At 42.4% G+C, this 56,305-nt stretch overlaps 1 protein-coding gene and 1 pseudogene across 1 annotated transcript; both read right to left on the reverse strand.

Annotated features, from left to right (window-relative positions):
• Positions 1 to 2,001: 2,001 nt before the first annotated feature.
• Positions 2,002 to 11,274, reverse strand: LOC141145797 (patched domain-containing protein 3-like). The gene is made up of 4 exons (XM_073632666.1): positions 10,486 to 11,274; positions 9,054 to 9,175; positions 6,888 to 7,033; positions 2,002 to 3,660 (listed from the first exon to the last, which is right to left on the reverse strand). Exons 1-4 carry the CDS (start codon positions 11,236 to 11,238, stop codon positions 2,012 to 2,014), a joined length of 2,670 nt encoding a protein of 889 aa, XP_073488767.1. The 5' UTR covers positions 11,239 to 11,274; the 3' UTR covers positions 2,002 to 2,011.
• Positions 11,275 to 16,580: 5,306 nt separating this feature from the next.
• LOC141145937 (patched domain-containing protein 3-like) lies at positions 16,581 to 18,193 on the reverse strand (annotated as a pseudogene).
• Positions 18,194 to 56,305: the final 38,112 nt, after the last annotated feature.

The raw sequence follows: 56,305 nt of genomic DNA on the forward strand, positions 1-56,305 counted from the left end.
CACTGGTTTAGGCTCAGTTCACGCTACTGGGATGTGATTTTGATGCGATTTTTAGTGTGATCATGTAGTGAAACTTTGATGTGACTTAAATGTGGTTAGCATACTCTCTGGAGCCAAATCACACTGAAATTGCACCAAAGTAGCGCAGGAACCTTTTCCAAAATCTCACAACACAGAGTTGCATTATTGTGAATGGCACCATTGAAAATAATGCGATTTCCATTGTCATGCGATTCTGTGCAACTCAAGTCACATCAGAAATAAGCAGGGACTGGCTGAGATGCGATACATCTATGGGCAGGCCGATTGTATCCACTGATCGACTTGGGTGCAACCAGCATGCTCGATTTTTAGCATCTGATTATTGCCAGTGGCTACAGCCTTGCAGGGACGGCTTCCTGCACCCCCCAGCTGGGAGAACACAATAGCTCCACAGGAGGGCTTCCCTCATCAACACTGATTATGTTGATAGGGGAATCGAGTGATTTCGAGTGATTTCCTGTGGTTGCAGGAAATAAATTTGCATGATCTATAGTTGTAAACCAATTAAGTGTCCTATTCATGGTGATCACCACACAGCTATTTTAATAATAATATCTAATACAACTGTGGATGACATAAATCTTTTTAACCCCTTCCCAGACCATAAGCAGATGTGCGGCCTCGGCTTTCGGGGGCTATACCGGGATGATGCCCGCAGCTACAGGCATCATCCTGGTACTGTTTTTTAGAGCCGGCGATCGGCTTTCCAGGGATAGCAACTGATGCGGCTAAAAGCCAATCGGCTGTTATACCGGAGGAGCGGGAGGGGACGTCCCCCCTCCTGCTGCCTCCCACCGCTCTCAACGGGCCTCTCGATCCACCGGGAGACCCGATCAACAATCCACAGCCTCCGGCGACTAGCCACAGAAACGGCTTTGTTCCAGTCTCCTGAATGTAAACACGGAAGCGACGTCATGACTTCACTTCCCATTTACTCGGCTGCCAATGGCGCCGGTTTAAAAAAAATATAGAGTATTCAGAATCGAAAAAAATCGAAAAAAGAATCGAAAAAAATGGCGATCTGAATACTTTGAAGTGCAGAGGAGGGATTGGAGGTCTTTTAGACCCCCGATCCCTCCATAAAGAGTACCTGTCAACACCTATTACTGTCACAAGGGATGTTTACATTCCTTGTGACAGCAATAAAAGTGATCAAACATTTTTTTTTTTAAACACAATTTATTAATATAAAAATAAATAAATAAGAAAAAAAAATGTTTTTTAAAATGCCCCCGTCCCCGCGAGCTCGCGCAGCAAAGAAAACGCATACGGAAGTTGAGCCCGCATATGGAAACGGTGTTCAAATCACACATGTGAGTTATTGCCGCGATCGTCAGAGCGAGAGCAATAATTCTAGCACTAGACCTCCTCTGTAACTCTAACCTGGTAACTGTAAAAAAAATTTAAAGCATTGCCTATGGAGATTTTTAGGTACCGTAGTTTGTCGTCATTCCGTTTATTTTTTTTTAAATTAATGAAAAGTGTCCCTTTTCCCAAAAAGTTGCGTTTAAAACACCGCTGCATAAATACCGTGTGACATAAAATATTGCAACAATCGCCATTTTATTCTCTAGATTCTCTGTTAAAAAAATATATATAATGTTTGGGGTTCTAAGTAATTTTCTAGCAAAAAATATGGATTTTAACTTGTAAACACCAAATGTCAAAAATAGGCTTAGTCATGAAAGGGTTAAAACCATCAAAATGTTTTTGAGAATTTTATATTTGGTATGGTATTAAACATCATTAGCCTGGCAATGTGAAGAATTAAATAAAATGTATTTTGCCTGCTGACAAGTAATGTGGAAAGTTTGATATACGATAACATTAATTACTCACTTCCTGAGAATTTGTGTGATCATTTGAATAAAATACTCTAAAAAATACCTACAATATAGACTTTTTTAATTCAAAATACAATAAAATGTAATCTTTTAAATTAACATAAAAACTTTATTATCAAAATAAATTATGGACAGTCAGGGTCAGGAAAGAATGCACCATTCATATAGTTTTGTGTCATAACATGTTTTTTGGTTTCATCAAATGAATTTTGTGGAACATTGTTCATTTGTGACAAATTTATTTTCTTCACACTGTCCTGTTTTTTGCCAAAAGTTCCAAACAATGCTAACAGCACCGGAAGAACAACCAGTCCATGGAGCATTCCAAAGGCGATAACAAGGAATATGATCTTGAAAAATGTTCTGAAAATGTAACTCTCTGAAGTGGAGAGTACTATGACACCCAGGATGGTGGAGAGACCTCCCTGTACTATAGGATAGCCAAGAGAGTGCAATGCTTCAATCATCCTCTCATTTGCGTTGGGTTTCTTGTTTGAAACAAAGGCGTATGAGATATGCGCTGAGAAATCCACTGAGAATCCAATACAAATAACAAGGTTGATCATAGATATGGAATCTAAGTTAACATCCCACAAAGCCATGAATCCAGTTACCCCTACAATAATAGATGCTATTGCAAATGTCACCCAGAGGGAACACAGAGGGTTTGGAATTAGCAGTAATGAAATAACAAGCATAACAATAGCAGCTACAACAACATTTTGAATTGTATTCTGAATGATTACAGCATACTGATCAAAGTATATAAATGCCGGATGGTACACAAGGACAGGGACCTCACAACTCTTTGCTGTGTCCCGAACCTGATTTAGCATGTTTTTCTCATCTACGGCAGAAGTGACATTCATAATCTGGATGAAGAAACGGGAAGCTATTATAGATCCTGACTGAATGTCCACATCTTGTTTCAAATCTGGAAATCTTGATAAATTTCCAATAAAGTTATTTCTATCTTTTATATCCAGTTTAAATAGTTCAGCAAACCCTACGTATGTTTTCAACCAGGACTCAGAGAGGTCTTCACTGACATAGGGGGTTAATTTAAATGACTCTATACACTTGTCAATTTTATTACGGGTGTCTACATCCCAGTAAGAAACTTCCTGTGTTACCACAACCATAACTCTGGGACCATAGTCATCAAAATATAAATCTTCATAGTCATAGAAAGAACGGACATAGGAGCTGTCAGTAGCCAAGTTACGTAAATCAATTCCTTCCTGTACCTGAAAGCACCCGTATATGCTGCCAGCTAAATATCCACCATATAGACCCACCACAATGATCTTAGTCCAAATGTTGGTTATAAATGGACCATAATATTTCTGGAAGAAATTTGTCATGGGATGGTCAGTCTCCGTACCAGTGATTGCACTGAATGTTCCTCCAACACAACAAGCATTATAGAAAGTGGAACGGTGGTCATCTTTTTGCTCTGGCACTTTTTTACAAACCAACCAGTGCCTGTTACTCTCTTCTCTTCTCCCATTGAGGGCTAAAAATGCACCAAAACAAGTGATGTTATATAGGAAGCAGAACAGTATAGCTGTTCCAGTATAAATACAGAAAGATTGCACCGACCCAAAAGAAGTCATAATTCCTATATAGAAAGCTAGGACATCTGTGAGGGTTGTGATTGTTATGGAGACCGCAGCTTCTTCGTATGTCTTGCCCACTCTTTCTTCAACTGAGCTCTTAACTTTAGTTTGCTGCCAACTGGAAACCATAATGAACATGTCATCCACTCCAACACCTATACCAAAAGTATATAATTACATCAATAAACCATAAACAGAAACAACACTTGTTATACATGGTATTCTCTTGTCTATACTTGTGTTATTAAAAATAAATGTGAGGAAATCTAAAAACAATACAGAAAAAAACAAATCTGAGTTTAGTATATACCCACACAGACACATTAGGCACATCATTTTAGCATTAACTTAATTATTAAAATTATTTTTAGTATGATATGTCCTTTAAACATATTCTTTAACTATGCAAATTTGGTGAAACAAATGTCCATGTAAAAAAGAGAGAAAAATAATTCCACAGTAGCACACTAAATTAATCTACAAATCTCCTGAATATTAACATAATGATATGATCAACATAAAACACCCATACATAATGAAAAGTGTCCATATGGCATATCCAAAAAATATATATGCTTCAACATATGCCAGTTAATATGGTAATACAGTCCAACTTAAAGTGATGAAAAGATAGTGATACAAAATCTTGTTGATCCATCAAAATCCTTCACCAAAGTGATATGTGCCAATTCCACTACCTTAAGAATAAAGCTCACCAGATTCCGTTACCATTCAATCTCGTGTCTGACAAATATTGCCTTATTAGATGTTATTGAAGAGCCGCTTTTACACGCCAATCTCCATCCAGATTAATAAAGACACTCTCCACATATGGGAACAGAAATTGAGACAGAGCCTCCAATAATGTAAAAACACCCTAAGGTAATCGGTTTATTAAAAGTAATGCACTTACATCATAAAAGATTCAAAATCGCCTTGTTAAAATTCCAAACATGCCAGGTGATTAGTATTGAGATCTCCTCATAGCTTCCTTCGTACACATGGAGTCTCTGTCTCAGAGTTGCCGTGTAGTCACAACTGACGCATTTCGTCACTTCAAACTTCGTCACAGGGGATCCCCCTGTGAAAAGTCCGAAGCTACGAAACGCATCAGCACATGGCTAGGCGGCAACGCTAAGCCGGTGACTCCATGTGTACAAAGGAAGCTATGAGAATTTTGAATCTTTTATGATATAAGTGCATTACTTTTTAGAAACTGATTACCTTAAGGTGTTTTCACACTAGTGAAGGCTCTGTCTCAATTTCTATCCCCACATATGAAGAGTGTATTTATTAATCTGGATAGAGATTGGCGTGTAAAAATGGCTCTTCAATAACATCTAATAAGGCGATATTTGCCAGACACAAGAGTGAATGGCCACAGCATCTGGTGAGCTTTATTCTTGTGGAAGTGGCATACATCACTTTGGTGAAGGATTTTGGTGGATCAACGAGATTTTGTTTCAGTATCTTTTCATCCTTTTAAATTGGACTGTATTACCATTTTGATTTGCATATGTTGGAGCATATATATTTTTTTGATACGCCATATGGACACTTTTCATTATGTATGGGTGTTTTATGTTGATTATTTTATTATGTTAATATTTAGGAGATTTGTAGATTAATTTAGTGCACTACTGCGGAATTATTTGTCTCTCTCTTTTTTACATTGACATTTGTTTCTCATTTGCATGTTTATTGAATATTAAGTGGCAGCACAAACAGGTGTTTTTCATTAGCTCAGTGTGCACACATATATTCTTTAACTAGACAAGATTTGTATGTGCCATATGCTTTTCTGGAGATGGGTTCTTTATATACATGAGTGTTTAACCACTTCTTTAACTGACAATTGCGCGGTCATGCAGCGCTGTACCCAAACAAAATTTGCGTCCTTTTTTTCCCACAAATAGAGCTTTCTTTTGGTGGTATTTGATCACCTCTGCAGTTTTTATTCTTTTGCGCTATAAACAAAAAAAGAGCGACAATTTTGAAAAAAAACTCATTTTTTTACTTTTTGCTATAATAAATATCCCCCATTTTTTTAAAATAAAAAACACATTTCTTCATCAGTTTAGGTCGATATATATTCTTCTCGATATTTTTGGTAAAAAAATCTCAATAAGCTTATATTGATTGGTTTGCTCAAAAGTTATAGCCTCTACAAACTATGGAAAAGTTTTATGGCATTTTGATAGCATTTTTATTATTTATATATTTTTTACTAGTAATGGCGCTGATCTACGATTTTTTTTTGCGGTATTGCGACGGACAGATCGGACACTTTTGACACATTTTTGAGACCACTGACATTTATACGGCGATCAGTGCTAAAAAAATGCACTGCTTACTGTGTAAATGTCACTGGCAGGGAAGGGGTTTACACTAGGTGGCGATCAAGGGGTTAAATGTTTGTTCTAACTGTATGGGACTGAATAGTAGAGGAGACATATCACTGTTGCTACTTACTAGGAACAAAAAACATGTCTCCTCTCCTCTGACAGCACAGGGATTTGTGTGTTTAAACACACAAATCCCCGTGCTGGCCCTCGTGCACGCAATCGCGCGTAGCCTCTGGTGGCCAAAAAAGGGAAGGATGTACCCATATGGGATTTTGCCCAGGAGGGCCATTCTGCCGCAGTATATCTGCGTGAGCCAGTTGGGAACCGGTTAATCTGGTTGCTATTATAGTATATTTACAATATAATTGGACCCACCTAAAAGTAACAAGTCATGAGAAGAGACAAGAGAAGATATATGCACAATTGTTGGGGGTGGTTAGCAAATCAGACGGTACCTAAAGTGATATTACATGCAAGGTTTAAAAAAAAAAAAAAAAATCAAACATGTTATACTTATCTGCTCTATGATATGATACCCCCCGCTGGCACTCCTGGCCCCTCCCTTCTGGCAAGTGCCCCCAGAGCAAACAGCTTGCTGTGGGGGCACCCAAGCAGGCTTGCTCCCGAGCTGCTGCTCTCTGCGTGTCCATTCACACACAGAGACGTGGCTCTGCCTCATCCCTCTCTCTTCTCATTGGCTCACTGGCTGTGATTATTTGAATGGCTCCCGCTGGTATCTCAACCAATGAGAAGGGAGAGTCTCCGGAGAGCCGAGGCTCTTATACACATCGCTGGATCGCGATGGGGCTCGGGTAAGTATTAGGGGGGCAGCTGCATACAGAAGGTTTTTTCCCCTCATGCATATGCATGAAGGTAAAAAACCTTGAGCCTTTAGAACCACTTTAATCTAAGGGGTAGGCAAGTAATATTTTCATAAGGAGTTTGGCAGTGGCATCCTACATATTCCTTTACATCAGTGTACACATGTCTACTGTCTAATATTGATTTACTTATAAACATATATGTTTGAAACTTACCTAAAATGAGAAATGGGGCATTTGCTGCTGTGACAACAAAAGGCACTCCACAAAGTAGCAAAAGACCAAAACTAGAAAGTACAGCTAACCCAGCGGAAATAACTCCAAAAGAGGCCACCCAAGTTTTATTCCTCACACAGTCACGCCTATAAATAAATAAAGATATATGATTTCAGTAAATACGTGTTTCTAATTGTGCGATTTCTAGTCTGAAATTCTTTTCCAAGTGAAAGTACAGCCAAAAATTTAGTTTTATTTGTCACACAAGTTAAGAGTAATGGATTTATGAGAATCATTTTTTTTTAGCCGCTTCCTCTTTAGCGTAAGTATATATATATATATATATATATATATATATATATATATATATATATATATATCATGAACTGGCAGCAGTTATACCAAGCTGAAGCTTTACTTTAAAAGGGATCACTTTGGAAGGGGGGTACCCTCCAGCTTCTGCACACCGCTGTTCCTGGGCTCTCCCATCTCTTCAGGGAGCCTGGGAACACTGTAAATGGTTGGGTTGGCAGGGCACAGGGGAGAATGAGAAACATTCATTCCTTCCCTTCCCTGTGATGAAGGAAGTTGGAAGCGACAAGGATTGAATCACTTCTGGTTTCACTTTACCTGATTTACACTTACTGGAAACTGATTGATTTGATCGGCTGCCTTGGAGGGCAGAGGGGGGATCAGGGGTCTAGTAGACCTTAAATTTCTCCATAAAGAGAACCTGTCACTGCCCAAGCAGTTGTTTATCACTTGTGATAGCAATAACTCTTAATGAAAAAAAAAAAATTGTAAAATTACATTTAAATAAAATAAATTGTAAAAAAATGTTGTTGTTTTTTTTTTTAAGTGCCCCTGTCCCCTAATGCTCATATGCAAACACACATGTAGGTCTCACATACATATGTAAATGGTGATTACACCACACATGTGAGGTATCACCAAAAACATGAGAGCAATCATTTTAGTGTCAAAATACACATGTAACTCTATACTGGTAACCTGTAAAGGCTTTTAAAGCATTGTATTTACCATAGTTTGTTGCCATTAACAGAAGTAAGCAATCTTAGATCTTTACATGTTTGGTATCTGTTTACTTGATGCAACACAATCGTTTATATTTTACCCAAAAACATTGGTATTTTGTTATGTTTGTTTGCACTAAAATTTATTTATGTATATTTTTTCCTGAAAATTTGGGTTTTAGAAATGAATGCACAAATATCCTGTGACAGAAAAAATTGCATCAAGCACCGTGTTATTCTCCAAGGCCTCTGCTTTCAATATTCAAATTCAATTCAAATTTCGAATATATAATGTTTGGAGGTTTTAAGAAATTTTCTAGCAAAATAATGCTGATTTTTACATGTATGTGAAAAATATCAAAATTGGTCTGGACGGCAAGTGGTTAAAAATGCTGATATAAGTACTGGAAGACTGTCTTTTTTAAGTTTCTCCTGCATACCTGAGCCCAAATGTATGGGTTATTTACTAAAGATAAAGTGTGGGGAGCCTGTTAATCCTTCAAACATTCAGTCATGGCCCGGAATATATTAAAAATATAGCTTTTTATTAGAAATTGTGGGTGTTTAAAATATGTTTTTATTTATGTTTTTCACTTGTTTTGTTGGGAGGATGGAGTTCAGCTTTAAAACCACTTCTAATATTGCGTCTAGTATTATGATTGCTGTCATCATTGGTTTAATATTACAAATTTGTCAAGTATTTTATATGTCTTATTTTCCACATAGTGGAAAAGAATAGTAAAATATAACAGAATTAATATGCAACACTAATCAATAATAATAATATATCAATGCATAAACACTAAATTCCATACATTAAAATACCCTGGAGTATTTCAATGTATGGAATATAGAGTTTATGTTTTTTTTTTTTCGGATTAAGATTGATAAATTATTATTGATTAGCGCTGCATATTAATTCTGTTATGATTTATGGGGGGTACTTTAATGTAGCTGCGTTTAATTTTTGGAGGGTTTTGTAGCACTTTCTTTTTAACATCCAGAAGCGCAGCTTAAGGAAGGTCTTGTTATAGTAAAATATCTCAGTATAGTATACAGTAAACACATATAATATAATTTAAAGAAATCGAAATCAGGTGCAAGTATCAGTTTTGTGCCTACATAATCTTACCTTACACAAGATGTAATGGAAAAGAATATGGTGATAAAATATGTGATTGAATACAGAGGAATCACAGTTTTTGTTGTCCCTTCAAACTCCTGTTGTCGTGATATTGATGAAAAGTAAGATGTCTAGAGTAAGAAAACAAATGCTTTTTACAAAGAACAATTACAATCAAATCATGTGGCAGCAGCTTTGGCATTCACTACAGGACACATTGGTGCAAATTGTTTCCTATATTGTATGTCTTTGCAGCAAACCATACACAAAGAACAGAAATCTTTAGTGATCAGGTTTATATATATCCTAAACTATTTTTTAAACATTTGTTTCACTTTTAGTTTTTATTTAAATCATTTAAACTTATTTTTAGAATATTAGTTAAAAATTTTAACAAAAAAAAACTAGACTAAGCAAATCTCTGAAAAAATGCAAAAACAATCTAAATTTGGCCAAAACTAAGCAAATTTCTAAAAAAATTGCAAAAACAACCTACATTTGGCCAAATTTAAAGTAGAACTCCAATTCTTTTTAACAGCAATTTTTTTTTATTCCTCTTTAACTTAGCACCCCCACCCAAAAGTAATTTTCTTCCCTTCCCTACTAGATTTTTCTAGTTCTTTGGGGTGGACTTGATCAACAGCATCATCACCACTTTCTGTAACCCCAGTCTGTTATGGAAAAACCTTCTGGGGTGCGTCATCTCGCTGGCATGAGTGCAGTGTACTACTGTACTGATCATAGCTCACACTCCACCATGTGATGTCTGTTCTCTGCAAGAGGAAGGATCTCTTATGTCATCAAACTGGCCAGTAGACCCTTGAAAAAGAATTATATATACTGTATATGTATATAGTCGTTGTTAAAAGCTGTAGTTAATGCTTTTAAGCTTTGTCTAACAACTGAGGTAGCCTTGATTTGAAGTATAATATTAAAGAATAGGAGTAACACACATTGAGGTTGATTTACTAAGTGCAAATATCGGCAAGTTGATTTATTAAAACTGGAAAGTGCAAAATCTGATGCAGCTGTGCATGGTAGCCAATTAGTTTCTGACTTCTTGTTCAATTAAGCTTTGGTTAAAAAAAATGGTTTCTATCATTCAATCATGTACAAACAAAAATACTATTTTTTATTTACCTCACATGTGATTGAGTATTCTTTGCAAAGTGAAATTGTATCTCATTTACTAAGCTCTGGAGCAAGTGCACTTGCAGCTCACATTATATTTGCCTTTAGCAAATTAACCCCATTATCTGTTGCATGGAATACCCTTTTTTAGAAAAAAAATCCCCTGAACACAATTAGATATTTGAATTGAACACCAGCTCACTTTGCCGCACTTTCATAAACCATCTATCTAATCTGTGTGTCTGTCCGTCCGTCAGTCTTTTCAAAGTAAGAATAAAGAGAACAAAAATGACAAAACCATTTTCCTTACCTGTACGGTCTTCAGTTGCAGCATTTCTATATTCTGAGACACATGTTTGATAAAGTGTTCAATCCATTGCAGGCTTCTTTCTCTGTCTTGCTGGTTGTCTTCTCTCAGATAATACACTAACCTTACTGCTTTTGCCCTCTGTACAGTGTTGTTGGGGTTCAGTGTCACCCCACCCAAGTATGTTCCCAGGAATGTTGTCCCTTCAAACATTGGGTAACTAATATGTATTGTCTCTATCAGGTCTACATTACTTTGTACTTTGGATAAGAGTGGGTTGATTGTCACACATTCCCCCCCCATATCTTTTGCGCAGAGCTGCTGGAAATTCAAGATCACATTAGCATTCTGTTCCTTTAATGTGACACTAAGATTCTGCACCATCTCATCCAGCTTAACAAGCTCTCTGAATGAATCAACATTGATAATATTATCAGACATGCTGACAGCAATGAGAGAGACAAAAGAGCCTTCTGTATAGAGTCTCTGTGCAGAGAAATGCCCGGAGTCGTTGGTTGGGAAATGTGTCCTCACAAATTCTCTCTCAGATTTAGCTGGACCTCCTATTGGGGTGAACTCTTTTTCTATGTCATTAGCCTGTCTTTGGGGTAAAAAGTAAAAACCGGCACCCAGACCAGCAGATATGACCATGGGAACAAAGAGGAACCACCAGGGGTACCTGCCCACCACTTTCCCCAGTTTGTAGAATACAAGAGAGAGAGGTCTCTGTATGCAGTCTGTCCGACAACCAGCCATTCTTCACCCTGCCGTAAGCTACTGAATGATACAGACTTAGAGGAAAGCAGGCTCTGTTAATAAATAAAAAGGAAAATATAAACTGACAACAGATAAGGCAGTAGCAATGGTATGACTAGCACTGGAATGACTTATGCAGAACAATAAAACAGCTCATTTCGAAGGAAGTTTATTGATTTTCTGTTGGCATAGTTACTAGTATCTTGATTAAATCAACTTACCTTGTCATTTGATTAAATCAACTGACATTGTCATTTACAGTACAACAAATAGCGCAATAATTGATTTTCTAATTTTTAGCTGTTACGGTATAATTTAACCACGTTAGCTCTTGCAGCTGTAACTACTTATAGATCAGAACAATATTTACATGTGCTATGGTGACACTATACGTAAAAAGAGATATCTTTTGTGCGATTAGCCACTTGCCGACCACCTACCACAGATGTACTGCGGCAGGTCGGCTTTATTGCGTGAAACACGCTGGCCACCCGCGATCGTTTCCCAGAGAGGCAGAACGGTGATCTGCCTATGTAAACAAGGCAGATAGCCGCTCTGACAGGGTAGAAGATAGAGATCGGTGTTCCTGCTTAGGAAGATCTCTGTCTTCATCCAGTCAGAGCATCCCCCACACAGTTAGCAAGCACCAGCTAGGCACAGATTTAACCCTTTGATAGCCCCTGATGTTAACCCCCTTCCTTGCCAGTGTCATTAGTACAGTAACAGTGCATATTTTTTAGCACTGATCACTGTAATAATGTAATTGGTTCCCAAAAAAGTGCCAGTTAGGTGTCTGATTTGTCTGCCGCAATGTCGCAGTCCCGGTAAAAATTTGCTGATCGCCGCTATTACTTATAAAAAAAAATTAAAATAAAGAAAAATGCCATAAATATATCCCATTTGTAGACACGATAACTTTTGCGCAAAAACTTGTTTTTTTTTGCGTTTTGCATTGGTGTCAATACCCGTTTAGCCACGCTAGCTTTCAGCCACGTTTCTCTGTACCTATGGGAGCCCATTGATTTGAATAGAAATCACACCAGAATTCGGCGCAAGATGCGACTTGTTTGCTGAGAATCTTGAAGGGGAACCCAGACAAAATTTTGTGTGAGGTTCCCCCCAAGATCCATACCAGACCCTTATCCGAGAACGCAGCCCGGCAGTTCAGGAAAGGGGGGGACGAGTGAGCGACCCCCCCCTCCTGAACCATACCAGGCCATATGCCCTCAACATGGGGGGGGTGGGTGCTTTGGGGCAGAGGGGGCCCCTACGCCCCCCATCCCAAAGCACCTTGTCCCCATGTTGATGAGGACAAGGGCCTCTTCCCGACAACCCTTGCCCGGTGGTTGTCGGGGTCTGCGGGGGGGGACTTATCGTGATCTGGAAGCTCGCTTTAACAAGGGGCCCCCCAGATCACAACCCCTCACCCTAGGTGAATGAGTATGGGGTACCCCTACCCATTCACCTAAATAAAAAAAGTATCAAAAATAAACACACTACACAGGTTTTTCTAGTGTTTTATTAAAGCAGCTCCGGTTCTTCTCCACGCTATCTTCTTCTCTTTTGCTGGGTCTTCTGCTCTTTAGCTGGGTCTTCTGCCTTCTCTGGTTCTTCTCCTCTCTCCCCGCTATCTTCTGCTCTTTTACTGTGTCTTCTTCCCTCTCTGGGTCTTCTCTGGTTCGTCTCCTCTCTCCCCGCTAACTTCTGCTCTTTTGCTGGGTCTTCTGCTCTTTTGCTGGTTCTTCTCCCCTCTCCAGTTCTTCTCCTCTCTCCCCGCTATCTTCTGCTCTTTTGCTGGGTCTTCTCCCTCTGTTCTTCTTCCGATGTTGACTCGATGCGATCTCCTGGTGTAATGCTGGGTCCGCCGTGTGCAATTACTTATATTGGCATGGGGCGGGGCCACCCCATGAAGTAAGTTAGATGCCACGTCCCTTGTGATGATATTACCCGGGGTATTATGGGGCGATGACTTCACAAGGGGCGTGGCATCTAACTTATGTCATTGGGTGGCCCCGCCCCCTGCCAATATGCCATTGCACGCTGTGGCGGTGATCAGATTCGCTGATCGCCGCCATTACATATAAAAAAAAGTTAAAATAAAGAAAAATGCAATAAAAATATCCCATTTGTAGACACGATAACTTTTGGCATAAACTTTTTTTTTTTTTGTGTTTTGCATTGGTGTCAATGCCCGTTTAGCCAAAACCCAAAATTTCAATTTTTTGTTCCAACTTCCCCAAACCACTTAGTTATCACTTTTGCCTTATGGTAAGGAGCTCCATCGTGTTTGAAAAGGCATAGTTGTTCATCACCAAACTGTTCTTGGATAGTTGGGGGAGGTTTTTCTCGGAGCCTGAGGATGTTTTTGTACCAATTATTCATGGCTACGTTCTTAGGCAAAATTGTGAGTGGGCCCACCTCTCCCTTGGCTAAGAAGCAGCCAACGGCACACATGAATGATCTCAGGATGCTTTACTGTTGGCATGACAGTCACGCAAAGAGTTCTTATCTTTTGGGGGTTTTTTTTGGTATTTTTATGTTATCCTTTTGTCAAAACAAAAGCAATATTCTGGAGGAAACGGTTTTACTTTAATAAAGATGTTATATAACGACTAAATCTGTGACTGTAGTGCTCAATGTTCAAACTTAACCATTACTAACAACATATTCGTTTTTTCACTCCACTGGACTCCAGCAGTAGTATGTAATGAGTTTGCAAATTGTAGAGAAATGCTTAAATAATGCATTACAATTTAACTACACCCATTAGATTTTAGACAACTAAAATGAGTTTTAGTCAACTAAAATGTACTGGAGATTTGGTCGACTAAATACAACTAAAACTAAAACACTTGCAGAAGACTAAAATAGGACTAAAACTAAAATGCCATTTTAGTTCTAAGACTAAGACTAAAACTAAATCAAAATTTGCTGCCAAAATTAATACTGGTTTATAGGCTCAGTTCACGCTACTGGGATGTGATTTTGATACGATTTTCAGTGTGATTATGTAGTGAAACTTTGATGTGACTTAAATGTGGTTAGCATACTCTCTGGAGCCAAATCACACCGAAATTGCACCAAAGTAGCGCAGGAACCTTTTCCAAAATCTCACAACACAGAGTTGCATTATTGTGAATGGCACCATTGAAAATAATGCCATTTACTTTGTCGTGTGATTCTGTGCAACTCAAGTCACATCAGAAATAAGCAGGGACTGGCTGAGATGCAAAACATCTATGGGCAGGCTGATTGTACCCACCAATCGACTTGGGTGCAACCAGAATGACGGATTTTTAGCATATGATTATTGCCAGTGGCTACAGCCCTGCAGGGACGGCTCCCTGCACCCCCCAGCTGGGAGAACGCAATAGCTCCGCAGGAGGGCTTCCCCCATCAACACTGATTATGTTGATAGGGGAATCGAGCGATTTTGAGTGATTTCCTGTGGTTGCAGGAAATAAATTTGCATGATCTATGGCCGGCTTTAAGGGATTCTTTTGCTTTTTCCTGCTTTAGCCAAGCACAGGTTTCATGTTAAGGACTGATGGCCAATATTCCTAAGCCTGATAAGAGGGTTGTAGCCTCCCTGGCGGTTTTCCCGAGTGTGGCTTGGGGTTAAATTTCAGCACCATTAGTGGTAACCCCGAGAAACACTCGGGATTACATCTCAGGATCCTGGTGCAGTGTACTTACCTTGTCCCCAGGATCCTGCAATATCCCCTTGCGGTGTCTGCGGGCTCTGTCCTCCGCCCTGGTGTCCTGTGTTCTGGGCTCCGTTCCCTGCGAGCGTTTCGACGCACGGGGTTGGAGCCTGGCGGCAAATCCAAAAAAGTGAAAATTCATAACACATACAGTACACTGTAATCTTACAGATTACATTACTGTATGAAATCATTTCACATCCATTTTGTCCCCAGTGCTTTGTCCTATGCCCTGCATGCAGTTTTATATGATATATACTGTTCTTTCTGAATGGAAACTGGAGATTGTCCATAGCAACCAAAAAGTGTCCCTTTACGTCAAAAGTGATTTTAGACCGGCTAGAAAACAGCGATATTAAATTAGAACACTTGCAGAATTGAACGATAGTGAATCGTGGGAAAATTTATTTTATTATTATTATATTATTTTTTATAATTAGTTATATTTATTTATTATGTTATAATTTATGATTTTGTATTTCAAACTTCATCATACCCAGGATATCTACTAGGCTCTTGGTGGACAGATTTAAGTGTGTTATTACTAAGAATTACAGGCCTACAATATAAAACGCCAAATTTCTATGCAAAATAATTGTACCGCTTTGAGACGTAAAAATCTGAAATAATCATACCGCCAGGGAGGTTAACCTACTGTATAGCTAGAATAGATAGATAAGCTGTGACAAACAGATAAGCGATACTGATTATGGTTCAAATACCTTAATTAGGCTCTTGTTTGTGTGCTGGTCTGTTTGTGTGCTGGCCTGGTTGACTAAAGTAAACCAATTAAGTATCCTATTCATGGTGATCACCACACAGCTATTTTAAAGCGGGGTTCCACTCAAATTTTTAACTTAATCTTACCCCCTTTAGTTAATTGCATAGATGTTCAAATGCCGCACAAAAATTTTTTTATCGCTGTAATTACCTTTATATTGTACTTTATTGTGGCACTTCCTGTCTCTCCTCCCATGGGAGTAGGCGTGTTTATTGCTTTCCCCGGCGCCGCACTGTCTCCTGGGAGCTTAGTGTCAGGCTTCCCAAGTTTCACTGCAGAAACAATGATCATGCGTGTGAACAAGCTGTGAATGAACAGCATTCACAGCATCCAGGAAATCAATGCTTGTGGGCTTCACATGCCCACAAGCAAGATGGAAACAGCCAGCATCACATTTTTTAAGTAATTCTTCAGTACGAAAACAGACAGAGGCGGAAATATTACACCCAAACTGTGAGTATTATTTTGGGATTAGCAAAATGTCTCAATGACCTAAAAAAAAAAAAAATTAAAAGATTGGTCGCCGGACTCCCGCTTTAATAATAATATCTAATACAACTGTGGATGACATACATCTTTTTAAAACCATCAAAATGTTTTTAAGAATTTGATATTTGGTACAGCATTAAACATCATTAGTCTGGCAATGTGAAGAATTAAATAAAATGTATTTTGCCTGCTGACAAGTAATGTGGAAAGTTTGATATACGATAACATTCATACACACTTCCTGAGAATTTGTGTGATCATTTGAATACAATACTCTAAAAATTACCTGCAATATAGATTCTTTTAATTCAAAATAAAATAAAATGTAATCTTTTAAATTACCATAAAAACTTTATTATCAAAATAAATTATGGACAGTCAGGGTCAGGAAGGCATGCACCATTCATATAGTTTTGTGTCATAACATGTTTTTTTGGTTCATCAAATGAATTTTGTGGAACATTGTTCATTTGTGACAAATTTATTTTCTTCACATTGTCCTGTTTGTTGCCAAAAGTTCCAAACAATGCTAACAGCACCGGAAGAACAACCAGTCCATGGGGCATTCCAAAGGCGATAACAAGGAATATGATCTAGAAAAATGTTCTGAAAATGTAACTCTCTGAAGTGGAGAGTACTATGACACCCAGGATGGTGGAGAGACCTCCCTGTACTATAGGATAGCCAAGGGAATGCAATGATTCAATCATCCTCTCATTTGCCGTGGGTTTCTTGTTTGAAACAACGGCGTATGAAATATGCACTGAGAAATCCAATGAGAACCCAATACAAATAACAAGGTTGATCATGGATATGGAATCTAAGTTAACATCCCACAAAGCCATGAATCCAGTGACCCCTACAATAATAGATGCTATTGCAAATGTCACCCAGAGGAAACACAGAGGGTTTGGAATTAGCAGTAATGAAACAACAAGCATAACAATAGCAGCTACAGCAACATTTTGAATTGTATTCTGGATAATTACAGCATACTGATCAAAGTATATAAATGCCAGATGGTACACAAGGACAGGGACCTCACAACTCTTTGCTGTGTCCCGAACCTGATTTAGCATGTTTTTCTCATCTACGGCAGAAGTGACATTCATAGTCTGGATGAAGAAACGGGAAGCTTTTATAGTTCCTGACTAAATATCCACATCTTGTTTCAAATCTGAAAATCTTGATAAATTTCCAATAAAGTTATTTCTATCTTTTATATCCAGTTTAAGCAGTTCAGCAAACCCCACGTATGCTTTCAACCAGGACTCAGAGAGGTATTCACTGACATAGGGGGTTAATTTAAATGACTCTATACACTTGTCAATTTTATTACGGGTGTCTACATCCCAGTAAGGTACTTCCTGTGTTACCACAACCATAACTCTGGGACCATAGTCATCAAAATATAAATCTTCATAGAAAGAACGGACATAGGAGCTGTCAGTAGCCAAGTTACGTAAATCAATTCCTTCCTGTACCTGAAAGCACCCGTATATGCTGTCAGCTAAATATCCACAATGATCTTAGTCCAAATGTTGGTTATAAATGGACCATAATATTTCTGGAAGAAATTTGTCATAGGATGGTCAGTCTCCGTATCAGTGATTGCACTGAATGTTCCTCCAGCACAACAAGCATTATAGAAAGTGGAACAGTGGTCATCTTTTTGCTCTGGCACTTTTTTACAAACCAACCAGTGCCTGTTACTCTCTTCTCTTCTCCCATTGAGGGCTAAAAATGCACCAAAACAAGTGATGTTATATAGGAAGCAGAACAGTATAGCTGTTCCAGTATAAATACAGAAAGATTGCACCGACCCAAAAGAAGTCATAATTTCTATATAGAAAGCTAGGACATCTGTGAGGGTTGTGATTGTTACGGAGACCGCAGCTTCTTCATGTCTTGCCCACTGTTTCTTCAACTGGACTCTTAACTTTAGTTTGCTGCCAACTGGAAACCATAATGAACATGTCATCCACTCCAACACCTATACCGAAAGTATATAATTACATCAATAAACCATAAACAGAAACAACACTTGTTATACATGGCATTCTCTTGTCTATTCCTTGTGTACCTAATCTAGGTGTACTTTATATTATATTAATGATTAAAAATAAATGTGAGGAAATCTAAAAACAATACAGAAAAAAACAAATCTGGATTTAGTATCTACCCACACAGACACATTAGGCACATCGTTTTAGCATTAACTTGATTATTAAAATTATTTTTAGTATGATATTTTCTTAAACATATTCTTTAACTATGCAAATGAGGTGAAACAAATGTCAATGTAAAAAAGAGAGAGAGACAAATAATTCCACACAGGCGCACTAAATTAATCTACAAATCTCCTAAATATTAACATAATGAAATGATCAACATAAAACACCCATACATAATGAAAAGTGTCCATATGGCATATCCAAAAAATATATATGCTTCAACATATGCCAATTAATATGGTAATACAGTTCAACTTAAAGTGATGAAAAGATAGTGAAACAAAATCTCGTTGATCCACCAAAATCCTTCACCAAAGTGATGTGTGCCAATTCCACTCCCTTAAGAATAAAACTCACCAGATGCTGTTGCCATTCACTCTCATGTCTGACAAATATCGCCTTATTAGATGTTATTGAAGAGCCGCTTTTACACGCCAATCTCTATCCAGATTAATAAAGACACTCTCCACGTGTGAGAACAGAAATTGAGACAGAGCCTCCAATAGTGTAAAAACACCTTAAGGTAATTGGTTTATTAAAAGTAATGCACTTACATCATGAAAGATTAAAAAATCGCCTTGTTAAAATTCCAGACATGCCAGGTGACTCAGTGTTGCAATCTGACGCATTTCGTCACTTCAAACTTCATCACTGGATCCCCCTGTGAAAGAGTCCGAAGTGACGAAACACATCAGAACGTGGCTAGGCGTTCTATCCCCACATGTGAAGAGTGTCTTTATTAATCTGGATAGAGATTGGCGTGTAAAAGCGGCTCTTCAATAACATCTAATAAGGTGATATTTGCCAGACACGAGAGTGAATGGCAACAGCATCTGGTGAGCTTTATTCTTATGGGAGTGGTACACATCACTTTGGTGAAGGATTTTGGTGGATCAACGAGATTTTGTTTCAGTATCTTTTCATCCTTTTAAGTTGGACTGTATTACCATATTGATTTGCATATGTTGGAGCATATATATTTTTTTGATATGCCATATAGACACTTTTCATTATGTATGGGTGTTTCATGTTGATCATTTTGTTATGTTAATATTTAGGAGACTTTTAGATTAATTTAGTGCGCTGCTGTGGATTTATTTGTCTCTCTTTTTTACATTGACATTTGTTTCACCTCATTTGCATGTTTATTGAATATTAAGTGGCAGCACAAACAGATGTTTTTCATTAACGCAATGTGCACACATATATTCTTTAACTAGACAAGATCTGTATGTGCCATATGCTTTCTGGAGGTGGGTTCTTTATATACATGAGTGTTTAACAACTTCAGCCCCGGAAGATTTTACCCCCTTCCTGATTTTACAATTTGGCACTGCGTCACTTTAACTGACAATTGCGCGGTCATGCAATGCTGTACCCAAACAAAATTTGCGTCCATTTTTTTCCCACAAATAGAGCTTTCTTTTGGTGGTATTTGATCACCTCTGCAGTTTTTATTTTTTGCACTATAAACAAAAAAAGAGCGACAATTTTGAAAAAAAACAACATATTTTTTACTTTTTGCTTTAATAAATATCCCCCAATTTTTAAAAAAAAAATAATTTCTTCATCGGTTTAGGCCGATATATATTCTTCTACATATTTTTGGTATAAAAATCACAATAAGCGTATGTTGATTGGTTTGCGCAAAAGTTATAGCGTCTACAAACTATGGGAAAGATTTATGGCATTTTTATGGCATTTTTATTTTTTATTTATTTTTTACTAGTAATGGCGGTGATCTGCATTTTTTAGCGGTATTGCGATGGACAGATCGGACACTTTTGACACATTTTTGGGACCATTGACATTTATACAGCGATCAGTGCTATAAAAATGCACTGCTTACTGTGTAAATGTCACTGGCAGGGAAGGGGTTAACACTAGGGGGCGATCAAGGGATTAAATGTGTGTTCCCTCAGTGTGTTCTAACTGTGTGGGGATAGGACTGAGTAGGAGAGGAGACATATCGCTGTTCCTACTTACTAAGAACACACAACATGTCTCCACTCCTCTGACAGCACAGGGATTTGTGTGCTTTCACACACAAATTCACCGTGCTGGTGCTTGTGCACCCGATCGCATGTAGCCTCTGGTGGCCGAAAAGGGGAAGGACATACCCATATGGGATTTCGTCCAGGAGAGCCATTCTGCTGCAGTATATCTGCGTGAGCCGGTCGGGAACCGGTTAATCTGGTTGCTATTATAGTACATTTACAATATAAAGTCCAAATTAATAATATATAGTATTCCAGATGCTTGTCTAACTGGAGATATGTTCAATGTTCACCCGGTGACTAAATCACAAAAAGTGTACCATCACCTTGTGGAAAACATGCTTACCAGATTGTAAGCCAAATAAGCAGATGGCTATAACCCCAGCCCGGGCTAGTGGTTTTGCAAGATGGAATGTATGAGTTTCGAACCTCTCAGCATAGGTTAGTGTTGATTCCACAATTCCTTTTTTTTGGGTTGACCAAAAAAACAGAAAAATGACATAGCGTAATATTGTCAAAAAAATTAAACTGCATGCACAATAGATGCAATTGCACTCACACTGTGAACAACCATCGATTGCACAAACAGAGAACCACCCAGTGGATAAAGCAGGATTATGTGTACCGTCACCACATAGAGGGCCTCCTTACCAGATGCCAAACCAAACAAGGCAGATGTCTCTTTATGAAAAAAACTCGGCTGGACCCAGACAAACAACTTGATTGATGGGCGGAATAGCAACGCTCACCGGAGAACCAAGTGATCCGTAGAGCCGTGGGTGTCACTGGTCCTGAGGATCCGTTACAAAGATGATTTGTCTCTTCAGTCCTTTATGGCTTTTCTCAAGGATAATGAAAGAGGTATAGAGTTGAAATATGAGACGAGCCAAACCGAGATTAATTTTTTGGACTTGAAAATTAGAGTTGAGGCTGATAGACTTACCACCTCAACCTACTTTAAGTCCACGGACAGGAACTCATTTATCCCTACGAATAGTTGCCATCATAGGCCTTGGCTTGGATCAGTTCCGAAGAGCCAATATATGAGGCTCAAGAGGAACTGTTCCAGGGAGGATGTCTTCTTAGAACAAGCTGAGATCCTTATCCAGAGATTTTTAGAGAAAGGCTACAGAAAGGATAATCTGAAGATTATAGTAACAAGAAAATCCCGGACTGCTGTACTCTGGAAACGGACATCTTTATTTCATGAGTAAAAATCCAACAGAAGTCATCAGACATGATCAGAAGATAGCATTAGCTAACATGTTTCACATACAAAGATGCTTACTCATAGCTAAAGTGTGAGTGAGTGCAGACACAAATAAATAGAACAAGAAGATAAAAAAAAAACAATAAGAGACTGGTGGTGAAACAATTAATTAATTAAATCAATACATAGTTAACAATTAAAAGGACACTCTTGTGGGACATCACAAATGTGTGATGTCCCACAAGTGTGTCCTTTTAATTGTTAACCATGTATTGATTTAATTAATTGATTGTTTTACCACCAGGCTCTTATTGGTGTAAATACGTGTTTCTAATTGTGCGATTTCTAGTCTGAGATTCTTTCCTAAGTGAAAGTGCAGCCAAAGATTTAGTTTTATTTGTCACACAAGCTGTATTTGTCATATAAGTCATAAGTAATAGATTTATGAAAATCAAGTTTTTTTAGCCGCTTCCTCTTAAGCGTAAGTATACAGTATACCACAAAAGTGAGTACACCCCTAACATTTTTGTATTATATCATTTCATGTGACAACACTGAAGAAATGACACTTTGCTACAATGTAAAGTAGTGAGTGTACAGCTTGTATAGCAGTATAAATGTACTGTCCCCTCAAAATAACTCAACACACAGCCATTAATGTCTAAACCACTGGCAACAAAAGTGAGTACACCCCTAAGTGAAAATGTCCAAATTAGGCCCAAAGTGTCAATATTTTGTGTGGCCACCATTATTTTCCAGCACTGGCTTAACCCTCTTGGGCATGGAGTTCACCAGAGCTTCACAGGTTGCCACTGGAGTCCTCTTCCACTCCTTGATGACGACATCACAGTTGGTGGATGTTAGAGACCTTGCGCTCCTCAACCTTACGTTTGAGGATGCCCCATAGATGCTCAATACGGTTTAGGTCTGGAGAAAATGCTTGACCAGTCCATCACCTTTACCCTTAGCTTCTTTAGCAAGGCAGTGGTCGTCTTGGAAGTGTGTTTGGAGTCATTATCATGTTGGAATGCGGCCCAGTCTCCAAAGGGAGGGGATCATGCTCTGCTTCAGTATGTCACAGTACTTGTTGGGATTCATGGTTCCCTCAATGAACTGTAGCTCCCCAGTGCACTCATGCAGCCCCAGACCATGACACTCCCACCACCATGCTTGACTGTAGGCAAGACACACTTGTCTTTGTACTCCTCACCTGATTGCTGCCACACACGCTTGACACCATCTGAACCAAATAAGTTTATCTTGGTCTCATCAGACCACAGGACATGGTTCCAGTAATCATGTCCTTAGTCTGCTTGTCTTCAGCAAACTGTTTGCGTGTTTTCTTGTGTATCATCTTTAGAAGAGGCTTCCTTCTGGGATGACAGCCATGCAGACCAGTTTGATGCAGTGTGTGGCGTATGGTCTGAGCACTGACAGACTGACCCCACACCCCTTCAACCTCTGCAGCAATGCTGGCAGAACTCATATGTCTATTTCCCCAAAGACAACCTCTGGATATGACGCTGAGCACGTACACTCAACTTCTTTGGTCGACCATGGCAAGAACTGTTCTGAGTGTAACCTGTCCTGTTAAACCGCTGTATGGTCTTTGACACCTTGCTGCAGCTCAGGTTCAGGGTCTTGGCAATCGTCTTATAGCCTAGGCCATCTTTATGTAAAGCAACAATTCAATTTTTCAGTTCCTCAGAGAGTTCTTTGGCATGAGGTGCCATGTTGAACTTCCAGTGACCAGTATGAGAGAGTGAGAGCGATAACACCAAATTTAACACACCTGCTCCCCATTCACACCTGAGACCTTGTAACACTAATAAGTCACAAAACACCGGGGATGGAAAATGGCTAATTGGGCCCAATTTGGACATTTTCACTTAGGGGTGTACTCACTTTTGTTGCCAGCGGTTTACACATTAATGGCTGTGTGTTGAGTTAATTTGAGGGGACAGCAAATTTACACTGTTATACAATCTGTACACTCACTTTTTTACTTTGTAGCAAAGTGTCATTTCTTCAGTGTTGTCACATGAAAAAATATAATAAAATATTTACAAAAATGTGAGGGGTGTACTCACTTTTGCGAGATACTGTATATACATCATGGACTGGCAGCAGTTATACCAGTATCAAGGCTGCAGCTTTACTTCAAAAGTGATCACTTTGGAAGGGGGTACCCTCAAGCTTCTGCCCACTGCCGTTCTTGGGCTTTCCCATCTCTTCAAGGAGCCTGGGAACACTGTAAATGGTTGGGTTGGCAGCGACAAGGATTTAATTTAATCGCTTATGGTTTCACTTTACCTGATTTACACTTATCGAAAACTAATAGATTTGATCGGCTGCCTTGGAGGGCAGAGGGAGGATCACGGGTCTAGTAAACCTTAAATTTCTCCATAAAGAGAACTTGTCACTGCCCAAGCAGTTGTTTATCACTTGTGCTAGCAATAACGTTTAATGAAAAAAAAATGTTAAAAGTGTAAAATTACATTTAAATAAATTAAATTGTAAAAAAATGTTTTTTTTTTTTTTTTTTTTTAAGTTCCCCTGTCCCCTAATGCTCATATGCAAACACATATGTAGGTCTCACATACATATGTAAATGGTGATTACACCACACATGTGAGGTATCACCAAAAACATCAGAGTGAGAGCAATCATTTTAGTGCCAGAATGCACATGTAACTCTATAATGGTAACCTGTAAAGGCTTTGCTTAAGGAAACATGTATTTACCGTAGTTTGTTGCCATTAACAGAGGTACGCAATCTTAGATCTTGACATGTTTGGTATCTGTTTACTTGATGCAACATAATTGTTTATATTTTACCCCAAAAAATTGGTATTTTGTTGTGTTTGTTTGCACTAAAATGTAATTAAATGTATTTTTCCCTGAAAATTTGGGTTTTAGAAATGGATGTGCAAATATCCTGTGACAGAAAAAATTGCATCAACCACCATGTTATTCTCCAAGGCCTCTGCTTTCAATATTAAAATTCAATTTAAATTTTTGAATATATAATGTTTGATGGTTTTAAGAAATTTTCTAGCAAAAAAAATGCTGATTTTTACATGTATGTGAAAAATGTCAAAATTTGCCTCGACGGCAAGTGGTTAAAAATGTTGATATAAGTACTGGAAGATTGTCTTTTTTGAGTTTCTTCTGCATACCTGAGCCCAAATGTATGGGTTATTTACTAAAGATAAAGTGTGGGGATCCTGTTAATGTTTCAAATATTCAGTCATGGCCCGGAATATATTAAAAATATAGCTTTTTATAAGAAATTGTGGGTTTTTAAAATATATGTTTTTATTTATGTTTTTCACTTGTTTTGTTGGGAGGATGGAGTTCAGCTTTAAAACCACTTCTAATATTGCGTCTAGTATTATGATTGCTGTCATCATTGGTTTAATTTTACAAATGTGTCAAGTATTTTATATGTCTTATTTTCCACATAGTGGAAAAGAATAGTAAAATATAACAGAATTAATATGCAACGCTAATCAATAATAATAATAATATATCAATACATAAACACTAAATTCCATACATTAAAATACCCTGGAGTATTTCAATGTATGGAATATAGAATTTATGTATTTTTTTTCAGATTAAGATTGACAAATTATTATTGATTAGCGCTGCATATTAATTCTGTTATGATTTATGGGGGGTACTTTAATGTAGCTGCATTTAATTTTTAGAGGGTTTTGTAGCACTTTCTTTTTAACATCCAGAAGTGCAGCTTAAGGAAGGTCTTGTTATAGTAAAATATCTCAGTATAGTTTATAGTAAACACATATAATATAATTTAAAAGAATCTAAATCAGGTGCAAGTATCAGTTTTGTGCCTACATAATCTTACCTTACACATGATGTAATGGAAAAGAATATGGTGATAAAATATGTGATCGAATACAGAGGAATCACAGTTTTTGTTGTCCCTTCAAACTCCTGTTGTCGTGATATTGATGAAAAGTAAGATGTCTAGAGTAAGAAAACAAATGATATTACTAAGAACAGTTACAATCAAATCATGCGGCAGCAGCTTTGTCATTAACTACAGGACACATTGGTGCAAATTGTTTCCTATATTGTATGTCTTTACAGCAAACCATACACAAAGAACAGAAATCTTTAGTGATCAGGTTTATATATCCTAAACTATTTTTTAAACATTTGTTTCACTTTTAGTTTTTATTTAAATCATTTAAACATATTAGAATACTAGTTAAAAACTTTAACAAAAAAAACTAGACTAAGCAAATTTCTGAAAAAAATGCAAAAACAATCTACATTTGGCCAAAACTAAACAAATCTCTAAAAAAATTGCAAAAACAACCTACATTTGGCCAAATTTAAAGTAGAACTCCAATTTTTTTTAACAGCAATTTTTGTATTCCTCTTTAACTTAGCACCCCCACCCCAAAGTAATTTTCTTCCCTTCCCTACTAGATTTTTCTAGTTCTTCGGGGTTGATTCGATCAGCAGCATCATTTAAACCACTTTCTGTAACCCCAGTCTGTTGTGGAAAAACCTTCTGGGGTGCGTCATCTCTCTGGCCTGAGCGCAGTGTACTACTGTACTGAACATAGCTCACACTCCACCATGTGATGTCTGTTCTCTGCAAGAGGAAGGACCTCTTATGTCATCAAACTGGCCAGTAGACCCTTGAAAAAGAATTATATATACTGTATATGTATATAGTCGTTGTTAAAAGCTGTAGTTAATGCTTTTAAGCTTTGTCTAACAACTGAGGTAGCCTTGATTTGAAGTATAATATTAAATAATAGGAGTAACACAAATTGAGGTTGATTTACTAGGGGCAAATATCAGCAAGTTGATTTGCTAAAACTGGATAGTGCAAAATCTGGTGCAGCTGTGCATGTGCAATTAGTTTATTACTTCTTGTTCAATTAAGCTTTGGTTAAAAAAAAAAAAAAAAACCTGGAAGCTGATTGGTTTCATTGCACAGCTGCACCAGATTTTGCACTCTCCAGTTTTAGTAAATCAACCCCACAGTGCACTGCAAGCTCTGTTGGTTTCTATCATTCAATCATGTACAAACAAAAATACTATTTTTTATTTACCTCGCATGTAAATGAGTATTCTTTGCAAAATGAAGTTGTACCTCATTTACTAAGCCCTGGAGCAAGTGCAATTCCAGTGCACAGTATGTTTGCTTTTAGCAAATTAACCCCATTATCTTTTGCATGGAATACCCTTTTTTAGAAAAAAAATCCAATGGACACAATTAGATATTTCAACTGAACCCCAGTTCACTTCACTTCACTTTCGTAAACCTTCTATCTAATCTGTCTGTCTGTCCATCTGTCCGTCTTTTCAAAGTAAAAATAAAGAGAACAAAGATGACAAAACCATTTTCCTTACCTGTACAGCAGGCATGTCCAAAGTCCGGCCCGCGGGCCAATCGCAGCCCGCGTTCCGGCTTCGGACGGCCCGCCTGGTAATTTTGACATATATATATCTTTTGTGGCCCCCAACGAATCCTCGAGCGCCAGGGGCCACAAAAGATATATATGCTGGCTGCCTTGGAGGGGGCGGGACGAGTGCCATGCATACAGGAGAGGAGTATATCCTGTTTACACGGCATCCTGTGTAAAAGGAAGTCCCTTCTCCTGCGCTGCCATTAGACTACTGTTTTTTCCATCATAGGAGGTGGGACTTTCAATTAAAGAGGCCGCCGATAAAAGCAGGAGTTTCTCCTGTATGTCTGTTGGCGCTCGTCCTGCCCCCTCCCTGTCTCCTCCAAGCCTGCAGATGGACATGAATCAGGCTGCACTGACGGCAATGGTGAGTCTGCATTCATGTCAATGTGGGTGCTGCATTAATGGCAATGGAAAGGGTGCTGCATTCATGGCAATGGAGTGGGTGCTGCATTCATGGCAATGGAGTGGGTGCTGCATTCATGGCAATGGAGTGGGTGCTGCATTCATGGCAATGGAGTGGGTGCTGCATTCATGACAATACGGTGGGTGCTGCATTCATGGCAATACGGTGGGTGCTGCATTTATGGCAATGGAGTGGGAGCAGCATTCGTGGCAATGGAGTGGGTGCGGCATTCATGGCAATGGAGTGGGTGCGGCATTCATGGCAATGGAGTGGGTGCTGCATTTATGGCAATAGATCAGTGCTGCATTTATGGCAATACGGTGGGTGCTGCATTCATGGCAATACAGTGGGTGCTGCATTCATGGCAATACGGTGGGGGCTGCATTCATGGCAATATGGTGGGGGCTGCATTCATGGCAATTCGGTGGGTGCTGCATTTATGGCAATGAAGTGGGTGCGGCATTCATGGCAATGGAGTGGGTGCGGCATTCATGGCAATGGAGTGGGTGTTGCATTCATGGCAATACAGTGGGTGCTGCATTCATGGCAATACGGTGGGTGCTGCATTCATGGGAATACCATGGGTGCTGTAGTCATGGCACTTGTGAGGCTGCAGATGGGCACTGATTAGGCTGCATTGATGGGCACTGACCCTTATTTTGCTTCACAGTTCTTTATTTAAAATTTAAATTTTTGTTCCCTGAAACTTCCTTTTTAAAGTTAAGGTGCGTGTTATAAGCCGATAAATACGGTATATCCAAATAACACGCCCAAGCTCATTTATTCACCACACACAGCACAAAGGCAAGATAATTCTTGTTGGGCAGTGTATTAGTGCTCAGACGAACACACTTAGACCGAATTTTAATGGTTTAAAGAATGTCAGGCAAAATGGTCGGCCCTCACGCATGTTCACTTCATCAAATCTGGCCCTCTTTGAAAAAAGTTTGGACACCCCTGCTGTACAGTCTTCAGTTGCAGCATTTCTATATTCTGAGACACATGTTTGATAAAGTGTTCAATCCATTGCAGGCTTCTTTCTCTGTCTTGCTGATTGTCTTCTCTCAGATAATACACTAGCCTTACTGCTTTTGCCCTCTGTACAGCGTTGTTGGGGTTCAGTGTCACCCCACCCAAGTATGTTCCTAGGAATGTTGTCCCTTCAAACATGGGGTAACTAATATGTATTGTCTCTATCAGGTCTACATTACTTTGTACTTTGGATAAGAGTGAGTTGATTGCCACACATTTCCCCCCTATATCCAGTTGGGAAATGTGTCACCCTGCCGTAAACTACTGAATGATACAGATTTAGAGGAAAGCAGGCTCTGTCAATAAATAAAAAAGGAAAACATAAATTGACAACAGATAAGACAGTAGCAATGGTATGACTAGCTCTGCAATGCCTTATGCAGAACAATAAAACAGTTCATTTCGAAGGAAGTTCATTCACTTTCCGATGACATAGTAGCTTGATTATATCAACTGACCTTTGTACCTCTATTCCAAAGAATTTACTGTAATTTACAGTACAACAAATAGCACAATAATTGATTGTCTAATTTTTAGCTGTTACTGTATAATTTAACCAAGTTAGCTCTTGCAGCTGTATACTACTTATAGATCAGAACAATATTTACATGTGCTATGGTGACACTATACATAAAAAGAGATATCTTTTGTGCGATTAGCCACTTGCCGACCACCTACCGCAGATGTACCGCGGCAGGTGGGCTTTATTGCGCGAAACAACGTACCTGTACGTCATTTCTTGCAATAGACAGGGGGGGCTCGCTTGTGCTGCCAAAGGCACGATCGTGTGCTGATTGGACACAGGGGATGCCAATCAGTGGGTCCGGTGGACCCCTTGTATGCTGGCCACCCACGATCGTTTCCCAGAGAGGCAGAACTATGTAAACAAGGCAGATAGAGACTCTGCTCCTGTAGGAAGACTGCGCTATACATCCTTTGTTGTTTGCCTGCATGGTGGGATTGCTTTTCTTGCACAGTTGGAGCCGGGTAAGCATGACTGTCCCCTGCTTTAGGTCCTGCTATTCTACCAGGTCCTCGAGCATAATTGTTATAGCCGCAGATGGTGCAGACTGTGCTAGAATAAGGATTTGCATTCTTCTCTCGGCTATTGCCCGGTTCTCCGGGATGCCCTAAACATTGTGTCCAGCCGTGCAGCTTACAGTTATACAACCTACCTACAGACCCTCTTTTATTTTTACATCCAGGATTACCTTTGGATCTGTTTAATTTGTTTTTTCCTTTTATTTTGTGCTATTTCTTGAAACAGACCCTGAAGATTGTGCCCCTGCTCAGACAGGTGTAAGATAGAACTCTTTTCCCCTTTTTATTTTTATGTTTCTTATCACTCCACTAGCTCCAGGATGGGACTAGTCACATTCACGCCTAAAGCCCCAGATTAACTGGGGATGTTGTGATGCTTCTGTCTGGGTACACTACCTCTCAGGTTACTGGTTTTTGAACTATGGGTTTTTTGGGACTCAAGTGCTCCTCACAGTTCCGGGGTGTACGGGGTGGGGGGAGGGAAGGTGTTTGGATGCCCACGTTATTTTTTTTTGTTGCTTTTGTTTCTGTTTTGTTGTGTTTTATTTTTTCAAATTACTGTTGGTCTTGATGTGCAAATGTATGATGGTATGTCCATAATACACAGGGCAGATGCATTCTGGTGGTCTATGTGTTATGGGACTCCGGTGTGTCCCAGGGTGTAAATTGCTCCCCCCCCGGAGATACTGGTCTCAGGCATTACTACTATTTGTACTCCTACTTTTAATAGTGCACCCCTCTAATGACTAAATGTGTGGTGGTATCGTGGAATGTAAGAGGACTTAATTCGGCTGTCAAACGATCGCTGGTGCTTGCCTACCTACGGAGGCTCCGCCCATAGGTGTGTATCCTTCAGGAGACACATCTTGTGGGCTCCTGCGTTCTCAGTCTGAAAAGGGCCTGGGTTGGTGCGCACTACCACGCACCATATTCTAACTATGCCAGGGGCATTAGCATTTTAGTGCATAAATCCCTGCCATTTCAAATCTTGGAGGTTAAACTCGACCCGGAGGGCAGATACATTCTCCTTCATGCTCTGATCTCAGAGATCCCCTTTGTGATAGTGGGGGTATATCTGCCACCCCCTGCCGATGTCGATGTACTTCATAAGCTAATGCAAAAGGTTACATTATATAATGTTGATAATGTATTATTTATGGGTGATTTTAATATGGCTCCATCTAGAGATATTGATAGATTGCATGCCTCGGGTTCACCCCAACATGGACTCTCCCACTGGGCCTCCGCCTTCCACATGACAGATATCTGGCGACATTTCCACCCCTCGGATAAAGCATATACATGCCTTTCTACAACATACCGGACCATGTCCCGCACTGATCTGGCCTTTGCCTCCCCTGCTCTGCTTCACAGGGTGGACTCTGCTGAGATCCTTTCACGAGGCATCTTGGATCATGCCCCGGTATCTGTTACTATATGACTCTCTCATGTGGAGTACTTCACACCCCCTACCTGTATACTGCACACCCCCACCTGTATACTTCACACCCCCTACCTGTATACTGTATACTGCACACCCCCACCCCCCACCTGTATACTTCACACCCCCTACCTGTATACTGCACACCCCCACCCCCCACCTGTATACTTCACACCCCCTACCTGTATACTGCACACCCCCACCCCCACCTGTATACTTCACACCCCCTACCTGTATACTGCACACCCCTACCCCCACCTGTATACTTCCACCCCCACCTGTATACTTCACACCCCCTACCTGTATACTGCACACCCCCACCCCCCACCTGTATACTTCACACCCCACCCCCACCTGTATACTGCACACCCCCACCCCCACCTGTATACTGCACACCCCCCACCTGTATTCAGCACCCCCACCTGTATACTGCACACCCCCACCTGTATACTGCACCCCCCACCTGTATACTGCACACCCCCCACCTGTATACTGCACACCCCCCACCTGTATACTGCATACCCCCAGCTGTAAATTTCACCCCCACCCCCACCTGTATACTGCACCCCCACCTGTATACTGCACACCCCCACCTGTATACTGCACACCCCACCTGTATACTGCATACCCCCACCTGTATACTGCATACCCCCACCTGTATACTGCACACCCCCCACCTGTATACTGCACACTCCCCACCTATATACTGCACACCCCCCACCTGTATACTGCACACCCCCCACCTGTATACTGCACACCCCCACCTGTATACTGCACACCACCACCTGTATACTCCTGCCCCCATCTGTATACTGTACATTGGGGGCATTACACAGGGGGCTTACATTGGGGGTATTGCACTGAGATGATTACAGTTGGGGCATTACAGAAAATCGCCACCTCCACCGTATACATGGGCAGGGCAAAGGGGGTGGAGTCGGAGCGGAGTTGGGGCGGAGCCAAGGGGGCGGCAAAATGAGGTTTCGCCTAGGGTGTCAAAAATCCTTGCACCAGCACTGGCTGTGATACTACATGTGGGATAAAGGCTGTATACAATCAATAACACACAACAGATGCATTCTCCCTGGATAAATTCTATTGTTATATCTTGCATCATGGGGAGACAGAGTAAAAAGATTCCAACATACTCTGTAAATCCATACAAAATAACTTCTTAACGTAAGTGCCATATTGAACTAAGGATTATATTATGCAGTGTAGAGCCTCTTAAGAGATAATTGCATCTGTACATGTTAAATAACACTATACTCTATACGCTACCCACTTAGGTATATCCCCATGTCACGGGCATGGCCAGAGCGGAGGCTGTTGGAGAGGACTGTGTGCAAGCCTGTTGCCCACCGATTATGGGCCCTAGCATTTGAGGTGAATGAGAAATCCAGTCTGAACTGTATTAATCGGACTCAGTCATGTGTATATTGTATGGGGACTCCTTACTGTATATTTGTGTCCCTGAAGAGGGAGGGGGGATTCCTCCAGCAGCCCCCTGCTGATAAGACTGATTCATTCTGCTGGGACACATCCTGTGAGGAGATGCTGGTGTTATTAACATGTGTTTATGTTAATTGAGAGAGCTGATCACATTAGCCACCAGCACTGGCTAATAGACGAATGGTCTAGGCTGAGGAGGGGGGAGATTGTTGTTTGTATTGTTAATTGTATTAATGTGTGAAGCTCGGTGCCCACAAGACTGTCATCTGGTCTGGGTACATTTTGTACTAAATTAGGTCATGTTAATTAGGTTAGCTTTGAGTCATCCCTGCTGTATAAAGGTCTGTGAGATCTCAAAATAAAGAGTAGTTCTGATGTACTCCAAGACTGGTGTTGTCTAGTTCTTGGGGTTCCTATAGCCAGATCCATTGGACTCGTGTTTCAGAACTTAGGAAGCGGTATATGACGGAAGCACTCAAGCGGAGTGTGGGGCGTTCCGTGACATTGGTGGCAAGCAGCGGGAAAGCTTCCTGAAGTCTGGGACATCCAAACTTCCATCTGGATCCAAGGTCCAGATAGCAGAAGAGGAGAGGTACAGATACCAGCCGCCATGGATGAGGAATTCAGAAGGAGGTTGCGAGAGATGCAGATACAGCACAGAGGACCAGTATCGGAGCAGGTCCTGCTGGGATGGTGTGATTCGATTCGCTGCAAACTCTGGAAGGAAGCGCTAGCCCGTGAGCAGCGACACCAGGGAAAAGTTCTCCCCTCCATCGTGGAAAGGTACTGGTCGCAGTACGGACTGCGGGTGCGGTTTTTGGGAGAAAAACCACACAAGAAGCAGACAGCTGAATTAAGCAGGCTGGTCTGGGCAGAGATGAAGCTGGATGAGAGCTACAGAGCCCTCCGGTGGCATGTATCTCAAGCATGTCCCTGGATAGCGGATGACAGCCCAACGGAAGGCTTAAGCTACGGCGGCTTGGGACTGTTGTTTGTGAAGCTGACAGGGGACCCTAACTTTGGGAGTGATTTGGAGCGGCGGGTGGACGAAATCATGGATTTCAGAGAAGGGCTACTGAACATTTCAGAAGTGCACTGGGCACAGGAAGATTTGGAGTTTCTGGCCGTTCAGGAATGGGAGCTAGAGATCGCCTACAGACGGCTGCTAGACATTGCTCAGTGCCAGGGCTGGGCTCCCTTTGCCTGGGACTGTCAGGAAATACCAGCTGACAACCCTGAAATCCTGGCTGAAGAGTCGGCAATGTGGCAGAGCGATAGTGTGCTTTGCCAACCTGCCCCCACAGCTATGGAGGCGGAGGTCTTATGGCGGATGCAGCAAGTGCTGACTGACCTTGATGATCCTGTTTCTGCATGGGATGATCTTGGATGGAGGAATGTGCCTGTCCAGCAGCATGCCAGAGAATCTGCAGTGGAAAATCTGGAGATTGCCATCCCCAAAACTGAAGTGCTGACAACAGGGCAGAGCTCTGCTAACCTCTGCCCAGCACTGATAACATCTTCTGGGTTCCATGGACAGGAGATGGTGAACCTCCATCCCCAGACACCAGTTGCAGAGACAGGGGATTTGATAGACTTTTCTGCTGAGGAAGAACCGTCGGGTGAGCCCCCAGCAGAAGAGTTGGGATTAGGGCCAAACTTCATTGCGCTCTGCTCAGCACTGATGGCATCTTCTGAGTTCCACGGACAGGAAATGGTGAACCTCTATCCACAGACACCAGTTATAGAGGTAGAGGATTTAATAGACTTTTCTGCTGAGGAAGAACAACCTGATGAGCCTCCAGCAGAAGAGCTGCTATCAGGGCCAAAGTTCACTGTGTTCTGCCCAGCACCAACAGTGGCTTCAGCCTTCCTGAGAGAAGAGGTAGTCAGCCTTTCTCCCACAACACTGACAGGGACATGTGATTTTCTGCCAGCAGCATCTACGGAGTTAAAACAAACTTCTCCAGCTGAAGATCTGGTAACTGAACAGAGGGTCCAAGACCTCTGTCCCACACTTTTACCAATTCCAGAGACTGGGGATTTAATAGACGTTTCTGTAGAGGAGGAACCACCTGGCAAACCCCCAGCAGAAGTGCTGGCAACCGGACAGAGGGTCCAAGACCTCTGCCCCACACCTGCAGCAATTGTGGAGGTCCAAGGAGAGAATGCAGTCATCACCTCACAACTGCAGCTTGATCTGGTGTTGGTTGATGGGGCTTCAGTCCCCACCTGTATACCCCAGGGATGCTGGGCAGTCGGCCCAGATCCCCAACAGCAGGATGGAGTGAGCCCAGTCCCCCTGTCTTCTCTCCAGCGGCAGAAAGGATTCCAGGGAGAAGGGTCAGTCCGGGTCTCTCCCCAGCGGCAGATATGTTCTCTGAGAGAGGCAGAGGATGGCTGGGTGAGTAATGCACTGTTTGGGATGATTTGTTTGGGGTACTGTGTGGGTATAGGCAGTAGAGGACTGGAGCTGTGGACTAACTTCGGAGTCAACCCGTCTGGGGTCTCCTCCTGTGTTAGTCTCCTGCCGAAAGGGGAGAAATGTCACGGGCATGGCCAGAGCGGAGGCTGTTGGAGAGGACTGTGTGCAAGCCTGTTGCCCACCGATTATGGGCCCTAGCATTTGAGGTGAATGAGAAATCCAGTCTGAACTGTATTAATCGGACTCAGTCATGTGTATATTGTATGGGGACTCCTTACTGTATATTTGTGTCCCTGAAGAGGGAGGGGGGATTCCTCCAGCAGCCCCCTGCTGATAAGACTGATTCATTCTGCTGGGACATATCCTGTGAGGAGATGCTGGTGTTATTAACATGTGTTTATGTTAATTGAGAGAGCTGATCACATTAGCCACCAGCACTGGCTAATAGACGAATGGTCTAAGCTGAGGAGGGGGGAGATTGTTGTTTGTATTGTTAATTGTATTAATGTGTGAAGCTCGGTGCCCACAAGACTGTCATCTGGTCTGGGTACATTTTGTACTAAATTAGGTCATGTTAATTAGGTTAGCTTTGAGTCATCCCTGCTGTATAAAGGTCTGTGAGATCTCAAAATAAAGAGTAGTTCTGATGTACTCCAAGACTGGTGTTGTCTAGTTCTTGGGGTTCCTATAGCCAGATCCATTGGACTCGTGTTTCAGAACTTAGGAAGCGGTATATGACGGAAGCACTCAAGCGGAGTGTGGGGCGTTCCGTGACACCCCATATCAGCCTATCTATGGTGGGCCCTATCTGCCGTTGGTCCTGTTACTCGCTCTCTGTGATCCACAAATGTTGCTTGTAAGTACCTAGGTTCATATCTGTAGTATATAGTATGATCAGTACATTTGTTTAAATTGTCATTTTTGAACTCTGTCTGTGTTTATTCCTGAACAGGGTTTAATATTGTAATTAACCTTTCACGCTCCTGAAGAAGCGTTAATTGCCAACGCGAAACATGTAGAGCACACTACTGTTCGCCTAGTGACAGGCTATGCGCCCCTCTACACCCATAGCCCACTGCTCCATTATCGGTCCTTGGTGATCTTGTTTGGTTTGTTGCACAATTGCCAGTGTTAATACTTTGGGGGGTGGGTATGCTAGCACAGCAGTTTGGGATAACATCCTCAATGTTTTTAATCTGTTTTCTAATAAAACACAATATCTACCTTTATATATCTTTTTTTGTTTTTGATATGGTGGCTTCAAAAATCCCACTACCTGTGGTCTCCATTTTTCTCCTGTACCCTTTGAAATGTCTAACTAAGAAAAAGGTTGGTAAAAGCTATTAAGCTGTGAATGTGGAAGCTGACAAGCTGTAGGCTTGCTCAGCCTGGTAGTTAGGCTCTGTAAATATTGTATAGTTAATGCAGAGACACGGCTAGGTTTTTGGTTGGCTATTTTTGTTCCTATTTGTTTTTGGAACACTGTACAGCACCTGTATATAGACTTGTATATATCACAAATAAACACTGCACTGTTTGTCACTACCTCACTGGATTTGGTATCTGTGACTTAAAGACTGCTAATCCCAGGGAGCTTTGTACCTGCTACCTGTCCCCCAGGTTATATATGGTGGAGGCTACGACCAGATGTAGTAAATTAATACTTAAAAGGCCAGTACCTAGAGTGACTAAACAAGGAGGAAATCCTAAAACAATTGGTGTTATCAAGCAAACGCTGCACAACAGCAAGCCAATGGTATCGCACAGGAGCAAACCAAGGCGCTGTGCCAACAGATTGGTGCTGTACAGCAGCAATCTCAGAGGCTGTTTGAACAGCTAGCCACTGATGCAAAAGCGGCTAGGAAAACCTTGACTGAGGTTGTGGCGATGCTAGCACAGTGGTCACCTGCTAAAGCTGATGATGTTGGAGACAAGCCCTCAGCCATCCATGTGGGTCGCTTTCTTTCTAAGATGACTGCAGATGATGATCCAGAGGCCTTTCTGCTAACGTTTGAACGGACCGCTGAGAGGGAAGGTTGGCCTAAAACCCAGTGGGCAGGACTGGTCGCCCCCTTGCTGTCTGGAGAATCGCAGAAAGCCTACTATGATTTGGAGTCAGCAGAAGCGGGAGACTATGAAAGGGTCAAGCGGGAAATCCTGGCGCGACTTGGTGTCACCTTGGCAGTTCGAGCACCACGGGTCCACAGCTGGTTCTTCCAAGACGAGAGGCCCCCAAGATCGCAGATGTTCGACCTAATTCACCTGGTGTCCCTGTTCGGGCCACAAATAGTGGAGCGTGTGGTCATGGACCAGTTCCTGAGGTCACTACCAATTCCCCTGCAGAAGTTGGGTGAGTCAAGGAGACCCCAACTTGGAGGACAAGCTGGTGGAACTTGTTGAAAGGTACTTTGCTGCAGAGAGCCTGGTCACCACCCCTACAGCCGCACAGACTTTCCACCCAAAGCCATGGTCTCCTCAGGCAACCGGTAAGACTGTTCCAGGGGAAGTGGGTGGTGAGCATGGCAAGGAAATAGGAGGGAGGATTTTTGGTGCCAGGATTGAAGTTTGGCATCCCAAACAAGGGAAGCCACTGCCTGTCAGCAAACCAAACTGGGAAAACATTAGGTGTTTTCATTGACAAGAACTGGGACATGTTGCAGCAAACTGTCCATTGACAGATTAACCAATGCAGTGTGATCTATCTATTAGAAGGCAGTTTATGTTTGCTGCTGTTTCATGCACTGCAGTGCCAAATATGGGAAAACACATGTGCCAAATGACTGTTAATAATAAGCCTATTACGGCTTTGCTGGACTCTGGACGTCTGGTGACTTTGGTTACAGCTGAGATGGTTGAAACTGTGAATTTTCATGCTAAAATAGTTGCTGTGAGCTGTGTACATGGGGATACCCGCGAGTATCCTATAGCCACTGTTCAGTTTAAAACTTAAGTACAGTAACCTATCCGGTCGGACTTGAGCCATTGACCCATCCGGTCGGACTTGTGCCCCACTTGGTGCACGAGGCCATCGTTGGTAGGGACTTCCCTAAGTTTTGGGAACTGTGGGATCGTCCCGACCCGGTCGCAGTAGCTGACTCAGTGGCAGAGCCAGAACTCCTGGCCACTACTGACAATGCGGGTTCAGGGGACTCCTCTCAGGGCTCCCCGGGTTTTCCTTTCTCTGTTATGGCAGGAGAGCTTGAGGAGCCTTAGGAAGTCCCCACAACCAGTGGAGCTGGACAGTCGTCTGCTGAATCTGAGCCTGTGTTGGAGTTTGCTGACCTTAATGTGCACAATGAAAATTTTGGTACCAAGAAGAGAAAAGACCCAACCCTTGCCAGGGCCTGGGAAAATGTAATAGTGATTAATGATGTACCTGTCGAACCAGGGAACAGGCCCTGTTTTCCTTATTTCAGCAGCAATGAGGATTTACTGTATCGTGTATGTAAAAAGAATGATGCTGCACTTGCTAGGAGGCCATTTAGGGGTTGAGAAAACTGCTGAAAGGGTGTTGTGAAGGTTTTACTGGCCCGGGATACAGAAAGATATTGAGAATTATTGTCAATCCTGTCCTGTGTGTCAGATGTCAACCCCACTTCCAAAGTCTTTTACTGCCCTTGCCCATTATTGAAGTGCCCTTTGAGAGGATTGCCATGGACCTTGTGGGTCCATTCCCCAAGTCTGCCCGGGGTCATCAGCATATCCTTGTAATCATGGATTATGCTACCCGTTAGCCCGAGGCAGTTCCCTTATGCACCGCGTCTGCTAAAAACATTGCCAAAGAGCTGTTTATGGTGTTCAGTTGCGTTGGCATCCCTTAAGAAGTCCTTACAGACCAGGGCACCCCATTTAGGTCACGAATAACTAGGGAGCTCTGCAAGTTATTTAAGGTGACGCAATTGCAAACCTCGGTGTACCATCCTCAAACGGATGGCTTGGTGGAACGCTTCAATAAGACATTAAAGAGCATGTTAAAAAAGGTTGTTGACAAGGATGGGGAAAACTGGGACTTCCTGATACCATACTTGATGTTTGCCATTAGGGAGGTTCCCCAGTCCTCTATGGGGTACTCTTCATTTGAGTTGCTTTATGGGAGACACCATCGGGGATTCTTAGACATAGCCAAAGAAACTTGGGAGGGGGAGCAGACATCCCATAAAAGTGTCATTGAGCATATTGCTCAAATGCAGGACAGGATTGCAGCAATCATACCGATGGTAAAAGAACACCTACTGCAGGTCCAAGCAGCTCAACAGAGGCTATACAACAGGGGGGCCCAACTCTGTGTTTTCTCACCTGGTGACAGGGTCCTAGTGTTAGCTCCCACTGTTGAGAGCAAGTTCCTGCCTAAGTGGCAGGGTCCCTTTGAAGTAATTGAAAGAGTTGGGGAGGTCAATTACAAGGTATATCAACCAGGAAAAAGGAAGCCCAAACAGATTTACCACATAAACCTGTTAAAACCCTGGAAGGATAGACTAGCGTTAACTACGAGGTCCCTCCCGGTAACGCCTAAGGGTGCTGAGTCCCCTCTGATCCCTGAGGTCGCGATTCCAGACACCCTGTCATATTCCCAAAAACAAGAAGCTAGAGAGTTCCTGATAAGGAATAGAGAGAAATTTTCAGATTTACCTGGCACGACTTCAGCAGTTCAGCATGATATTGTTACTGAACCTGGGGTCCGTGTCAAGCTCAAACTGTACCAAATTCCTGAAGCGAGGAGAAAGGACATCAGCGATGAAGTTAAAAGAATGTTGGAGTTAGATGTCATTGAGGAATCCAATAGTGACTGGTCTAGCCCCATCGTCTAGTCCCAAAACCAGATGGCACTTGGAGGTTCTGTAACGACTTCAGGAAGCTTAATGCAGTGACAAAGTTTGACACGTATTCAATGCCCAGAATAGATGAACTTATAAACCGACTTGGCAAGGCTCGCTATCTGACCATTTTGGACTTGACAGTAGGTTATTGGCAAATACCCCAGACTGCATTTGTAACCCCGGAGGGTTCCTTTCAATATAAAAAAATGCCTTCTGGGTTTCAAAATGCCCCCGTGACATTTCAGAGGGCCATGGACAGGACCCTAAGACCCCACCGACGATGTGCAGTAGCCTATCTAGATGACATAGTGGTACATAGCACTGACTGGGAGTCTTACTTGCCCCATGTCCAGGCTGTCCTTCCCTCTTCAAAGAAGGTTTTACGGCAAATCCAAAAAAATGTGCCATTGGTCTAGAGGAAGCCAAGTATTTGGGCTACACTATTGGCCGTGGTGTCATAAAACCTCAAGTGAGTAAAATAGAAGCCATCCAGGAGTGGCCACGTCCTGCAAACAAGAAGAAGGCCAGGGCCTTTCTTGGCATTGCGGGGTATTATAGAAGATTTATCCCAAATTTTGCAACTATAGTTGCCCCACTGACAGACCTTATGAAAGGGAAAGGCTCTGTAATGGTGAAATGGTCCTCAGTAGCAGAGGAATCTTTCCAAGTCCTGAGGAAGTCTCTTTGTGCATAGCCAGTACTGTACTCCCCCGCTTTCTCTAAAGATTGTTTGGTTCAGACGGATGCATCTGATGTTGGTATCGGGCAGTACTATCACAGGTATACAATGGGGAAGAACACCCTGTGGTGTACCTAAGCAGAAAGCTCAATGACCATGAGAAAAAGTATGCAGGAATGTTTAGCCATAAAGTGGGCCGTGGACACACTCAGGTACTATTTGTTAGGGCACCAGTTTAAGTTAATAACTGACCATGCTCCCCTGAAATGGATGGCCCAAAAGAAGCAGACTAATAGACGGGTGAACTGGTGGTTTTTGGCTCTACAGGATTACTCCTTCACTGTAAAACACAGGTTGGATGTTGAGATGGGGAATGTAGATGCACTGTCCCGTGTTCACTGCAGTTGGGCTTCAGGTGTTCCAACCCTGGTGTTGAAACATGAGGGGAGGATATGTAACAGAACGTTCTAGAGAGAGCCAGGAAAAGTCCTGTTCGGGGAAAATACATCTCCCAGGCTCCTCTCATATACGTTCAGGGATCTCTGTTCCATGGTCCAGTTCAGGTCTTGGTCCTCTCCCCCAGGCTAATTTAAGCTCACTTGAGCAGACAGCCTTTGCTCTTGGCCTGGGAACCTCAGACAACTTCTGTCTAAAAGGTTGGTAAAAGCTATTAAGCTGTGAATGTGGAAGCTGACAAGCTGTAGGCTTGCTCAGCCTGGTAGTTAGGCTCTGTAAATTTTGTATAGTTAGTGCCGAGACACGGCTAGGTTTTTGGTTGGCTATTTTTGTTCCTATTTGTTTTTGGAACACTCTACAGCACCTGTATATAGACTTGTATATATCACAAATAGGACCCTCATGCTTGGCCAATCACAGCGCCGTCTGTACAGAGAGCCGTAAGTGGCCAAAGCCAGGGTGGCTTTGACCAATTATGGCTCAGGGGGTTTAGTACACGCCCCACACTATATAAGGCCGTCTGCACGTTGGCCCTCTGTAGTGTGTTCCGGCGTTGATAGAGAGATAGAGAGATAGAGAGAGAGAGAGACCGTGTCATTTGATTTAAGTTAGATAGAGTAGGCAGGCAAATCAGTTAGCTGCACTTACAGTGTATTGTGTGTATATATACATCCTAGGTGTTGTGTATATATATATATATATATATATATATATGTATATATATATATACACAACATATATACATACACTGTATTCAGTTTAGCTAGATCTGTTCCTGTTATTCTCTTCCTACTGACTGCAGGTGTTTTTACAGTATTTACAGCTACCTGAAGAAACTTGCTGGTGTTCTTCTGATCCTATTAGTCCTATTAGCTACAGTATTTACAGTTAGTGTAGTGCGTCTTCTGCACAGTGTGCACCTAAAGCTACCTGAAGAAAATTGGTGGTGTTCTGATCCTATTAGTACCGCAGGCAGCTGTAGTATTTACAAGTTAGTGTAGTGCGTCCTCTGCACAGTGTGCACCTAAAGCTACCTGAAGAAAATTGGTGGTGTTCTTCTGATCCTATTAATACTGCGGGCAGCTGCAGTATTTACAAATTAGTGTAGTGCGTCCTCTGCACAGTGTGCACCTTAAGCTACCTGAAGAAAATTGGTGGTGTTCTTCTGATCCTATTAGTACCGCAGGCAGCTGTAGTATTTACAAGTTAGTGTAGTGCATCCTCTGCACAGTGTGCACCTAAAGTTACCTGAAGAAAATTGGTGCTGTTCTTCTGATCCTATTAGTACCGCAGGCAGCTGTAGTATTTACAAGTTAGTGTAGTGCGTCCTCTGCACAGTGTGCACCTAAAGTTACCTGATGAAAAATGGTGGTGTTCTTCTGATCCTATTAGTACCGCAGGCAGCTTCAGTATTTACAAGTCAGTGTAGTGAGTCCTCTGCACAGTGTGCACCTAAAGTTACTTGAAGAAAATTGGTGGTGTTCTTCTGATCCTATTAGTACCACAGGCAGCTGCAGTATTTACAAGTTAGTGTAGCGCGTCCTCTGCACAGTGTGCACCTAAAGCTACCTGAAGAAAATTGGTGGTGTTCTTCTGATCCTATTAGTACCGCAGGCAGCTGTAGTATTTACAAGTTAGTGTAGTGCGTCCTCTGCACAGTGTGCACCTAAAGCTACCTGAAGAAAATTGGTGGTGTTCTTTTTTATAATTCTTTATTTTTTCATAGAAAGTGTGTACAACAAATAACATATCCAGCATAGGTGCAAATTGGTGGTGTTCTTGATCCTATTAGTACCGCAGGCAGCTGCAGTATTTACTAAAAAATGCACAGTGTGGCGCTATTAAGTGAATACAATATGAACAAAGTAAACATAAATTATTCAAATCAAAAACATCTCATGTGAGCATTTGTGACAGTGACTAGTGAAAGAATAACACATATGTGTATATAGATGATTTAAGCATCGAAGGCAAAATCAAATATAGAGTCCATAACACCAAAAAGAAAAAGTCCGTGATAGCAGTGTGTAAATGGTATACAGGTGTTCTTCTTGTATATGCAGGAAGATCAATTGGACCCGGTAGCCTGGTAGATGAATGGACCATAAACGACCAAAGGTGCACAGAAATTTAAAAACGGTGCCAGGACCATCACCAGAAGATATGGAGGCTTACCAGAAGTAGTGGCCTGAAATAGCGTATGCTAGAACAGGTCAAGAAGGCTTGGTGACCAACTGGTCTAGATGTATTGTCTGGATAGATGTCATCACCACACCAACGGAGGGAAGGGGGGGAAACAATCAGCACGATTTCCTCGAAAATAATCACACCACCAAGCCAAGCGGAAGATTCATGTACCATGTGAGAGATGAAGACACTCACATAGTGTAATAACGTATTAACTTGGATTTATTAAAAATAGCAATAAAAAACAAACTCACATTTTGTGCAGATCAAACAGGCATGTAAATCGTATAGCGGTAGTTGTGAGGGATCCACCCGACATGTTTCAACTAAAAAAGTCGTCTTCTGGGGTGGAAAATTGGTGGTGTTCTTCTGATCCTATTAGTACCGCAGGCAGCTGTAATATTATTTACAAGTTAGTGTAGTGCGTCCTCTGCACAGTGTGCACCTAAAGCTACCTGAAGAAAATTGGTGGTGTTCTTCTGATCCTATTAGTACCGCAGGCAGCCTCAGTATTTACAAGTTAGTGTAGTGCGTCCTCTGCACAGTGTGCACCTAAAGCTACCTGAAGACAATTGCTGTTTTTCTGCTCCTATTAATACCACAGGCAGGCTGCTACAGTATTTACAGTTAGTGTACTGTGTCCTCTGCACAGTGTGCACCTAAAGCTACCTGAAGACAATTGCTGTTGTTCTGCTCCTATTAATACCACAGACAGGCAGCTACAGTATTTACAGTTAGTGCACTGTGTCCTCTGCACAGTGTGCACCTAAAGCTACCTGCAGAAAATTGGTGGTGTTCTTCTGATCCTATTAATACCACAGACATGCAGCTACAGTATTTACAGTTAGTGTACTGTGTCCTCTGTACAGTGTGCACCTAAAGCTATCTGAATAAAATTGGTGGTGTTCTTCTGATCCTATTAATACCACAGGCAGGCAGTTACAGTATTTACAGTTAGTGTACTGTGTCCTCTGCACAGTGTGCACCCAAAGCTACCTGAAGACAATTGCTGTTGTTCTGCTCTTATTAATACCACAGGCAGGCAGCTACAGTATTTACAGTTAGTGTACTGTGTCCTCTGCACAGTGTGCACCTAAAGCTACCTGAAGAAAATTGGTGGTGTTCTTCTGATCCTATTAATACCACAGGCAGGCAGATACCGTATTTACAGATAGTGTACTGCGTCCTCTGCACAGTGTGCACCTAAGCTACCTGAAGACAATTGCTGTTGTTCTTCTCCTATTAATACCACAGGCAGGCAGCTACAGTATTTACAGTTAGTGTACTGTGTCCTCTGCACAGTGTGCACCTAAAGCTACCTAAAGAAAATTGGTGGTGTTCTTCTGATCCTATTAATACAACAGACAGGCATCTACAGTATTTACAGTTAGTGTACTGTGTCCTCTGCACAGTGTGCACCTAAAACTACCTGAAGAAAATTGGTGGTGTTCTTCTGATCCTATTAATACCACAGACAGGCAGCTACAGTATTTACAGTTAGTGTACTGTGTCCTCTGCACAGTGTGCACCTAAAGCTACTTGAAGACAATTGCTGTTGTTCTGCTCCTATTAATACCACAGGCAGGCAGCTACAGTATTTACAGTTAGTGTACTGCGTCCTCTGCACAGTGTGCACCTAAAGCTACCTGAAGACAATTGGTGGTGTTCTTCTGCTCCTATTAATACCACAGGCAGGCAGCTACAGTATTTACAGTTAGTGTACTGTGTTCTCTGCACAGTGTGCACCTAAAGCTACCTGAAGACAATTGCTGGTGTTCTCATACTAATAATACTACGGGCAGGCAGTTGACTCTGCTAGCTGCAGTATCAGTATATATATAAATCCCAGCTTTATGCAGCTACATCTCACTGCAGGCCATTGGTATGTCTGGAAGGCCAACAAGGAGAGGCAGACAGTCACAAGCTAATAAAAGAGGTCAAGCAGGCTCTGTGTCTAAAGGCAACAGTGCTGGTCGTAGATACAGTGCATCCTCATCAGCACCTGGCCGTGGGACACGCTTGTCCTTTTTTTCAGCAGCTGGCTGTGTTGAGCTGCAACATGCGGAAGACTTGGTAGAGTGGATGACCAAGCCGTCCTCATCCTCCTCATCCTCTCTCACCCAGGCTCAGGGTACTTTGTCTGGCAAAGCAGCTGCCACGCGGCCTCTTCCCTCAGCTCAATGGCATCAGTCACTCCTTCCCTAGCCCCACCATGTCCTCCAGAGGAGTCCCCCGAACTGTTTGACCACAGTGTTGGTTACATTCTCCAGGAGGATGCCCAGCATTTTGAAGGTTCCGATGATGGTACCTAGCTAAAGGAAGGCAGTAACGTGAGCCCAGAGAGGGGGTGCCCAAGAAGGACAGCAATCTGGAAGTCATGTTCCCCCTGCTGCAGCATACTGCCAGGTTTGCTCCAGTGATGAGGAGGGAGGGGATGATGAGGTCACTGACTCCACGTGGGTGCCTGATAGGAGAGAGGAGAAGGAGGAGGAGGAGGCACATCACCAACGAGGCAGGATGCCCTCCAGGGGCCAGCTTAAGGGCAGCACACCAACTGCATCACACCGCAGAGCTCCGCATGTGCAGGGCACTGCTGTTTCTGCACGTTATTCCAAAAGTTCTTTGGTGTGGGCCTTTTTTGAGACGAGTGCATCAGATGCCACCACTGCTGTTTGCAACATATGTCTCAAGCGTATCTCGCGTGGCCAAAACATCACCCGCTTGGGCACCACATGCTTGACCAGACATATGTCGACCTGCCATGCAGTTCGTTGGCAAGCGTACCTAAAAGACCCACACCAAAGAACAAAGAGGATCTCTCCTTGTTCCTCATCAGCTGGGATCACCAACCCCACTATACCTTCAGTCCTCTCTGAGACCTGCACTGAGAGGAATGAAGGTGTAGAATTAGGTGTGTCCCAGCCAAGTACTTGGGGGCAATCTGCTATCAGTACACCAACGTCAGATTGTACCAGGCAAATTTCCCTGCCCCAGCTGCTGCACCGCCAAAAGAAGTTCACTCCCAGCCATCCATATGCCCAGCGGTTGAATGCTAGCTTGGCTAAATTGTTAGCACTGCAACTGCTGCCTTTTCAGTTGGTAGACTCTGCCCCCTTTCGTGAGTTTGTGGAATGTGCGGTTCCTCAGTGGCAGGTTCCCAAACGCCACTTTTTCTCACGGACGGCGATTCCAGCTCTCTACCAGCACATGGAAGGCAATGTCTTGGCCTCGCTGGACAGGGTGGTCAGCGGTAAGGCGCATATTACCACTGACTCATGGTCCAGCAGGCATGGACAGGGACGTTACCTATCTTTCACCGTGCACTGGGGGACTCTTCTGGCAGCTGGGAAGGATGCAGGACAGGGTGCAGTAGTGTTGGAGGTTGTTCCGTCACCACGCCTCCAAAATTATACTAGTGGTGATTCTGCGACACCTCTCTCCTCCACCCCCTCCTCTTCTTCTTCCTCCATGGCCTCTTCCTGTGCTGATTTGTCCTCGGAACTAGCGGTGCTTCATAGGCGTTTAAGAGGCTACGCAAGCACGCAGGCAAAAAGATGCCATGCGGTGCTTGAGCTAGTGTGCTTGGGGGACAGAAGCCACTTTGGGGCAGAGATTCTGTCAGCTCTGCAGGGGCAGGTTCAGAGGTGGTTGACGCCATGCCAGCTTAAGGCAGGTATGGTGGTTTGCGGCAATGGCACCAACCTCCTCTCCGCCCTCTGACAGGGACAACTGACCCATGTGCCCTGTTTGGCTCACGTCCTTAACTTGGTGGTGCAGCGGTTCTTGGGCAGGTACCCGGGCTTACAGGATGTCCTGAGGCAGGCCAGTAAAGTCTGTGTGCATTTCCGCAGATCATATAATGCCAGTGCTCGGCTGGCTGACCTCCAAAAGGAATTTAACCTGCCCAAGAACTGCCTAATCTGTGACATGCCCACCAGGTGGAACTCAACGTTGGACATGCTGCAGCGGCTGCACACGCAGCAGAGGGCCATCAATGAGTATCTATGGGATAATGGCACCAGGACAGGGTCAGGGGACCTTGGTTTTTTTCCCCACACCAGTGGGCTATGATCAGGGATGCATGCACTGTCCTGTCACCATTTGAGGAGGCCATGAGGATGGTGAGCAGTGACAGTGCATGCATCAGTGACACTGTACCTCTTGTCCACCTGTTGGAGCACACGCTGCGTGGAATAATGGACAGGGCACTTGAGGCAGAACAGAGGGAGAAAGAGGAGGACTTCCTTTCCTCTCAAGGCCCCCTTTATCCAGACAGTGTTCCTGTGTGCCCGCTGATCACACAGGAAGAGGACGAGGAGGAGGAGGATTGTGTCAGCATGGAGGTGGAGCCTGGCACTCAGCATCAGCAGCAGTCTTCAAGGGATCATTTACAGTCCAAAGAAACACATGGACTTGTACGTGGCTGAGAGGAGGTGGCTGCGGATCATGTCGTCCTTAGTGACCCAGATCACTCCAGACCGAATGCCTCAGCAAACCTACGCTGCATGGCTTCCCTGATCCTGCAAAGCCTGCGGAAGGATCCTCGTATTCGTGGTATCAAGGAGAGGGATCAATACTGGCTGGCAACCCTCCTTGATCCACGTTACAAGGGTAAGGTTGCGGACCTTATCTTGCCGTCACAGAGGGAGCAGAGGATGAAACATCTTGCCTTGCAGAAAGGTCTGTGCAACGCGTTCCCAGAGACTGGGAGGTTACAAACTCCTGTTCCTGGACAACGTGTTGCTGAGGCTTCGGTCAGTCAAAGAAGAAGCTGTGGAGAAGGTGGCTATCTGACCGATGCGTTCAGACAATTTTATAGTCCGCAGCCCCAGGTATGATCGGTTCCAGCAACCATCGCCAGCGTCTGTTTTACATGGTGCAGGAATACCTAGGGGCAAGATCTGACTTGGACACCTTTCCCACCGAAAATCCTCTAGGTTACTGGGTCTTGAGGATGGATCACTGGCCAGAGCTTGCACAGTATGCAACTGAGCTACTGGCTTGTCCTGCATCCAGTGTTCTTTCGGAACGCACATTCAGTGCTGCTGGAGGCTTTGTAACCAATCACAGGGTGTGCCTGTCCACTGACTCGGCGATCGACTGATCTTCATAAAAATGAATCAGTCTTGGATCACCACCAGCTACCAGGCACCTGATGCTGATGTAACCGAATAATTTTTTTGAAATGTCAGATCCCTTCAAGACTACCTATGCTGATGCTGAGTGACTACACTGTTTTGCTGAGTAATTATCCTCTTCCTCCTCAGTGGTCGTGCTGATAGCTTGTAAGAACATTTTTGGTTCTGGGCGCCGCCACCAGTGGCTAAGGCCCAATTTTTCAGCCCCTGTTTAACAGAAGCATGTAATTACAATTTTTGATGCAATATTTTGCAGGCGGGTTCGTTGCTGCGCTCAACTAGAGTATCTGTGAGGGGTTGCAGCATTGTGGCACCAGCACCAGTGCCTAAGGCCCAATTTTTCAGCCCCTGTTTAACAGGGGCGTGTAATCACAATTTTTGATGCCATACTTTGCATTCCTGTGCTCCAACTAGAGTATCTGTGAGGGGTTGCAGTGTTGTGGCACCAGCACCAGTGCCCAAGGCCCAATTTTTCTGCCCCTGTTCAACAGGGACATGTAATTACAATTCTTGATCTAATATTTCACAGCAGGGCCCATTCCTGCGCCCACCAAGAGTAACTGAGGGCTTACAGTGTTGTGGCAACACTACCACCACCACCAAAGGCCCAATTTTTCTGCCCCTGTTCAACAGGTGCATGTAATTACAATTCTTGATCTAATATTTCACAGCAGGGCCCGTTCCTGCGCCCACCAAGAGTAACTATGAGGGCTTACAGTGTTGTGGCAACACCGACACCTAAGGCCCCAATTTCTGCAGAGTATATAGGGCAGGCCCCTACTTTCAAACATCCAACTTACAAACGACTCCTACTTACAAACGGAAGGAGAAAACAGGAAGTGAGATGAAATCTACCCCTAGGAAGGGAAATTCTCTCCTGTAAGAGTTAATATGGTGTCTCCTCTCCACTGATGCTTTATCACCAATCCTTGTTTCACTAAAAACCCCAAATTTTCAAAAAACATTTGTCATTGGGACAGAAAGTGAGGTGAAATCTTCTGAAGAGGTGCACAGACAGCAAAACAAATGTTACAGGGATGATAACCCTTCCGTATGTTTTCCAAAAAGCTTAAAAATAGATTCTTTGGCTGGAGCTACACTTTCAAAATGTACCAGTTCAAAATTACAAAAAGATTTTACTTAACAACAAACCTACAGTCCCTGTCTTGTTTGCACCGCCTGTATACTGCTGTTCAGAGTATATAGGGCCTGGGGGCCCAACGCCTTTCCTTTTTTTTAATTTGGGTGCGGGGTTCCCCTTAATATCCATACAAGACCCAAAGGGCCTGGTAATGCACTGGGGGGTTACCCATGCCGTTTGTCAAACTGATTTTCATCCATGTCAAACTGATTTTCATCCATATTGCCGGGACCCGACATTACATTAAAGCTGCAAGCAGTTTTAAATGACTTTTATTCCTTTAAAAATGTCATTTTGTGCAGGGACTGTTCTTAGCACGGGAAACATGTGCCACTTTACAGGCATACTATAGACACACCCCAGGTACGATATTTAAAGGAATATTTCACTTTTTTCTCACTTTAAGCATCATTAAAATCACTGCTCCCGAAATACCATGCATATTAGCCTTTAAAATTAGCACTTTTGATTTCGAACGTTCGAGTCCCATAGACTTTAATGGGGTTCTAAAGTTCGTGCAAACTTTCGGTCCATTCGCAGGTTCTGGTGCGAACCAAACCGGGGGGTGTTCAGCTCATCCCTAATCACAAAACACTGCACTGTTTGTCACTACCTCACTGGATTTGGTATCTGTGCCTGAAAGACTGCTAATCCCAGGGAGCTTTGTACCTGCTACCTGTCCCCCATGTTACAATTATATATATATATATATATATATATATATATATATATATATAAATATATATATATAAATATATAAATGATCCTACATAAACCGGCCAACAAGGACATGGTCCAGGACTCATTACATAAGACAAATTACATAAGACTGTTCGAGATCACTGCTATAACAGCCCCTTTACAAATCCATGCTTCCACAGCCCTACAGGCCACTTATAAATGACTTGTGCCAAGGCATGGTCCATTATAAAAGATCAGAGATCCGTTCCCTGCTCCTCTCATTTCCCTTCATATAGATTTGTAACATTGGCTGAACATACAGCTTGCTCTGATAGCAGTTGGCTAAAGCAAGCATCAGTGATGGCTGTCTAAATTCTTTGGGCAGCTTGTATTACCATGCCTTCTCTGGGGAAACTGCACACAAACACCCTCACTCTTGGTACTTTCCTGGGAATACATCAACTACACTCTACCTACATCCAGGGGATGCCTCAGTTGGGCTGTCTACTTGGATCATCAAAGCATGCTGCAAAGGCTGCAGAAAAGGCACCTGCTCGGGAAACCATCATAACACAGCTGCAACTCAATATCAACTGCCCAGTTCTGCCTTATCAGCTGGCTATCTATCAACCTTCCATTATCAATATGCCAGTCTCTCTAAGTGACTACACACATATCCATGCTAACATTTTATTTTAAATGGGTTATACTTCCCTTACTAAACAATAATTAATTTATAACTAGCCTTTTAAAATAAGCATGCACACAAAAATGTAATTTCACAGAAAAGTGTGAAGTGTGGGCCCTAACTCTAGTCTAAACAAGCATTCATCTTGGGTCATTTAAAACAAAGAATAAATTCAGGTATGCCCAAAGATAGACTATTTCCCCTTAACGGTACAAGTAAAAATACCAAAAGCCTAGCACAAATCAATTGCAGATGAAGACCTCCAGTGTGTCAAATATACAGTGGGGACAGAAAGTATTCAGACCCCCTTAAATTTTTCACTCTTTGTTATATTGCAGCCATTTGTTAAAATCTTTTAAGTTCATTTTTTTCCTCATTAATGTACACACAACACCCCATATTGACAGAAAAACACAAAATTGTTGACATTTTTGCAGATTTATAAAAAAAAAAACCTGAAATACCACATGGTCCTAAGTATTCAGACCCTTTGCTGTGACATTCATATATTTAACTCAGGTGCTGTCCATTTCTTCTGATCATCCTTGAGATGGTTCTACACCTTCATTTGAGTCCAGCTGTGTTTGATTATACTGATTGGACTTGATTAAGAAAGCCGCACACCTGTCTATATAAGACCTTACAGCTCACAGTGCATGTCAGAGCAAATGAGAATCATGAGGTCAAAGGAACTGCCTGAAGAGCTCAGAGACAGAATTGTGGCAAGGCACAGATCTGGCCAAGATTACAAAAAAGAATTTTTGCTGCACTTAAGGTTCCTAAGAGCACAGTGGCCTCCATAATCCTTAAATGGAAGACGTTTGGGACGACCAGAACCCTTCCTAGAGCTGGGCGTCCGGCCAAACTGAGCTATCGGGGGAGAAGAGCCTTGGTGAGAGAGGTAAAGAAGAACCCAAAGATCACTGTGGCTGAGCTCCAGAGATGCAGTCGGCAGATGGGAGAAAGTTGTAGAAAGTCAACCATCACTGCAGCCCTCCACCAGTCGGGGCTTTATGGCAGAGTGGCCCGACGAAAGCTGCTCCTCAGTGCAAGACACATGAAAACCCGCATGGAGTTTGCTAAAAAACACCTGAAGGACTCCAAGATGGTGAGAAATAGGATTCTCTGGTCTGATGAGACCAAGATAGAACTTTTTGGTCTTAATTCTAAGCGGTATGTGTGGAGAAAACCAGGCACTGCTCATCACCTGTCCAATACAGTCCCAACAGTGAAGTATGGTGGTGGCAGCATCATGCTGTGGGGGTGTTTTTCAGCTGCAGGGACAGGATGACTGGTTGCAATCGAGGGAAAGATGAATGTGGCCAAGTACAGGCATATCCTGGATGAAAACCTTCTCCAGAGTGCTCAGGACCTCAGACTGGGCCGAAGGTTTACCTTCCAACAAGACAATGACCCTAAGCACACAGCTAAAATAACAAAGGAGTGGCTTCACAACAACTCTGTGACTGTTCTTAAATGGCACAGCCAGAGCCCTGACTTAAACTCAATTGAGCATCTCTGGAGAGACCTAAAAATGGCTGTCCACCAACGTTTACCATCAGACCTGACAGAAATGGAAAGGATCTGCAAGGAGGAATGGCAGAGGATCCCCAAATCCAGGTGTGAAAAGCTTGTTGCATCTTTCCCAAAAAGACTCATGGCTGTATTAGATCAAAAGGGTGCTTCTACTAAATACTGAGCAAAGGGTCTGAATACTTAGGACCATGTGATATTTCAGTTTTTCTTTTTTAATAAATCTGCAAAAATGTCAACAATTCCGTGTTTTTCTGTCAGTATGTGGTGCTGTGTGTACATTAATGGGGAAAAAAATGAACTTAAATGATTTTAGCAAATGGCTGCAGTAAAACAGTGTAAAAATTGAAGGGGGTCTGAATACTTTCCGTCCCCACTGTACATTTAATTTGCACCTTGACAAAACTTACTCAACATTAGGCTCAATCTATGCATGTCTGTCTCATCATTTGGCTCAATCCACGCAAGTCTCTCATCACCAATTCTAGCCAGAATAGAGGATATCTTTTTAGACCCACTGGTCACAGAATGAATGTCTGCATGTAGATCCTGCTGCTCTTCTGATCATTTTGATACATACCTTAAACTGAAGGCAACTTCTCCATATGCTTTTTTTTTTTTTAAATCGTATACTTACCTTGAATTACACAAAATTTGGCCAGATTACTTTAAATAAAGCCTGCAGTACATAGGATTTTTATAGTAGCACATTCTAGTAGCAAGCACAACTATGTCCTGAGCCAAGCACTGTTGAGGACAGGGTTTAGAACCACAGGTCTAGAGCAATGTTTCTCAACGCCAGTCCTTAAGTACTCCCAACAGGTCATGTTTTCAAGTCTTCCATTATTTTGCACAGGTGATTTGATCTATTTCCTGCCTTAGTAATTACCACAGCTGTTTCATCTGAGGGAGATCCTGAAAACACGACCTGTTGGAGGTACTTGAGGACTGACGTTGAGAAACATTGGTCTAGAGTACTAGGGAGGGCACCTGGCCAACGTTCCCTGTCAGTTTTCTTGAATAATTCCGAGCCCTGGAATTTGACATATCATTGCCTATTGTTACTAGAGATGAGCTCAGTGTTTGGTCCGAATGTGAGTTCAGACCTTATACTAGCTGGTTGGTTATTCAAATGTTGAACATTTATAAGGGTGTTCAGCATCGATGAACGTGACAGCTTCTGGCTTGAAGGAGTATGAAGTCATCCATGTAGGGTGCCAAGGGGAGAAGCCTGGAAATAGGTAAGTGCGTTTACTAATATTTCCCTACATTTATTTTATATATTGAAGCTTATTGGCGTTAGGGTGTGGAATGCAAAGTAAATAAGTGAACTTTTACTTTAAAGCCGATTTAATAACTGCTTTTACCAAAGAACTGATGTGTACTGGTGATAGCAGCTGATTATCTTTATGTCATAACTTGATAGTTTTGCGGACACTGCTCAAATCACCCTCAAGAGTTTTAACAGTAACAAATTGCATTATGAAAAAGTTAATAGACAATTACATGATTACACTTAAAAGACACTTAAAGTGACACTAAGGCTCGGTTCACACAGGGGCAACACGATTTCAGCGCGACTTTGTACGGCGACTTCAACGCGGCTTCAACGCGACTTCAGCGCGACTTCAGCGCGACTTTAGCAAATTACAACGCGACTTCAAGTCGCCTCCAGGACAGGCGACTTCGGCTGTGGCCAATCACAGGACAATCATCTCTCTGGGAGGGAGGGGTTTGCCTGGGCAAACAAAATTTTTTGCCTGCAAAGTCGCTTGACTTTAGAGAGAGATCCGACTTGGAGGCGACTTCCATTGATTTCTATGGTACAGGTCGCCTACCAAGTCGGATCCAAGTAGTACAGGGAGTACGCTCTGAAGTCGGAGCGACTTCAGTAGTGTCTATTAAGACGCTCCCATTCACTGTCATGTGAATCTCTTTCTGGGGCGACTTGGGGCGACTTGAGGGGCGACAAGTCGGATCCCAAGTCGTCCCAGTGTGAACCGAGCCTCAAGGTAATTTTTTTTTTAAAATAACAAACATGTCATACTTACCTCCACTGTGCAGCTCGTTTTGGATGGCCCCTATCCTGGTCTTCTGGGGTCCCTCGGCAGCTGTCTCGGCTCCTCCCTGCATCAGATAACCCCCTGGGAGAAGCGCTCTCCTGGGGGGTTATCTTGCGGGCGCGCTCCCAAGTCCAGCATTCGGCGTCCATAGACGGCGAATGCAGGACTCGGCCCCGCCCCCCCCCCCGGCGGCCGCGTCATTGGATTTGATTGACAGCAGCAGGAGCCAATGGCTGCACTCCTATCAATCTATCCAATCAACAGCCGTGAACCCCCTAGCAGCGAGAAGCGCGTCCCCGTGGGACAAGTTCGAGGGTTCAGGTAAGTAAAACGGGGGGGGGGGGGGGGCTGGGGGCCGGTCACTGACAGGTGTTTTTTCACCTTAATGCATTAAGGTGAAAAGACTTTTACAATCCCTTTAACTTTGGGGCAGTACAGTATTTGTGCTATTATTACTCTGTTGCTTAGCTTTATAACCTAATGATACCAATGTTTCCCATAGAGTACAATGTACCTGTACAAGCACCTCTGGTTTAGCAGGTAGTTCTGCTTCCTAAATTAAACTCAGCCCATCAGTACATGCACATAATACTCACATATAGCTTAGAAGTATCTTAAAGTGGATGTAAACCCAAAGTCATCCTTTCTAATCTACTGCCATAGGGGTTATCTATAAGGATATACATTCCTCCTGCATGTATCTTTACCTGTCAAATGTTTCCCCTCTGTCTGTTATGAGACCCGAAAAACTGCAGATTCTGTGGGCGGGTCTGTTGTCTGGAGCTCGGTGGGTGGAGTCGTGATGTCAGTAGACTCCCCATACAACCTCTACACTCCCCTTGTCAATAGGCATTTTCTCCTGTGTATTTCCTACACTGAACTTCTGCTATGATCTCTAACATCCAGTGAAAAGACAGGAAAATAACCACATAACTTCAGCATGCCAAATCATGCGGAGGTGTGGAACAGCCAATCCTTGCAGAGGTGCTGAAGAAAGGAGTGGGGGTGGGAATTACAAAATAATGCATGTCTTAGGCTAGTGCACGAGATATGTAAATCACCTGTCACTCACAGCAAGGGGGAGGATTTGACAAAGTTTTTCTCTGTCAAGATTTATCTCACTGAACAATAAAAGAGGATTGCTCAGAGCTGGATTAACTCTTTGTGGCAAGACTAGGCTCAAATGATAGGAAATCTTATACTCTACATTATGACATAAAAAAAAAAAAAAAAAAAAGAAATCGGGTTTACATCCACTTTAATGTATTTTAAAGTACAATTAATACTTGGAAAAGATTTATACACAATTATTGAGTATATTTGTGCTTAGGACTGGAAAAAAGGTTCAAAGATATTTTAAACTTTTAGGACAAGTAAATATGAAATAAGGAATCGAAATATATTTATGTTTACCATTTGCAACCAACTAGTGCAGCTCTAGACTACTTTTTCCAGGCTTGGTTTAATTCTCTGCATTGAATAATCTGTGTTGTGAATGGACCCTGATAGCAGGAGCTTAAATTAAAGCGGGGGTTCACCCACACCGCCAAAAAAAATAAATATTAAAAGCCAGCAGCTACAAATACTGCAGCTGTTGACTTTTAATACATGGCCACTTACCTGTCCCAGGGTCCAGCGATGTTGGCAGGGGACGCCGAGAACCCGCTCGGTTCTCGGCAGCTGCCGCCGCCATCCTAGGTGAGGGAATCAGGAAGTGAAGCTTCACTTCCCGGTTCCCTACTGCGCATGCGCGAGTCGCGCTGCACGTCCCTAGTGGTCCCCGCTCTCTCCTGGGAGCTGTGTGTTCCCACACAGAGGGACAGGAAGTGGCGTAGACTCCCATGGGAGTCTATGCCGGAAGTGGGTGCAAATACCTGTCTTAGACAGCTCCTCTACGGTTACCTTAGGTCTCTGTGCTGCCTCTCTGATTAATGCCCTCCTTGCCCGGTCTGTGAGTTTAGGTGTGCGGCCATCTCTTGGCAGGTTTGCTGTTGTGCCATGTTCTTTCCATTTGGTTAT

Source organism: Aquarana catesbeiana, linkage group LG05, assembly GCF_042186555.1.
Source record: "Aquarana catesbeiana isolate 2022-GZ linkage group LG05, ASM4218655v1, whole genome shotgun sequence".
Taxonomy (NCBI): Eukaryota; Metazoa; Chordata; class Amphibia; order Anura; family Ranidae; genus Aquarana; species Aquarana catesbeiana.

What these genes read in the sequence shown, in the direction of transcription:
- LOC141145797 (XM_073632666.1), bottom strand. Translation starts at nt 11,238, where the DNA reads ATGGCTGGTTGTCGGACAGACTGCATACAGAGACCTCTCTCTCTTGTA. An exon ending in TGCAACTGAAGACCGTACAG is followed by an intron (nt 9,176 to 10,485) that starts GTAAGGAAAATG and finishes TTCTTACTCTAG; the next exon opens with ACATCTTACTTTTCATCAAT. An exon ending in TGCCCCATTTCTCATTTTAG is followed by an intron (nt 3,661 to 6,887) that starts GTAAGTTTCAAA and finishes CTTTTGGTATAG; the next exon opens with GTGTTGGAGTGGATGACATG.